The sequence below is a fragment of the Thalassophryne amazonica genome, chromosome 5, assembly GCF_902500255.1.
Source record: "Thalassophryne amazonica chromosome 5, fThaAma1.1, whole genome shotgun sequence".
NCBI classification, from domain to species: Eukaryota; Metazoa; Chordata; class Actinopteri; order Batrachoidiformes; family Batrachoididae; genus Thalassophryne; species Thalassophryne amazonica.
The window spans coordinates 121603466-121675554 of record NC_047107.1 but is presented as its reverse complement, the minus strand read 5'-3'; the positions used below and the strand labels follow the sequence as shown (position 1 = coordinate 121675554).

At 41.5% G+C, this 72089-nt stretch overlaps 2 protein-coding genes and 1 non-coding gene across 6 annotated transcripts in view; 1 reads left to right on the top strand and 2 right to left on the bottom strand.

Annotated features, from left to right (window-relative positions):
• Nucleotides 1-18542: 18542 nt before the first annotated feature.
• Nucleotides 18543-59841, bottom strand: LOC117511221 (nucleolysin TIA-1-like). Of its 4 annotated transcripts, none has more exons than XM_034171222.1 (12): nt 59613-59841; nt 58839-58935; nt 47478-47576; nt 45991-46045; nt 42934-43021; nt 42317-42392; nt 28217-28325; nt 28026-28121; nt 27525-27609; nt 26671-26809; nt 25173-25348; nt 18543-19921 (listed from the first exon to the last, which is right to left on the bottom strand). In XM_034171222.1, exons 1-12 carry the CDS (start codon nt 59636-59638, stop codon nt 19783-19785), a joined length of 1185 nt encoding a protein of 394 aa, XP_034027113.1. In that variant the 5' UTR covers nt 59639-59841; the 3' UTR covers nt 18543-19782. The 4 variants fall into 4 exon arrangements, with proteins under 4 accessions (XP_034027113.1, XP_034027115.1, XP_034027114.1 ...); XM_034171224.1 differs by having other exon boundaries at nt 25173-25321; nt 59613-59840; XM_034171223.1 differs by having other exon boundaries at nt 25173-25324; nt 59613-59835.
• A 291-nt stretch (nt 59842-60132) lies between these two features.
• Nucleotides 60133-60203, bottom strand: trnag-ccc. Its single transcript has one exon. It is a non-coding gene; the product is annotated as a tRNA-Gly (tRNA).
• Nucleotides 60204-63577: 3374 nt separating this feature from the next.
• LOC117511222 (RING finger and CHY zinc finger domain-containing protein 1-like) overlaps nt 63578-72089 on the top strand; it is a 21142-nt gene continuing 12630 nt past the window's right edge. The window contains 4 exon segments of the mRNA XM_034171226.1: nt 63578-63643; nt 66597-66618; nt 66621-66715; nt 66788-66903. Coding sequence (XP_034027117.1) covers nt 63593-63643; nt 66597-66618; nt 66621-66715; nt 66788-66903 — 284 coding nt within the window. The 5' untranslated portion in view covers nt 63578-63592.

Below are 72089 nucleotides of genomic sequence, written 5' to 3'. Positions count from 1 at the left end.
CATCGTTTTTCATCACGTAGTTGCTGCCTTGCTGGGTGGAGCGCATTGTTTTTCTTCAGGTAGTTGCTGCCTTGCGGGGTGGAGGGCATTGTTTTTCTTCAGGTAGTTGCTGCCTTGCTGGGTGGAGCGTATAGTTTTTCTTCACATAGTTGCTGCCTTGCTGGGTGGAGCGCATAATTTTTCTTCATGTAGTTGCTGCCTTGCTGGGTGGAACGCATAATTTTTCTTCATGTAGTTGCTGCCTTGCTGGGTGGAGCGCATTGTTTTTCTTCAGGTAGTTGCTGCCTTGCTGGGTGGAGCGCATCGTTTTTCATCACGTAGTTGCTGCCTTGCTGGGTGGAGCACATCGTTTTTCATCACGTAGTTGCTGCCTTGCTGGGTGGAGCGCATCGTTTTTCATCACGTAGTTGCTGCCTTGCTGGGTGGAGCGCATTGTTTTTCTTCAGGTAGTTGCTGCCTTGCGGGGTGGAGGGCATTGTTTTTCTTCAGGTAGTTGCTGCCTTGCTGGGTGGAGCGCATAGTTTTTCTTCACATAGTTGCTGCCTTGCTGGGTGGAGCGCATAATTTTTCTTCATGTAGTTGCTGCCTTGCTGGGTGGAGCGCATAATTTTTCTTCATGTAGTTGCTGCCTTGCTGGGTGGAGCGCATTGTTTTTCTTCAGGTAGTTGCTGCCTTGCTGGGTGGAGCGCATCGTTTTTCATCACGTAGTTGCTGCCTTGCTGGGTGGAGCACATCGTTTTTCATCACGTAGTTGCTGCCTTGCTGGGTGGAGCGCATTGTTTTTCTTCAGGTAGTTGCTGCCTTGCTGGGTGGAGCGCATAATTTTTCTTCATGTAGTTGCTGCCTTGTTGGGTGGAGCGCATCATTTTTCATCATTTAGTTGCTGCCTTGCTGGGTGGAGCGCATCGTTTTTCATCACGTAGTTGCTGCCTTGCTGGGTGGAGCGCATCATTTTTCATCACGTAGTTGCTGCCTTGCTGGGTGGAGCGCATTGTTTTTCTTCAGGTAGTTGCTGCCTTGCGGGGTGGAGGGCATTGTTTTTCTTCAGGTAGTTGCTGCCTTGCTGGGTGGAGCGCATAGTTTTTCTTCACATAGTTGCTGCCTTGCTGGGTGGAGCGCATAATTTTCTTCATGTAGTTGCTGCCTTGCTGGGTGGAGCGCATAATTTTTCTTCATGTAGATGCTGCCTTGCTGGGTGGAGCGCATAATTTTTCTTCATGTAGTTACTGCCTTGCTGGGTGGAGCGTATAATTTTTCTTCATGTAGTTGCTGCCTTGCTGGGTGGAGCGCATAATTTTTCTTCACGTAGTTGCTGCCTTGCTGGGTGGAGCGAATAATTTTTCTTCACGCAGTTGCTGCCTTGCTGGCTGGAGCGCATAATTTTTCTTCATATACATGCTGCCTTGCTGGGTGGAGTGCATAATTTTTCTTCACATAGTTGCTGCCTTGCTAGGTGGAGCGCATTGTTTTTCTTCAGGTAGTTGCTGCCTTGCAGGGTGGAGCGCATAATTTTTCTTCATGTAGTTGCTGCCTTGTTGGGTGGAGCGCATCATTTTTCTTCATGTAGTTGCTGCCTTGCTTGGTGGAGCGCATAATTTTTCTTCACATAGTTGCTGCCTTGCTGGGTGGAGCGCATAATTTTTCTTCACATAGTTGCTGCCTTGCTGGGTGGAGCGCATAATTTTTCTTCACGTAGTTGCTGCCTTGCTGGGTGGAGCGCATAATTTTTCTTCACGTAGTTGCTGCCTTGCTGGGTGGAGCGCATAATTTTTCTTCACGTAGTTGCTGCCTTGCTGGGTGGAGCGCATAATTTTTCCTCACATAGTTGCTGCCTTGCTGGGTGGAGCGCATAATTTTTCTTCACGTAGTTGCTGCCTTGCTGGGTGGAGCGCATTGTTTTTCTTCACGTAGTTGCTGCCTTGCTGGGTGGAGCGCATTGTTTTTCTTCACGTAGTTGCTGCCTTGCTGGGTGGAGCGCATAATTTTTCTTCATGTAATTGCTGCCTTGCTGGGTGGAGCGCATTGTTTTTCTTCACGTAGTTGCTGCCTTGCTTGGTGGAGCGCATTGTTTTTCTTCACGTAGTTGCTGCCTTGCTGGGTGGAGCGCATATGTTTTTCTTCGTGTAGTTGCTGCCTTGCTGGGTGGAGCGCATAATTTTTCTTCACGTAGTTGCTGCCTTGCTGGGTGGTGCGCATTGTTTTTCTTCACGTAGTTGCTGCCTTGCTGGGTGGAGGGCATTGTTTTTCTTCACGTAGTTGCTGCCTTGCTGGGTGGAGCGCATTGTTTATCTTCACGTAGTTGCTTGCCTTGCACCGTGGAAAATTCTACAGCTAGCCAGGCCCCTGTAGTCGGTGCGGACCAAGGTAGCTTATCTGCCGTTAGTTACCCCCTGGCAGATCCCGAGCAGCCGGGAAAGCAGGCCGACTGGGTGACTGTGAGGAGGAAGCATAGCCCTAAACAGAAGCCCCATGTACACCGCCAACCCGTTCACATTTCTAACCGTTTTTCCCCACTCGACGACACACCCGCCGAGGATCAAACTCTGGTTATTGGCGACTCTGTTTTGCGAAATGTGAAGTTAGCGACACCAGCAACCATAGTCAATTGTCTTCCGGGGGCCAGAGCAGGCGACATTGAAGGAAATTTGAAACTGCTGGCTAAGGCTAAGCGTAAATTTGGTAAGATTGTAATTCACGTCGGCAGTAATGACACCCGGTTACGCCAATCGGAGGTCACTAAAATTAACATTAAATCGGTGTGTAACTTTGCAAAAACAATGTTGGACTCTGTAGTTTTCTCTGGGCCCCTCCCCAATCAGACCGGGAGTGACATGTTTAGCCGCATGTTCTCCTTGAATTGCTGGCTGTCTGAGTGGTGTCCAAAAAATGAGGTGGGCTTCATAGATAATTGGCAAAGGTTCTGGGGAAAACCTGGTCTTGTTAGGAGAGACGGCATCCATCCCACTTTGGATGGAGCAGCTCTCATTTCTAGAAATCTGGCCAATTTTCTTAAATCCTCCAAACCGTGACTATCCAGGGTTGGGACCAGGAAGCAGAGTTGTAGTCTTACACACCTCTCTGCAGCTTCTCTCCCCCTGCCATCCCCTCATTACCCCATCCCCGTAGAGACGGTGTCTGCTCCCAGACTACCAATAACCAGCAAAAATCTATTTAAGCATAAAAATTCAAAAAGAAAAAATAATATAGCACCTTCAACTGCACCACAGACTAAAACAGTTAAATGTGGTCTATTAAACATTAGGTCTCTCTCTTCTAAGTCCCTGTTGGTAAATTATATAATAATTGATCAACATATTGATTTATTCTGCCTTACAGAAACCTGGTTACAGCAGGATGAATATGTTAGTTTAAATGAGTCAACACCCCCGAATCACACTAACTGTCAGAATGCTCGTAGCACGGGCCGGGGCGGAGGATTAGCAGCAATCTTCCATTCCAGCTTATTAATTAATCAAAAACCCAGACAGAGCTTTAATTCATTTGAAAGCTTGACTCTTAGTCTTGTCCATCCAAATTGGAAGTCCCAAAAAACAGTTTTATTTGTTATTATCTATCGTCCACCTGGTCGTTACTGTGAGTTTCTCTGTGAATTTTCAGACCTTTTGTCTGACTTAGTGCTTAGCTCAGATAAGATAATTATAGTGGCCGATTTTAACATCCACACAGATGCTGAGAATGACAGCCTCAACACTGCATTTAATCTATTATTAGACTCTATTGGCTTTGCTCAAAAAGTAAATGAGTCCACCCACCACTTTAATCATATCTTAGATCTTGTTCTGACTTATGGTATGGAAATAGAAGACTTAACAGTATTCCCTGAAAACTCCCTTCTGTCTGATCATTTCTTAATAACATTTACATTTACTCTGATGGACTACCCAGCAGTGGGGAATAAGTTTCATTACACTAGAAGTCTTTCAGAAAGCGCTGTAACTAGGTTTAAGGATATGATTCCTTCTTTATGTTCTCTAATGCCATATACCAACACAGTGCAGAGTAGCTACCTAAACTCTGTAAGTGAGATAGAGTATCTCGTCAATAGTTTTACATCCTCATTGAAGACAACTTTGGATGCTGTAGCTCCTCTGAAAAAGAGAGCTTTAAATCAGAAGTGCCTGACTCCGTGGTATAACTCACAAACTCGTAGCTTAAAGCAGATAACCCGTAAGTTGGAGAGGAAATGGCGTCTCACTAATTTAGAAGATCTTCACTTAGCCTGGAAAAAGAGTCTGTTGCTCTATAAAAAAGCCCTCCGTAAAGCTAGGACATCTTTCTACTCATCACTAATTGAAGAAAATAAGAACAACCCCAGGTTTCTTTTCAGCACTGTAGCCAGGCTGACAAAGAGTCAGAGCTCTATTGAGCTGAGTATTCCTTTAACTTTAACTAGTAATGACTTCATGACTTTCTTTGCAAATAAAATTTTAACTATTAGAGAAAAAAATATTCATAACCATCCCAAAGACATATCTTTATGTTTGACTGCATTCAGTAATGCTGGTATTTGGTAAGACTCTTTCTCTCTGATTGTTCTGTCTGAATTACTTTCATTAGTTACTTCCTCCAAACCATCAACATGTCTATTAGACCCCATTCCTACCAGGCTGCTCAAGGAAGCCCTACCATTAATTAATGCTTCGATCTTAAATATGATCAATCTGTCTTTATTAGTTGGCTATGTACCACAGGCTTTTAAGGTGGCAGTAATTAAACCATTACTTAAAAAGCCATCACTTGACCCAGCTATCTTAGCTAATTATAGGCCAATCTCCAACCTTCCTTTTTTCTCAAAAATTCTTGAAAGGGTAGCTGTAAAACAGCTAACTGATCATCTGCAGAGGAATGGTCTATTTGAAGAGTTTCAGTCAGGTTTCAGAATTCATCATAGTACAGAAACAGCATTAGTGAAGGTTACAAATGATCTTCTTATGGCCTCAGACAGTGGACTCATCTCTGTGCTCGTCCTGTTAGACCTCAGTGCAGCTTCTGATACTGTTGACCATAAAATTTTATTACAGAGATTAGAGCATGCCATAGATATTAAAGGCACTGCGCTGCAGTGGTTTGAATCATATTTATCTAATAGATTACAATTTGTTCATGTAAATGGGGAGTCTTCTTTACGGACTAAGGTTAATTATGGAGTTCCACAAGGTTCTGTGCTAGGACCGATTTTATTCACTTTATATATGCTTCCCTTAGGCAGTATTATTAGAAAGCATTGCTTAAATTTTCATTGTTACGCAGATGATACCCAGCTTTATCTACCCATGAAGCCAGAGGACACACACCAATTAGTTAAACTGCAGGAATGTCTTTCAGACATAAAGACATGGATGACCTCTAATTTCCTGCTTTTAAATTCAGATAAAACTGAAGTTATTGTACTTGGCCCCACAAATCTTAGAAACATGGTGTCTAACCAGATCCTTACTCTGGATGGCATTACCCTGACCTCTAGTAATACTGTGAGAAATCTTGGAGTCATTTTTGATCAGGATATGTCCTTCAATGTGCATATTAAGCAAATATGTAGGACTGCTTTTTTGCATTTGCGCAATATCTCTAAAATTAGAAAGGTCTTGTCTCAGAGTGATGCCGAAAAACTAATTCATGCATTTATTTCCTCTAGGCTGGACTATTGTAATTCATTATTATCAGGTTGTCCTAAAGGTTCCCTGAAAAGCCTTCAGTTAATTCAAAATGCTGCAGCTAGAGTACTGACGGAGACTAGAAGGAGAGAGCATATTTCACCCATAGTGGCCTCTCTTCATTGGCTCCCTGTTAATTCCAGAATAGAATTTAAAATTCTTCTTCTTACTTATAAGGTTTGAATAATCAGGTCCCATCTTATCTTAGGGACCTCTTAGTACCATATCACCCCAATAGAGCGCTTCGCTCTCAGACTGCAGGCTTACTTGTAGTTCCTAGGGTTTGTAAGAGTAGAATGGGAGGCAAAGCCTTCAGCTTTCAGGCTCCTCTCCTCTGGAACCAGTTCCCAATTCGGATCAGGGAGACAGACACCCTCTCTACTTTTAAGATTAAGCTTAAAACTTTCCTTTTTGAAAAAAGCTTATAGTTAGGGCTGGATCAGGTGACCCTGAACCATCCCTTAGTTATGCTGCTATAGACGTAGACTGCTGGGGGGTTTCCCATGATGCACCCAGTGTTTCTTTTTATTCACCTCTTTTTGCTCTGTATGCATCACTCTGCTTTTAATCATTGGTGATTGATCTCTGCTCTCTTCCACAGCATGTCTTTTTCCTGATTCTCTCCCCTCAGCCCCAAACAGTCCTAGCAGAAGACTGCCCCTCCCCTAGCCTGGTTCTGCTGGAGGTTTCTTCCTGTTAAATGGGAGTTTTCCTTCCCACTGTCGCCAAGTGCTTGCTCATAGGGGGTTGTTTTGACCGTTGGGGTTTTTCTGTAATTATTGTATGGCTTTGCCTTACAATATAAAGCGCCTTGGGGGGACTGTTTGTTGAAATTTGGTGCTATATAAATAAAATTGATTTGATTTGATTTGATTTGATTAGGATTTCGGCAATGCATTCAGGATTCGACGCACATTAGTGGAAATGTCCTGGATCTGGTTCTCGCACGTGGTATTGCTGTCACGAATATTGACATCATGCCTCTTACATCAGTGGTGTCTGATCACTCACTTATTAAGTTTACAGTTTTGCTGCCGTGTTTAGTGGAACAACAACCTTATATATCATTACAGCGATGCATCAACTCCTAAGACTGAACTCAAAGCTAGACTGCCTGATGTCTTAGCTTCACATTTGACAAATACCCAGTCAGTAGACAGACTTGTGGATAGTTTAAACTCAGTGCTCAAAACTACACTCGACATGATTGCACCACCTGTGTTAAAACCGCGCTCCCCCAAATCACAGTCACCTCGGTTCAATGATTATCTGCGTGACCTCAAGAATAAAGCAAGAGGTCTAGAACGGAAATGGCGTCATTCAAAATTAGAAGTATTTCACCTTGCGTGGCGTGATGCTATTTTAGACCATAAGCATGCATTATTGGCTACAAAGCGGACTTACTACTTTGATTTGATCAGCAAAAACAAGCATAACTCAAAGTTCTTGTTCGACACGGTGGCAACACAAGATTTCCTGGATTACTTTGGGAAGAAAATAGAAGACATCAGGTTAAACATATCCCAGCATGCCTTAATCCAGCCACTACACCCTGCTATTGAGGTGAGCGCCACTACTGAGGTATTACCTAGATTTACAGAATTTGACAGTATCTCACTAGACATGCTGACAAAACTCGTAATGTCAACAAAAAGCACAACCTGTTTATTTGATCCTATACCAACAAAACTGTTTAAGGACCTGTGGCCCACTCTTGGGCCGACTGTGCTGGAAATTATTAATCTTTCTTTAACTTCTGGATCTGTTCCTAAATGTTTCAAATCTGCAGTGGTTAAACCATTACTTAAGAAACCTAATCTAGACCCTAGTGTATTGACAAACTATTGGCCGATATCAAATCTATCATTTTTCTCTAAAATTCTGGAAAAAGTGGTGTCACGGCAGCTCATAGACTATCTTACTGAGAATAATCTCTTTGAGCCACTGCAGTCTGCTTTTAGAAAATATCATTCCACAGAGACGGCTCTCACTAAAGTGGTGAATGATCTTCTGCTTACAATGGATTCGGACACCATTATGGTTCTGTTGCTGTTAGATCTCAGTGCTGCATTTGATACAGTGGATCATCATATTCTACTTGATAGGCTGGAAAATCACTTTGGGATTACTGGGAGTGCCCTTGCCTGGCTGACGTCATACTTGACCAGTCGTTCTCACTGTGTTTTGTACAGTAACACTACCTCTAACCTTAGTGACATGAAATTTGGGGTTCCACGAGGGTCTATCTTAGGTCCCCTGCTTTTCTCCCTTTATATTGCACCCCTTGGGCACATATTGCGGCATTTTGGGATTACCTTTCACTGCTATGCAGATGATACTCAGTTATACATGCCGATAACTGCTGGTAATCTCGTTCACATAAAATCCTTAGAAGATTGCCTTGCAGCAGTGAGAAGTTGGATGTCTAGAAACTTCCTACTTTTAAACTCTGATAAGACTGAAATGATGGTTCTTGGTCCAGTGAGACATCGGCATCAATTTGACCAGTTAACGCTCAGCCTTGGCTTGTGTGTCGTACATCACACTGACAAAGTGAGGAACCTTGGGGTAATTTTTGATCCTTCGCTGTCCTTTGGCCTCCACATTAGAAATATTACTAGGACTGCTTTCTTCCACCTGCGAAATATAGCGAAGATTTGTCCCATCCTGTCTATGGCTGATGCTGAGACCCTGATCCATGCATTTATCTCTTCTAGATTGGACTACTGCAATGTTCTATTTTCTGGTTTACCGCAGTCTAGGATTAGGGGTCTCCAATTGGTTCAAAATGCTGCAGCCAGACTTTTGACACAAAGCAGAAAGTTCGACCACATTACACCCATTTTAGCATCCCTTCACTGGGTTCCTGTCCCACTGAGATCAGATTTTACGGTTCTGCTACTAACCTATAAAATTATTCATGGACTGGCACCTCCCTACCTAGCTGACCTAATTAAACCTTACGTACCGGCCCGGGCTTTACGTTCTCAGGGTGCAGGTCTACTTTGTGTCCCTAAGGTGAATATGAAGTCTGCGGGTCACAGAGCTTTCTCTTATCGTGCCCCTGTTCTGTGGAATGATCTCCCTGCATCAATAAAACAGTCAGATTCTGTGGAGATTTTGAAGTCCAGACTTAAGACGCACTTATTTTCCCTTTCATATGGCTAGCATACTGGTACAGTTTTGTTTTACGCTTTTTACTCTTTTAATTCTTCTATTAGTAATTGGAGCAGGCCGCGGCCTCAACTTTACCTAAATTCTGGGTCTTTTAGTGAAGTTTAGGGCTAGTGCCCGGCGATCACCTTAGTATTTCTCTGTTTTTCTTGTTGTTTAATGCTGGCAAATTATACAATATTTTTTTGTCTTTCTGATGCCTGATTCTGTTTTTTCTCTCTGTTTAAGGTGCAGCTCCATCCAGAGATGGGAATTGTGTTTGTGTTGGTGATCCTCCTGTCCTGTGCGCCAATAGCATTTCTTGTATATTCGTCCGTGAATTGTTATGTGAATTGTTCTATAATTTATGTCTGTAGCATGGCCCAAGCAGAGGGTCACCCCTTTGAGTCTGGTCTGCTTGCGGTTTCTTCCTCAGAGGGAGTTTTTCCTTACCACTGTTGCTCTGGAGGTTGGTAAGGTTGGACCTTACCTGTGTGAAGCGCTTTGAGGCAACTCTGTTGTGATTTGGCGCTATATAAATGAAAATAAATTGAAATTGAAATGAAAAAATAATAAAATATGTTCAAAAACAAACTTGCTGGGTGGAGGGCATCATTTTTCTTCAAATAGTTGTTTGGCGAAGTGCATCGTTTTTCTTCAAATAGTTGCTACCTTGCAGGGTGGAGCACATTGTTTTTCTTCAAATAGTTGCTACCTTGCTGGGTGGAGCGCACTGTTTTTTTTTTTTTTCAAATAGTTGCTACTTTGCTGGGTCGAGCACATTGTTTTTCTTCAAATAGTTGTTGGGCGGAGTGCATCGCTTTTCTTCAAATAGTTGCTACCTTGCAGGGTGGAGCACATTGTTTTTCTTCAAATAGTTGCTACCTTGCTGGGGGGAGCGCACTGTTTTTTTTTTTCAAATAGTTGCTACTTTGCTGGGTCGAGCACATTGTTTTTCTTCAAATAGTTGTTGGGCGGAGTGCATCGCTTTTCTTCAAATAGTTGCTACCTTGCTGGGTGGAGCACATTGGTTTTTTTCAAATAGTTGCTACTTTGCTGGGTGGAGCACATTGTTTTTTTCAAATAGTTGCTACTTTGCTGGGTGGAGCACATTGTTTTTTTTTTTTCAAATAGCTGCTACTTTGCTGGGTGGAACACATTGTTTTTTTCAAATAGTTGCTACTTTGCTGGGTGGAGCACATTGGTTTTTTTTTTTTTCAAATAGCTGCTACTTTGCTGGGTGGAGCACATTGTTTTTTCAAATAGTTGCTACTTTGCTGGGTGGAGCACATTGGTTTTTTTTTTTTCAAATAGCTGCTACTTTGCTGGGTGGAGCACATTGTTTTTCTTCAAATAGTTGCTACCTTGCTGGGTGGAGCGCACTGTTTTTTTTTTCAAATAGTTGCTACTTTGCTGGGTCGAGCACATTGTTTTTCTTCAAATAGTTGTTGGGCGGAGTGCATCGCTTTTCTTCAAATAGTTGCTACCTTGCTGGGTGGAGCACATTGTTTTTTTCAAATAGTTGCTACTTTGCTGGGTGGAGCACATTGTTTTTTTTTTTTTTCAAATAGCTGCTACTTTGCTGGGTGGAACACATTGTTTTTTTCAAATAGTTGCTACTTTGCTGGGTGGAGCACATTGTTTTTTTTTTTTTTCAAATAGCTGCTACTTTGCTGGGTGGAACACATTGTTTTTTTCAAATAGTTGCTACTTTGCTGGGTGGAGCACATTGTTTTTTTTTTTTTCAAATAGCTGCTACTTTGCTGGGTGGAACACATTGTTTTTTTCAAATAGTTGCTACTTTGCTGGGTGGAGCACATTGTTTTTTTTTTTTTCAAATAGTTGCTACTTTGCTGGGTGGAGCACATTGTTTTTTTTTTTCAAATAGTTGCTACCTTGCTGGGTGTAGCACATTGTTTTTTTTTTCAAATAGTTGCTACTTTGCTGGGTGGAGCACATTGTTTTTTTCAAATAGTTGCTACTTTGCTGGGTGGAGCACATTGTTTTTTCAAATAGTTGCTACTTTGCTGGGTGGAGCACATTGTTTTTCTTCAAATAGTTGTTGGGCGGAGTGCATCGTTTTTCTTCAAATAGTTGCTACCTTGCAGGGTGGAGCACATTGTTTTTCTTCAGATAGTTGCTACCTTGCTGGGTGGAGTGCACTGTTTTTTTTTTGTTTGTTTTTTTCTTCAAATAATGTCTACCTTGTTGGGTGGAGCGCACTGTTTTTTGTTTTGTTTTTTTTCAAATAATGTCTACCTTGTTGGGTGGAGTGCAACGGGGTTTTTTCAAATAGTTGCTACCTTGCTGGGTGGAGCGCGCTGTTTTTTTTTCCAAATAATGTCTACCTTGTTGGGTGGAGTGCACTGTTTTTTGTTTTTCAAATAATGTCTACCTTGTTGGGTGGAGCGCACTGTTTTTTGTTTTGTTTTTTTTCAAATAATGTCTACCTTGTTGGGTGGAGTGCAACGGGGTTTTTTCAAATAGTTGCTACCTTGCTGGGTGGAGCGCACTGTTTTTTTTTCCAAATAATGTCTACCTTGTTGGGTGGAGTGCACTGTTTTTTGTTTTTCAAATAATGTCTACCTTGTTGGGTGGAGCGCACTGTTTTTTGTTTTGTTTTTTTTTCAAATAATGTCTACCTTGTTGGGTGGAGCGCACTGTTTTTTGTTTTGTTTTTTTTTCAAATAATGTCTACCTTGTTGGGTGGAGTGCAACGGGTTTTTTTCAAATAGTTGCTACCTTGCTGGGTGGAGCGCACTGTTTTTTTTCCAAATAATGTCTACCTTGTTGGGTGGAGCGCATTGGTTTTTTTTGTTGGGTTTTTTTTTTTTTTCAAAATAATGTCTACCTTGTTGGGTGGAGTGCACCGGGTTTTTTTCAAATAGTTGCTACCTTGTTGGGTGGAGCGAACCGTTTTTTGTGGTTTTTTTCAAATAATGTCTACCTTGTTGGGTGGAGTGCACCGGGTTTTTTTCAAATAGTTGCTACCTTGCTGGGTGGAGCGCACTGTTTTTTTTCCAAATAATGTCTACCTTGTTGGGTGGAGTGCACCGGGTTTTTTTCAAATAGTTGCTACCTTGTTGGGTGGAGCGCATTGTTTTTTTTCCAAATAATATCTACCTTGCTGGGTGGAGCGCACTGTTTTTTTTCCGAATAATGTCTACCTTGTTGGGTGGAGCGCATTGGTTTTTTTTTGTTTGTTTGTTTTTTTTCAAAATAATGTCTACCTTGTTGGGTGGAGCGCACCGTTTTTTTTTTTTTTTTTTTTCCAAATAATGTCTACCTTGTTGGGTGGAGCGCACCGTTTTTTTTTTTTGTTTTTTTTTTCAAATAATGTCTGCCCTGTTGGGTGGAGTGCACCGGGTTTTTTTCAAATAGTTGCTACCTTGCTGGGTGGAGCGCACTGTTTTTTTTCCAAATAATATCTACCTTGTTGGGTGGAGCGCATTGTTTTTTTTCCAAATAATATCTACCTTGCTGGGTGGAGCGCACTGTTTTTTTTCCAAATAATATCTACCTTGCTGGGTGGAGCGCACTGTTTTTTTTCCAAATAATATCTACCTTGTTGGGTGGAGCACATTGTTTTTTTTTTTTGTTGTTTTTTTTTTTTCAAAATAATGTCTACCTTGTTGGGTGGAGTCCACCGTTTTTGTTTTTTTTTTTCAAAATAATGTCTACCTTGTTGGGTGGAGTCCACCGTTTTTTGTTTTTTTTTCAAAATAATGTCTACCTTGTTGGGTGGAGTCCACCGTTTTTGTTTTTTTTTTTCAAAATAATGTCTACCTTGTTGGGTGGAGTCCACCGTTTTTTGTTTTTTTTTTCAAAATAATGTCTACCTTGTTGGGTGGAGTCCACCGTTTTGTTTTTTTTTCAAAATAATGTCTACCTTGTTGGGTGGAGTCCACCGTTTTTTTTGTTTTTTTTTTTTAAATAATGTCTACCTTGTTGGGTGGAGTCCACCGTTTGTTTGTTTTTTAAATAATGTCTACCTTGTTGGGTGGAGTCCACCGTTTTTTTTTGTTTTTTTTTTTAAATAATGTCTACCTTGTTGGGTGGAGTCCACCGTTTTTTGTTTTTTTTTTAAAAATTATGTCTACCTTGTTGGGTGGAGTCCACCGTTTTTTTTTGTTTTTTTTAAAATGTCTACCTTGTTGGGTGGAGTCCACCGTTTTTTGTTTTTTTTTTCAAAATAATGTCTACCTTGTTGGGTGGAGTCCACCATTTTTTTTTTTTTTTTTTAATAATGTCTACCTTACTGGGTGGAGTGCACCATTTTTTGTTGTTGTTGTTGTTTGTTTGTTTTTTTCAAATAATGTCTACCTTGTTGGGTGGAGTCCACCGTTTTTTGTTTTTTTTTTAAATAATGTCTACCTTGTTGGGTGGAGTCCACCGTTTTTTTTTTTTTTTTTTTTTTAAATAATGTCTACCTTGTTGGGTGGAGTCCACCGTTTTTTGTTTTTTGTTTTTTAAATAATGTCTACCTTGTTGGGTGGAGTCCACCGTTTTTTGTTTTTTTTTTTTCAAAATAATGTCTACCTTGTTGGGTGGAGTCCACCATTTTTTTTTTTTTTTTAATAATGTCTACCTTACTGGGTGAAGTGCACCATTTTTTTTTGTTGTTGTTGTTTGTTTGTTTTTTTTCAAATAATGTCTACCTTGTTGGGTGGAGCGCACGTTTTTTTTTTGTTTTTTTTTTCTTTTTCAAATAATGTCTACCTTGCTGAATGGAGCGCACCATTTTTTTTGTTTGTTTTTTTCAAATAATGTCTACCTTACTGGCTGAAGCCCATCATAACTGTGCCCATTGTTCTACTGTTGGCAGAGTCATGCACTCCGAGTACCCTTCTTGTTTTATTATTATTAAGTGCCCTTTTGTGTAGATGTCAGTATGTTCATTTCTGTTTGGCCGATATACGCGTACGTGTTCATGAATGTGCTGAAGCATCACCCTGTCATCCACCTCAGATCTGTAGTTTTGATTGATTTCAGCTGTAATCTGATTATTTATTGCATCTCTCTGTGCTTTAAAGTCTGATGGGGTTGTGGCTCAGCTCTCTTGTGGTTTTTTCACACCGGAGCTGAGGCCCAATAACTCTGTGTGTCATAAGACAAACACAGATCGATGTTGAGTCATCTTAATAACAGAACTCCAAAAAGCCATAGTATTTGTGACAAAGAGCAGAAATGCAAGCAGCAGAATAACTGATGAGCTGAATGACTGTGCACTGCTGCAAAGCTGCGCTAAAAAGAAACATTAAACATGGACTGAGAGCGCCATCTCGTGCACAAAACCTTCCACCACAGACTCCAAGAGTTACAGTATAAACTCGTGTGTTCCAGTCTCAGTGGCGGCCAAGTTAACTGCTGTTAATATCAACCATATCACAACAGTTCTGTGAACAGTGTGTATTTGCACCACAGCAGCGACTCACAAATATGTAAAAAATGTCAGTGTGCTTTTAAATGTTTAGCAGCAAGGTGGCTTTGTGGTTAATGGCCCAGTCACATGGCACTTTACACTGTTGCCTCAGAGGAAAAAGGTCATGGGTTCAATTCCCACCTGTGGCCTTTGTGTGTGGAGTTTGCATGTTCTCTCCATGTTTACATGGGTTCCCTCTGGGTGCTCTGGCTTTCTCCCACATCCAAAGACATGCAGATTAGGTGGATTGGAAACTTTAAATTGACTGTGTGTGTTTGTCTCTACGTACATGAAGATGAGTACGTGAGTGTTTGATGGAGCAGATGATGATGACATATAATGGCTCGCTCTAGTTTGTTTTTATTTTGTACATTGTTTAGCCATTTTATTGCCAGTAAAGTATTGATTTATTTTGAGGTGATTCCTTGGAAATGGAAAATGTACCAAGTTTGATATGAAGCTTTGCCAACACTATTGCAGCTGTGTCCCAGTTCAGAGGCTGCATACTTCTCAGGCTGCATCCTATGAAGCTCTGGCCTTCTAAAACAGCGGAAGCAGAGAACCAACGTGTTTGAAATGACACAGTCTCTAACCCACTGAGCATTTAGCTATTGCATTATTAGCTTTCCCACCCCTAACCCCTGTCACAGAGCAAACTTGACTGACAGCTGCACGCCGCAAACTAATGCAGTGAGCATAACCCTAGTTTAATCAAATTTTTTTTTTTTTAGTACTTATTTATGGAGCCTGAGATTGTCTCTTTTTTAAAATTATTTTCAAAAGGTGCAATGAGCGACCTGTTGTATCCTTCATTTCTGGGCAAAGACTGCATTCCAAGCTTTGGAAATGAGACAGCCTCGTCCCGCCACTTTGACTCCAAAATAAAGTCATATGTACATACAGTACATGAATTTCTGAGTTACTAGATGAAAAAAAAAACCTGTGGTAACTGTAGTTTATGTTAATGTTGGCAGCTGACACACTGGATTAAAATGTGTTGTCTTACCTGTCAAGCAGATATCCACGAAAACGTGAATGTGAAATCCATTTGAAGTTCTTTCCAATAAGATCTCTGGTGGCCTGTGCTTATTATTTTGTCTGTCGCTGTGTAAAACCCTCATTTTGGTGTTGCAAAGATCATCATTCCATTATATACCAACAAGTTGTGTGCTGGCCACATCAAAAGTCTTTCTTTTTTGTATCTCTCACTTTGGAACTTTAGGTCTTTTGCAGCAAGAGTTCTTTTGACAATTAATAGATGTCAAATATAACATATAACCCAAATCCAGACTTTTACCTATTTTTATTTAAAGAAAAAAACCTAGAAAATGCATGAGCAGTCGGCTGACCCATTACTTTGGAAAACTATAAACATCATAAAACTACTGTAAGCAACAGATTTTTTTTTCATGTCCCACAGCTGTTGAAATGGAGCAATATCTCCATCTGGTGAACATTTAATGCAGGTACAATATTATTTCACCAACAGCCCAAGTTACATTTATACATAATGCATTCTTCTTTCAGCTGCTCCTGTTTTGGGTCACACCAGATTATCTCCATCTTACCTTGTCTTCAGCATCTTCTGTCACCATCCACCTGGATGTACTCCCTCATCTCATCCACAAATCACTCCTGCTACTCTTCTCCACCCACTCCATCCTGTCTGCATGCTCTTCTTCAGCTCCACCAAAGTAACAGTTGAACATACATACTTTCAACAGTTGACTACAAGTATTTATCTCATCTACCTTTACTTCTACTCCTCACAACCGCACTATTCCACTATGAACCCTCTCATTCTTGATCCTACTTTTGTTCCTCCTCTCCAGAGCATACGATGCAGCCGGAAAGTATTCCCAGCACGTCACTTTTTCCACATTTTATTATATTACAGCCTTATTCCAAAATGGAGTAAATTATTTTTCCCCTCAATTTCCTACTCACATCATCCCATAATAACATGAAAAAATTATATATATTTGCAAATTTATTTAAAAAATTAACTAAGAAATCACATGTATACATAAGTATTCACAGCCTTCACTCAGTACTTTGTTGATGCACCTTTGGCAGCAATTACAGCCTCAAGTCTTCTTGAATATGATGCCACAAGCTTGGTGCACCTATCTAGGGCAGTTTTGTCTGTTCCTCTTTGCAGCAACTCTCAAGCTCCATCAGGTTGGATGGGGAGCGTCGGTGCACAGACATTTTCAGATCTCTCCAGAGATGTTCACTCAGATTCAGGTCTGGACTCTGGCTGGGTCACTCAAGGACATTCACAGAGTTGTCCTGAAGCCACTCCTTTGATATCTTGACTGTGTGCTTAGGGTCACTGTCCTGCTGAAAGACGAACCCTCGCCCCACTCTGAGGTCAAGAGCGCTCTGGAGCAGGTTTTCATCCAGGATGTCTCTGTACATTGTTGCATTCATCTTTCCCTCAATCCTGACAGCTGGTATTCACACCAAAGAGTTCAATCTTAAGCCTGGTTCACACGGCAAGATAATTAGGCCAATGTCGGACCTGATCTTCCCCTTCTGACAATCTTAAGGATGCTCCGATTGCCCAAATGACGCTAAATATAATCATCTCAGATATTCCTGCCGTGTGTGGTGTGTTAAGAGCGCTCTGATCTGCTCAGAAGGATTTCAGGAGCGCTCCGATCGCAAATTGGAGATATTCAACATGTTGGATTGTCTTGGCCCAATATACCAGTGCGTGTTGTGTCCTCTGACCACAAACAAGCACGCAGCCTGATAAATGTGATGTGCAGCCAATCAGAAAGCGATGTGACGGACGCACAGAGAATCCAAAATCAAAAAAGCTGTTCTGACTTACCAGAAAGTCCGGTGGTCGCACTGCCTCCACTCCTTTAAAGAACGCCTTTTTCTTTGTGGCGTTTTTCCCCCCTCTGTTTTAAATAGTCCACAAACTATCACCACGTGTTTACTGTGAAGTCACATTTAATCTCGAGAGATTGTGAGATTTCCTATCTGAGTTGGGAATGTTCGTGTGTGAAATCTGTTCGTGTGTGGCTGAACACCACACACTGTACAACCAAACCTGTTAGATCTATGATTTTATTATCTCCACGTGTGGTCTCTCAGGTTTTGAAAACCTACAGATAATTTTAAAATCCTGTCATGTGAACCAGGCTTTAGTCTCATCAGACCAGAGAAATTTGTTTCTCATGGTCTGAGACCTTCAGGTAGCTTTTGGCTTCCTTCTGGCCACTCTACCATACAGGCCTGATTGGTGGATTGCTTGCAGAGATGGTTATTGTTCAGGAAGTTTCTCCTCTCTCCACAGAGGCATGCTGGAGCTCTGACAGAGTGACCACTGAGTTCTTGGTCACCTTGTTCAGTTTAGACGGGCAGCCAGCTCCAGGAAGAGACCTGGTGGATCTGAACTTTTATTTATAGATGATGGAGACCACTGTGCTCACTGGGACCTTCAAAGCAGCAGAAATGTTTTTGTACTCTTTCCCAGATTTGTGTCTTGAGACAATCCTGTGTCTGATGTCTACAGACAATTCCTTTGAGTTCATGCTTGGTTTGTGCTCTGACTGTCAACTGTGGGACCTTATATGTAGGCAGGTGTGTGTCTTTATAAGTCACATCCAACCAACTGAATTTATCCCAGGAGGACTCCAATTAAGCCGTAGAAACATCCCAAGGATGATCAGTAGAAACAGGATGCACCCAGGTTCAATTTTGAGCTTCATGGCAAAGGCTGTAAATACTTATGTACATGTGATTTCCTAGTTTATTTTTAATAAATCTACAAAAATCTCATAAAACATAAAGTAGCCATCATATACTGTGATGGACTGAGAAAATGTTTGAGCTAGAGAAGAGACATTTAGATAGTCTTTTTCTCATTCATTAAATGGGTTCCTTGTTAACTAATGCCTACAGAGACAAAGTTTTATGCATGTTCAAAACTTTGAGCAGGCATCTGATTAAGTGCTCACCCCTGTGGTTGCATGTTTGTTTACATTTGTTGCTTGCCAGTAGATGTCTGATAGATGTTTGATCTGTGCATTAGCTGTTCATCTTCTGTTCCTGTCTGGAAAGCGTTGTGCACATGCATTCATTCCATCAGAGCCCCAAATTCACTGGATACCGAAGGATTAGGCAACTTTTCCAACTGGACAAATTATTTCTGTTTACTCAATCTGCCACAGTGTGACTACACCCTAAAATTTTACAACAATTTGAGTAAAGACTCTACAAATGTTCCTCAACAAAAAGGCCCTTTGTTGAGGAATAAAAGCCATATTAACACATACTGTGGTTTATGTGCATTAGCATTTAATTGGACAAAGCAAGAAAACATTGTTTACAGTAGCAGAGTCATTATCAGTTCTTTTGGACTTACACCATTCTAAAGAAAAGGATCTCAAAAAGGTCTGTAGGCACTGCCTAATTCAGAGTATGTTGTCGGCTAAAAGAAACCAGCTCTATAAGGCAACAGATTTTAGGTTTCCCTGTTCCTCTGGCAAAAAGAGCAAGTGTAAATGTTAACTCCTCTGGTGATATAAAATACTGGCATTTCAATACGTATTTACAAAAAACTGAATTGTCAAACACTCTTTCAACATTTGAATTGTGTTCAATTTTGCTTGCATTGCATGGCAATGCCATCTAATCCCTGCCCAGGTCATATGTTCCACTGTGCCAGTGTCACATTTGATAGTGCCGCTCTGCTACGAACAATGTCGGCGTTAACTGTTGAGTTACACGTTTAAAAAAGAAAGTAAAATGGAAAAAAAAAGCAAGCACCCACAGTTAACAGTAGCATTTTTACTTACATTGTTTCAAATGAACGTATGTTATTTACACATGAAAATATTTGCAGCTGTCGCAATGATGTAGAGGAGAAATGGAATGCAAAAGAAAACACTCTTGTAATCAAATGTGTCCAAGTCCAAGATTAAAGAGGAAAAACAAAAAAAAAGCCTGTGCAATATTTATCCTGCCCTTACAGATAAACAGCAGTGGCAACAATCCCTGCAGTTGATTTTAATCCAAGAGAAAATGATTAAAGTGATTTCCATTGCTCAAATAACTAAGGTTCATAACTTAGCACAACTCAAGACTTGAACGATTTGTCATTTTGAAGGAAAAAAAAAAAAAATGGCAAAGCCACTTGCTGACTGAAATGTGTGAAAAATGGAAGCAATTTGTAAAACCCAAAAAGAAAAATTCCAAAGTTTCTCCTTTACAGTTTTATACTCATTTACAGTTAACTTAAAAATGGTAATCGCCCCAGTTTATTGTCAGTCTTGTGTACCACAAATGGCGTAAATACCCATGTGGGTCGAATTGCTCCTCCCTGGATCCAATTACCTGAACCCCCCACCCCCCACCAAAATCCCCTTTACATGTCCTAGATGTCAACCTTTCCGTTAGGTTCAACATCCCAGTAAAAGTCCTGCCACAAATGGAGGCGGTGATTCACAGCCCTGCAGGGCATCTTTCAGCCAATGAGAGGCTGACAGCTGACAAATCGCCCAACCTGCCCCCTTATCAGTGTGTTGGGTATCCCGTAGCTCCCATACCAGGCTGGTTGGCTAGCATACTCCCATTCAATCCCTGTGTAGGCTCGATAACCCCACCGTTACTGATGGCGCTCATGCCAGTCCACCCAGCACTGGCCGGTAAGTGGCTGCAAAACAAATGAGGGAAAGAAAGAGAGAGAGAAAGACAAAAATGCCAGCAGGTTAGAAGAGACGAGGCGAAAGGGAGCCAAAGGGTGGTACATATTAGAGCTACTGGAATCTGGACAGGCCAGAATGAGAACAGGAAGGCAAACGGAGTTATCAGCAACTGTGAGGGCAAGGCAGGCTGGGTAAATATCAAGAAAGTAAAAATAAGTTGGGGGGGGGCAGTTCAAGGGGTCTTTGGGGTCAAATGAGAGTAATTTGATTAAACATGGGGTGGACAAGCAGACAAAGCAGGCTACAGGCTAAGCACAGCAAACACGGAACACATCAAATCTCCATTTTACATTCAGACGCTGATCAAACTCACTTAAAAAAAAAAAAAAAAAAAAAAAAAAAAAAAAAAAAAAAAGCTCTTTTACTGCAGCTAAAACTCTTAGCGAGAGCTTAAAGTGTGACGTTAGCAGAGGTACAGAAGATAAACAAGCATCTCATTAGCATACAAGTCACGCTGACATGTGCAGTCAAGTTACCTCAATTAGCTAGCCTGCTACAGCATGCCTGTATCTACACACAGTAGCGACTGGCTAAGTTAATTCTATGCTTGTAAACTTGTTCGACAGTGAAGCTTACTGATATCTGTGTGGAGCAAATATCTGATACCACAATTACTGTACTTTCTGGAGTACAACGCACAGTTTTCTGACTAGTTTGGGGAGGGATGTCCTGCAACTTATACTCCAGTGTGACTTACAAAAAAAAAAAAAAAAAAAAAAAAAAATTATGTAACAGATCTATATTGGACGTTACCAGGACTCACATGACTAAACTAAATATAAAATAATAATTGCTAATAATAAAAAGTACACTGCAGCAATGCACAAAAACCCCAAATTAAAGAGCTGCTAATACAGAAAAAAAAGAAGGTACGACTTACATGCCGATGCAACTTGTATATGGGTTTTATCTCTTCAAGAGGCACAAGTACAACTCATACTCCAGAAAATACAGTAACTTCCCTTTTTTCTTCCGTGTCGCCACAGCGGACTGAGCGCAGGTCTGCATTTTTATTCGGTACAAGTTTTACCCCAGACAACCTTTCTGATGAAGTACAGGAGAAAAACAAGCACCTGATTAGCATTCAATTCATGCTGAGATTTGCAGGAAAGTTTTTTCTAACTGCAGAAGCTCCCTTTTAGCCATCTCCTGTTTGAAGAAGATTTTGAATAGCAACTAATGGACTATAACCTTTCTGTACTTGTTTTGTATGTTTAAAAATTCTTTGTTGTACTTCATTCAATGTTTGTTATTTTGGCCTACAAAGTTGGTCACCCCCATGCGTCTGGTCTGCTTGAAGTTTCTTCCTCAAAATACATCGGGCAGTTTTTCCCTTTCCAATGTTGCCCATGTGCTTGCTCAGGGAGATTGGTAAGATTAGATGTTACCCTTGTGAAACACCTCGGTGCGATGTATGTTGTGATTTGGGGCTATATAAATAAATCTAATTACTTAAATCAGCTAGTCTGCTAGAACAAGTCGACTGCTAACATGTAGCACTTGGCTAACATGTATCACTGACCCCCTCCTGGACCCCCTGCAGTTTGCCTACAGAGCCAACAGGTCTGTAGATGACGCCATAAACCTGGCCCTGCACTCCATCCTGCAGCACCTGGACTCCCCAGGAACCTACGCTAGGATCCTGTTTGTGGACTTCAGCTCTGCATTCAACACCATCCTTCCGGCTTTGCTCCAGGACAAGCTTTCTCTGCTCCACGTGCCCGACTCCACCTGCAGGTGGATCACAGACTTCCTGACGGACCAGAGTCAGCGTGTGAGGCTGGGAAAGAATGTCTCGAACACTCGGGCTCTCAGCACAGGATCTCCTCAGGGCTGTGTCCTTTCCCCTCTGCTCTTCTCCCTGTACACTAACTGCTGCACCTTCAGCCATGACTCCGTAAAGCTCATCAAGTTTGCGGACGACACCACCCTCATCGGACTCATTTCGGATGGGGATGAGTCTGCCTACAGGAGGGAGGTGGACCGGCTGGTGACCTGGTGCAGCAGCAACAACTTGGAGCTCAACGCCCAGAAAACAGTGGAGATGATCGTGGACTTCAGGAAAGCCACAGCCCCCCTGCCCTCCCTCGCCCTCACCAACAGCCCCATCACTACTGTGTACTGTCACCGCTTCCTCGGCACCACCATCACCCAGGACCTCAAGTGGGAGTCAACCATCAGCACCCTCATCAAGAAGGCCCAGCAGAGGATGTACTTCCTGCGGCAGCTGAAGAAGGTCAAGCTGCCCGTCCAGCTGATGGTGCAGTTCTACACCGCCATCATCGAGTCCATCCTCTGCTCCTCCATCATGGTGTGGTACGCCGGGGCCACAGCCAGGGACAGACACAGACTGCAGCGCATTGTGGCCTCTGCTGAGAAGGTGATTGGCTGTAGCCTTCCATCTCTCCACGACCTGCACGTCTCCAGGACTCTGGGCTGAGCAGGTCGGATCACAGCCGACCCTTCTCACCCTGCACACAGTCTATTCAAACCACTCCCCTCGGGCAGGAGGCTACGGTCCATCCGGACCAGAACTTGCTGCCATAAGAACAGTTTCTTCCCCTCTGCCGTTAGACTCATGAACACCTCATAACTCAGTCACCTTAACCTTAACTCTGTCACTTTATCATGGGTCACTTTAGACAATGTACTTTGGTTTTTAATTGCACTCCTCCCACTGCACTGTTTTTCTGTTCTTCTGTTGCACACAGCCTTTCATATTTCATCTTATATTTTATCTTATTTTGGCATATATTTTATGTTAGCATTTTATATTGCTCTCTCCTTAATGTTGCACGATTATATTAAAGCAAATTCCTAGTCTGTGAATCCTGTTCATTGGCAATGGCAATAAACTTCTGATTCTGATGTAGCATTTACTTGGAAATTGACTTGCAGTGAAGCTTGGTGAGGTCTGTGTGAAGCAAATATCTAACATCACAAGTAATGTTTTCTTTTTTTAGCACATCCCCGTTTTGTTTGGTTTCTCCGCAGCAGACCTAGTACAGCTCTGCATTTTGATTTGGAACACGTTTTACACCAGACGACCATCGTGATGGAGAACGGGGCACAGTGGCCTTAAACCTTGTTTGAGAGGCAAGCGTCCCAACTGCATGCACCACTGTATTGCCCATCTAGTTTTAAGCATTACACACATTACACACTGAACACAAACAGTTTTCAAAACCAGCTACATGTCAAGTGCTTGGGAAGCCATTAGCAAATGGGCAAAGCTAGTTGCCCATTTTTGGAAAGGTTCATACTCAAGAGGTTGCAAGTTAAAATAATGCAACACACTAAGCTAGCATGATAGGTTGTTGGGTGAGCAGCATTAAAATGGCTTGCATTTGTGCACATTAACTTGTCACCAATATGAAACTTCAATAAAACTTACTCAAACGCAGGTTTTGCCTCTGCCAGTGAATCCACCAATCACAATGCGGCACACTAACTGAAACACCCTCAGAAAATACTGACGTGGCTAAATGTTGCACTCTTTGCTGCAAAGGTGCAACACAAGGAATGTGACCATGCTTGCTGACACGAAGGCATTAACTACAAAGCTGTAACGGATTGTTATAAAGAGGGTGTGGCTGTTAGTGTCACTGTCCGCCAATGAGAGAACATCTACCTATATAGAAAGAGAACTAACAGAAATCTGATAGCCATATGCAAAGGTAGAAGGTACCATCAACAGACATACAATTTTTTTTTTCATTGCAGGTACTAATTAGTGGCACATATGTGAAACAATTGTGCATTTTATGGTAAAAGCACCAGGTTTTGCAAACATTGTGCATACACACTACATATTATATTTTTACACACACACACACATTTGATGTGTCCCACAGCAGTCTGTCGTCAAAGCTCTTGAAATGGAGCAATAGCTCCACCTGGTGGACATTTACCATTAATGCAGGTACAATAGAGAGCTCCCTCCCTACGCTCTATGACTGCTGGGACAGGCTCCAGCACACACACACACACCCCTTAACTGGAATAAGGGGGTATAGAAAATGTATGTAAAAAAAACACAGCATGATACTTCATATGTTAATAAAGGGTTATTTTTGTTTCCCTACACACTGAACCCATTAAAAAAAAAAAAGAGCTTGGCAAGATGTCCATTTTGCTTCTTTATTGTATAATCAAACACTGTCCTTGCAAAAATCTGGTGCCTTTACCATAAAAGACACAGCCACACTGACATTTCTCACACATTTGCCACACTAAATCTTTCTCTCAAGAGGAGTCAAGTGATTTACAACCCATCATATATCTTGTATTATAATTTCAATTTAACTTTGAGTGTGCACATTTAATAAAATAAATTCTAAAGTAGTGTGTAAACTGAAGTTACACATGATGGTTTCTTAAGTTTTAAGTCACATGCAGTAAAGCAGCTTACGCTGTTGCAGACTTGAGTCGTATCTGATTCAAACCTTTGTGCATAAACAATTTCTAACCAAGAATTTGACTGTCGTCATTGTATGGCCTCATTTATTTTTCATAGGTGCTCAAAACAACATCACAGATGGTCTATATTAAAAACAAAACAAATAACCAAAATAATCTATGGTACAAGTGATTCTTCAATGGTTCCACTCACTTCCACGTATAGATTAAATTTTTCGGTAATGGTGGTGGTGGCGGCGGGGGGATTCTAAACAAATATGGATGGGGAAAATAAAAACAGCCTTAATGAATACAGTCCTTCCTGTCCTCATATCTGGACAGTCAACATTAAAAACCTGAGGGATTTTTTTGGGGGGGGGGTAACTGTCTCATTCAGTCTCTTGATCATCCTGAAGTTCCTTTGGGAAATGTTTCTGTTACTTCTAATCATTTCTCTGAAAATGCTACAGCCGTTTGTGCTACAACTCAAGTGTCAAAAACAAACATGTCACTTTGAGACAACTCGTAATATACGAACAGAAAGCGACTATGAAACAAACAAAATTAAAGTTCAAATCAGTGTTTGTTTTTTGTGAGTGTGTGGTTTTGTCTCAGTCTTCTCAATTGAAGCAAGATGAGGGGCTGGCACAGGAAAGGAGGGGAGATGGAGATGGGAGAGGTCATGACGCCCTCTTGTGGCCACACTGGGCGCATTTCTCTGGTGTTGCAGGACGACTCCGGTTGGTTGTGGAGTAGAAGGCGGTGGTGAAGGGAGAGACTTGTGGACACCGTGCTACTTACTTGAAGCCCTGTTGGTTCCAGGCTTGACCGTAGACGCCGTAGGTGGGAACCTGCCACCCATTGGGGACGTACTGGCTGATCTGAGGCCCGTTGCTGTACCACTGGCCCCACTGACCGTATGGCTGGGCTGCAGCGAAACCCAACTTGTTCTGCTGAAGGGTAAGAACACAGTCCAACTTCACAAAAAAGCTATGGTTGCCAAAAAGTTATGGCTGTCAAAATAATGCCTTAATGTAGATATGTTAATTACAGCACCTACGCATCATTTTTTTTAAAAATCTGAATTAATCGCACTTTGATCCATTTTGTTTTCATGTCACTGACCTAGTCAGTAAATAGTGTTTTTTGGAGCGATAACTGGTTTGGATGTTTTTTTGCACAGTTCCAACAGCACTAGACTAGAAGGTTTTTTTTGTTTTTGTTTTTTAAATTGTGCCAAAGAATAATAACGCTAATCAGCACCTGGATTATCTTATGTTGTTCTACGACTTGAAAAAGAAGAAGAAACCATCGTGGTGAAGAGAGAGCTGAGTAGGGGGGCAAAGCTCTCGATTTACCGATCGATCTACATTACGATCCTCACCTATGGTCATGAGATTTGGCTCATGACTGAAAGAACGAGATCGCGAGTACAAGCGGCCGAGAAGAGTTTCCTCCACAGGGTGGCTGGGCGCTCCCTTAGAGATAGGGTGAGGAGCTCGGTCACTCGGGAGGAACTCGGAGTCGAGCCGCTGCTCCTCCACGTCGAAAGGAGCCAGTTGAGATGGTTCGGGCATCTTTTCCGGATGCCCCCTGGACGCCTCGCTGGAGAGGTGTTCTGGGCATGTCCCATCAGAAGGAGGCCCCGGGGAAGACCCAGGACACGCTGGAGGGACTACGTCTCTCGGCTGGCTTCGGAACGCCTTGGGGTTCCCCCGGAGGAGCTGGGGGAGGTGTCTGTGGATCGGGAGGTCTGGGCGGCTTTGCTTGAGCTGCTGCCCCCGCGACCCGACTCCGGATAAAGCGGAATAAAATGGATGGATAGAACAGCGTATTGTGTTCTGTGTTCTTATCAGGCGGGCCGGTCACGGCACTGGTCGGCATCACCGCGATTGCGCTCACTGCCTCTGATGCGCTTACTGAGTCTGCGGGCTCGGTAAATGCAGCAGCAGGCCACTCACACCGCCCTCCTGTCTGCTGTGTGGAGCTGCGCCAAATCTGGCAACAGGTCCAAAGACTACATTCGCTGTTTTGATGCGGATGTTGACCGCAGCCGCAGAGCTCCGTGGCCACTGAGAGAGGACTTGAATTCTTTGCGAGTCCCACATCCGTACCTCCAGAGGCAGTGAGTGAAGGGAGATTTCTACGTGTCTGTTTCTAATCTTCTCGCCCAGAAAAAAAAAAAAACAAAAAAAAAACAAAAAGAGTGTCATTAAATGTAAGCTGGTGCCAACTACCTGGTTAGAAAACTCACAAGTGTCCAACTAGTTTATTAAGTTCTTGTGCTTCTTCTGCTTACCTGGGGGATGGGCACCTGCTGCATGGGGCTCATCATGTCTGGGGTCTCTTTACCCCAGTAACACTTGACTATGTGGCCCTCTATTGACGAGCCATTCACTGACACGATGGCATGGGCTGCTGAATCATGGGAGTTAAACCTGGACAAAAGTAAAAAGGCAACTCTCATTTTCAGTCTTTTTGTTACAGTAACAAAAATATTTGTTTGATTAATAAACTATGATATATGATCAAGCAATCAATAAATAAATACAAAAAATGTCAACATGTTTAAACTTTTTTTTGGTGACAACAGTAAGTTTGTGAGTTTTCTCCATCATGAACGTCGTCGCTTCCACTGGCAACACCACATCACAGACGACTGCGTGTTACTGAAGAGCAACAGCATGGCCTCATATTGTCATATTTATCTTACGTGTTGCCTGAAAGCTACAGTTAAACTAATTCACGACTACAGGAGACGATGTCCGCATTATGAACCTGCTTATGTAAGGTGTGTGTGAGTGCTGCCTTCTGTATATGGCACTGGACTTTAGATGGGGATTCTGGTTCTCTGGTGATTGATGATATCAGCGCACCAGATCTGCACCCAACCAACATGAGCATACATAAAAGATGGTAGTGTAAAAATTACATCACTCTCAGCTAGAAGCTAGCAATGGCACCTGCACTGGGTGGAATTTAGGGCCCCAAAAGTAGACTACCAAGAGTAAATTTAAAAAATAAAAAAGGGAAAAGTACAGGACTTGGTGAAGCTGATACTAACTCATAATAAAATGTCCAGATCAGACTTTCCTTCGAAATAATCAGAAATATGTAACTGTGTGTAACCAGGTAATCAGAAATATGACACACCTCACAAATGAATAGCCCTTGTCTGGGAAAACTCTGATTTCCATTATTTGTCCAAATGGCGAAAAGGTCTGTCTCATCAATTGTTCTGGAAGCAAAAAGAAAGATATGCCATTGAAAGGTTTCCATATGCAGTTGGGGGGGGGAGGGGGGGTGGGGGTTGTTAGCTATCACTTTATACAACTCTGGTTTATTCCCGACTCAAAAACGATGAAGTTGGTATTTAAAATTTTCCGTAACGAAAGATTCTACCAGCATCAGTTTTACAGAGATTTTTCAGTTTCATATTAATATAGGTTTAGCTTAATTTGTAACAGAAATGAAGTCTTTTACAGTCTATACTGCAAATACCACAAGATGTATTTTATTTTAAAATGAATAAATCTCTCACCTTAAAAAGCAAGACTCACATGTCCCTAATTTTACTGACATATTGACTACTGCTGGCAGGATAGTTAATAATACTAGTGTTGGTAGTAGCTGCAGTACCAGTAGTATTCTGACCTGTAAGTCCTGTGCTGACTCCACCACAATAAACAGTGCAATTACTGGGGCTGGACTGATTCACTACTTCATCGAAGGATAGGTGCTTGGAGTTACCTGGCGGATAAAGATGGACACAGCAGGTTTTTCACACATGAACTGATCACCTTGTTGAAATACAAACAACAACAACAACAACAACAAAAACGCACTTTCGTAAGTGGTCTTTGGGGCGGGGGGCTTTCTTGTTGCCCAATTAGTTCGGATCTGTCTACCCCCTAACCACTGACCGCCCATCTGCTGAATGGCATTCTCTGCATCCTGAAACAGACACACAACAAACATATTTCATCAGAAACACCAAGAAGCAGGGTGTCTTAGATATTTAAAAAAACACAAAACAGTTATTGTACAATTGAAATCAATGAGAATATAAATGGCGAAAACAAACCACCTCAGCAACCAGATTTACAGTCAAACATTATTAGGGCTCTGTCATTGGGTCGTTCCATGTCAATTCAACGAGGGCCTCACGCACTTTGTCTCAGATTTTCTGAGACAAAGTCCAAGTCTGGGTGTCCATGACAATTGCGAAAGAAAATTTCAGGCGTCTTAGTCCATTATTTGCAGAGATATTCTACCTTGAACATGGCTCCAGAAATGACAGCCATAATGACAGCCATAATGTTTGCCTAAAAAAAATGGCAGGGACTTCCGGTAGTGGCGGGTGAGGAGTAGACGTGTTTTCTCCAGCTCCCGAACTTTCTGCAGTATAACCTTAGAATTACCCCGCCATATCGGGCTGTACTACAACATTTGTTGCAACTTTGACATGAGATGACTTCCAGAGCAGCAAAACAACAATTGAAGAGAGACTCTCCGCTGAAAGATAGCACGATGGATAATAACGTAAATATGGCAGCGCTAACCAAGCTGCTGGAGGAGCACAAGACTGCCTTGGCCGCGGAGTTTAAAACCACCATCTCCGCACTAGAGTCAAAACTTGATATTGTGCAGACCACTCTGAGCACCCAGCGACAGCGTATTTCATCTCTGGAATCCAACGCGGACTCGGTGAGTGACCGTCTGGATTCACTGGAGGCTACCTGTGCAGAGCTAACCGCTAGTAATGCTAAGCTAAAGGCTAAAGCTGCGGACCTGGAAGCGCATAGCCGCCACAATAACATCCGCGTTCTGGGGCTACCGGAGTCAATTGAGGGCCACCAACCAACCACTTTTTTTGCCTCCTTCCTGCACGAGCTTCTGGGCAAAGATACTCTCCCAACTCTCCCTGTTTTGGATCGTGCTCACCGCTCTTTGGCTGCTAAACCTAAGCCAGGTGAAAAGCCGAGGCCTGTTATCAGGTTTCACAACTTCAAACCAAAGAAAAAGTCATCCGAGAGGCTCAGAAAAGAAGATCTCATATGCTATATCTCGGTAAACCCATTGTCCTTCACGAGGACTACTCTCCCGAAGTCATGGAACAACAGGTTGCATATCGAGACATCATGCAGCAGATCTACAAACGGGGGCTGAAACCCTCACTTCTCTACCCGGCCAGGCTGAGATAACCACGGAGAGAGGGGAGAGACTGCGCCTGTCCTCCGTGGAGGACGCCAAAGACTACCTGTCCACCATGCACACTTAACAGGATCCGCATCGCTACATTAATGTGCCGTACTGTCCAAGTCGGTCCAGGATGTCCAACATTTGTTTTATTTATCTACAGCTATGTGAAGCACGTGTTTAATTTTGTATGGAGCAGTGATCCCCCCCCCCTTTTTTTTAATGCATTTATTGTATATATATATATATATATATATATATATAAATTTTTTCTCTGTGCCTCACATTTTGTGGGTTGTTCACACGCATTCAAAGGGATTCTTGGGGGGGGGGGCACCCCAAACTCAGTTCCCAATTTCAGGGGGGATCCCTGTGTTACTTAATAGTTCCCAGCACCACACAGACAGTTGAGGCAGTTATATAACAAATACTGTGACATGACAATTTTTCTAAGTCACGTATTATGTTTTTATTTAAGTATCTTATGAATTTCTGTTACTCTTTTTAAAATAGGACTATATTTTGGACACTACATTATTTAGTGCTTACAAGATGGGATCCTTACTGCTCCTGGATCTATTTCATTTTACACCATTTACTGGACAGCTGTGCTTTGTTCAAGGGGTTAATTCATTCTTTTATTCTACTTTCCACACAGTGGGAGCTGGAGTACGTTGGAGTATATAGGATATATAGGAAGTTAGTATCTTGTTGATACAGAAGTTTATTTTCCTTAGGGATTTGCTTTGTGTTAAATGTATGTGATATACGTAGGTGTGTGTATGTGGTATACATGTGTTGTCTCTCCTCGTGCTACCCCCTCGTCTCCCCCACCCCTTTTTTTGTTTTCCCCCTCTATTGTCTCCGTTTCCCCACACAGCTCAGTCAACCAGTCCTCTTGACAGTCCATTCTGATGTCTGGTAGGAATCTCCGTTTCATATCGTGGAATGTGAAAGGACTGAATAATGTTTTCAAAGCCAACAAAGTAATATCACACCTTCAACATCTTGGGGGGGATCTGTGCTTCTTACAAGAAACCCATCTTTGTAACTCTGAAATTTCCCGTTTAAAAAGGACTTGGATGGGTCATCTCTTCCACTCGGGGTTCACTGCAAGGGTAAGGGGCACAGCGACTGTTATACGTAGGGATATTACCTTTGAACCCTCTGATACTATAAGCGACCCTAATGGGCGCTTCATTATAGTCTCAGGCAAATTACAGAATACTCCTGTGGTCCTGGCCTCAGTGTATGCCCCCACATGGGATGATGACAAATTTATTTCAAAATTTTTCTCTTCTCTCCCTAACATTGCAGACCATCTTATCATTATTGGAGGTGATTTCAATCTAGCACAGGACTACACTTGATAGGTCATCAACAAAACACACTACCCTAACAAAATCGGCCACTATCTTGAAGTTTCACGCAGACCACCTGGGATTAGCTGACCCCTGGAGAACCAGATTTCCTTTTAACAAAGTTTTCCTTTTTCTCCCACGTCCACCATAGCTTCTCGCGAATGGATTTTTTCTTATTGGATAATAAATTACTGCACAGCACTGTTGCCTGTGAATATCACAGTATTGTCATCTCAGACCATGCCCCCACCACAGTTGACATTACTTTTTCCCCCTGTAGACCGGCCCACAAATTTTGGAGATTCAACTCTCAGTTGCTTGCAGAAACTAAATTTAAAGATTTCCTCACCAAGGAAATAAATTTCTTCTTTGAAACTAATGACAGGCCAGATATCAACAGTGATATACTGAGGGATTCATTCAAGGCCTATTTACATGGACAAATTATTTCATTTGTTTCCCATTTTCAAAAAGCTGAACTCTCCAAATTAACAGAACTATCAGATGAAATCCGCATTTTAGACGCTAAATATGCCACTAGTCCATCATTGTTATACAAAAATAGATTACAACTACAGTCCCAATATGACTTGTTAACTAGTAAAGGCGAGACCCAGCTATTACAAACAAAGCAACGTTTCTTTGAACAAGGTGATAAACCCAGCAAATTACTGGCATACCAAGCCCGAGCTTCAAGTACCTCTAAACTCATACCCAGAACAGCATCTTCGTCTGGGTTGGTTACAACAGATCCTGTGGAAATCTGTAATATTTTTTCTTGTTATTACTCATCACTTTACTCCTCCGAAACCCCCTCTCGCAACTGGTCGGAGCCTAACCCCCTCAACTGCTTAACATACCCTCAGGTAGATAACGATGTCTTTCATAATCTAGGAGCCCTCATAACAGTTGCAGAGGTCCAAGAGGCCATCAGTTCTTTACAAAGTTCAAAATCCCCTGGGCCAGATGGATACTCCACAGAATTCTTCAAAACCAGAGATCCAAGAGGCCATCAGTCCTCTACAAAGTTCAAAATCCCCTGGGCCAGATGGATACTCCGCAGAATTCTTCAAAACCAGAGGTCCAAGAGGCCATCAGTTCTCTACAAAGCTCAAAATCCCCTGTGCCAGACGGATACTCTGCAGAATTCTTCAAAACCTTTTCCAACATACTATCTCCAATCCTGACGAGAGTATTTAATGATGCATTCGCGAATCAGCGACTACCTACTACATTCTCAGAAGCCTCAATAACTTTATTTCTTAAAAGACAAAAATCCCCTCCATTGTAACAGTTATAGACCCATTTCTCTTCTCAACGTTGACCTAAACATTCTATCTAAAGTGCTGTCCACTCGACTCCAGAAGGTAACACCGATACTAATTAACCAGGACCAGACAGGGTTCATTCCAGGACGACAGTCTTTTCACAACACCAGAAGATTACTAAACATTATCTGCTCCACTTCAGACTCTATTCCAGCTGAGATCATCCTGTCATTAGACGCCGAGAAGGCATTTGACCGTGTAAAGTGGAGCTACCTGTTCTTCATTTTAAACAAATTTGGTTTTGACTCCTACGTATATCATGGATTAAACTTCTTTATACCTCCCCAGTAGCTAGTGTCAATATTAATGGCATAAAATCTAAACCTTTTTTGTTATCCCGGGGCACTCGTCAGGGATGCCCTCTGTCTCCAATCTTATTCGCTCTCGCTGTCGAACCATTAGCCTTGTGGTTGCGTAGCGATAGAAAGTTTGAAGGAATATCCCGATTTCAAAGTTTCTTTATATGCAGATGACCTCTTCCTTTACATCAGTAACCCAACCTCATCCCTTCCAGCTATTCTGGATATCTTAGAACAATTCAGGGGGTTATCTGGCTATAAAATTAACCTGCCTAAAAGCGAGTATCTTCCAATTAATTCTTCAGTGGAGACTCTCCCCTCCACTCTTTTCTCCTTTAGAAAAGCAACCCAAGGTCTAAAATATCTTGGCATCATTATAACAAAATCACTCCCTGATTTATTTGCAAAAAACTTAAATACGCTGTTGGAGGGATGTAAATCAGATTTAACTAGATGGTCCACTCTACCTCTGTCACTTCTGGGCCGTATCAGTCTGGTCCAGATGACAATACTTCCACGCTTTCTCTACATCACATTGAACACATACCACTGTTTATCCGCAAAGCTTTTTTTCCCCACACTTGATCAACTGAGCAGTCACTGCCTTCCCAATTGAATCAATCATGTGGGGCAGCCTGGACAGCCCAATTATTGCTGCTTCCACCTTCTTAATTTTCCTTTAAACCAGCGCCATGCCCGCTCCACACAGCAGAAAGCCGGTCACCACCAAGCCAAATATATACACATCTTCGACATCCTCCACAGACAGCGTGTAAAGGCACATGACCTGCCATCTCCTCCACGAGTCCATCACGTAACCCATCACATGCGTCCCGGCAGGACAGGTCGGGTCCTCCGCCCCCGAATGTCTTGTGGAAAAAATAGTGTCAATTGCATTCAGAGACCACTTTAACAAATCCATTTTTGTTGTTTTCCAGAAGAGCAAAACTGGAGCCTCACAGACAACACGCCACAGAAGCAGGAAAAGATAAGGAGGGAGAGAGAAGAAATGCGTCCGTCTCGACCGAGTGCAAGCTGGCAAAAAAAAAAAAAGGTTGATATTTTGGACACTTTTCTTATCCCATCAATTGAAAGGATGTTTGGGGATGATGAAATCATTTTTCAAGATGATAATGCATCTTGCCACAGAACAAAAACTGTGAAAACATTCCTTGCAAAAACACACATAGGGTCAATGTCATGGCCTGCAAATAGTCCGGATCTTAATCCAATTGAAAATCTTTGGTGGAAGTTGAAGAAAATGGTCCATGACAAGGCTCCAACCTGCAAAGCTGATCTGGCAACAGCAATCAGAGAAAGTTGGAGCCAGACTGATGAAGAGTACTGTTTGTCACTCATTAAGTCCATGCCTCAGAGACTGCAAGCTGTTATAAAAGCCAGAGGTGGTGCAACAAAATACTAGTGATGTGTTGGAGTGTTCTTTTGTTTTTCATGATTCCATAATTTAATTGAGTGATTCCATATTTTTTCCCTCTGCTTGGTCTAAAAAAGTAACCGTTACTGACTGCCACAATTTTTTTTCCTGATTTCTTATAGTGTTTCTTAAAGCCAGAAAGTTGCCATTTGAAATGACTTTAGTTTTGTGTCATGTCTGTGATCTGCTTTTTTTCTACAAAATTAAACAACTGAATGAACATCCTCCGAGGCCAGTGATTCCATAATTTTTGCCAGGGGTTGTATTAATAAAATCCTCTTCTGGAATGTTAAATAATTGCCCACTATGGGCCAGCATGGAGCTAGCGTCCACACCTGTCGCCTTATGGTCAGTAGTCTGCTCACAGCTACCCCTACCAACCAAACGTATAGCACAAAACCCCATTGTTTCGGAGACCTTAAAAATTTGGAATCAATTTAGGAGATAATTTGGCCTACACTCCTCATCTAAACTAACTCCTGTTTACCAAAACACTTCATTTCTTCCATCCTGCTCTGACGCAGCCTTTAAATCCTGGTCAAACAAGGGTCTGCGAACTATTGATGACCTCTACGTTGACGGTGTTTTTCCCTCTTTTACAGACCTATCAAAAAAATTCACTCTCCCTCAGTCTCATCTATTCCGTTTCTTCCAGATTCGTCATTTTGTACAAAATCAGTTCCCTCACTTCCCCAATCGCCCCCCGGAAACCTTGATGGATTCACTTCTCTTAATCAAAACAACACAAAAATCCCTAACGTCAGTCTTATATGATACAATTTTTAAAATAAACCCGATCTCCCTAAACTCCCTGAGGGCTGTCTGGGACCAGGACCTCAGGATCACAATCTCTGATCAACAATGGGATTGCATACTTAGCCTAGTTCACACCTCCTCTATATGTGCTAGCCACAAACCTTTACAGTGCAAGATCTTACACAGGAGCCATTTCACTAATGCAAGACTAGCTAAAATTTACCCAGACAGAGTTGACTCTTGCTACAGGTGTCAACTGTCTCCAGCCGACCACATGCACATGTTTTGGTCCTGCCCCAGACTTAACGACTTTTGGTGTGCCATCGTCATTACACTAGGAAAGGTCCTTTGCTGCACCATGAACGCTGACCCCCTTGTCGCTCTTTTTGGATTGCCCCCAACCCCTGGCTGGTCCAAATCATCACAAAACATTATTGCTTTCACCACTTTGCTGGCGAGGAAGCTTATACTGCTTAAATGGAACCACTCATCTCCACCCACACATAATAGATGGATTCAAGAAATTTTAAAATGTGTGAGACTTGAGAGGATTAGATTCTCCCTTAAGGGCTCTATACAGGCCTTTCATAAAACCTGGCAGCCCTTTCTACACCATATTGATACCTTGCATATTGATGCTGAAAACCAATCAAACACTGAGTTGTTGACCCCCCCTTCCCCCCCCCCTTTTAAATTGTAAGTATTACTTATTCCACACCCCCACGTTTCGTCTCTTGTGGTATGAATGAGACGAGGGAGAGGACTATTGCGTTTCAGGGAATGAATGAATGAATGAAAACTGTTTATTTCGAACATTTGATACAACAACAATTACAAGATAGATCAGTAAAGACAACAACAAAAAAGTTCCTACTGTGTACCCAACATGTCCGAAAAGGGGTAGGGTGAAGCATCAGCTTATTTATCCCTACCCCTTCTTCCCCACAACCAGTAATACCCTTTGCCACATATACACAGATTCCTACACACCTAAACTGATATCTATATACGAGGTCTCTTAGATAATAAACCGACCCTTTTATTTTTTTAACTACATGGATTTGAATGACATGCGATTACACCAATCATGCTTGAACCCTCGTGCGCATGCGTGAGTTTTTTCACGCGTGTCGGTGACGTCATTTCCCTGTGGGCAGGCCTTGAGTGAGATGTGGTCCCGCCCTCTCGGCTGAATTCCTTTGTTTCACACGCTGCTCGAGACGGCGCGTGTTGCTTTATCAAAATTTTTTCTGGACCTGTGAGGAATATCCGAGTGGACACTATTCGAGAAATTAAGATGGTTTTCTGTGAAAAGTTTAACGGCTGATGAGAGATTATGGGGTGTTTCTGTCGGTGTAAGGACTTCCCACGGAGCGGGACGTCCTGCAGCGCTTCCAGGCGCTGTCGTTGGACTGTTTCGAGCTTAAAACATCCTAATTTAAGGCTTAATTCACCCAGGACATCGTGAGAGAACAGAGAAGATTCAGAAGAGGCCGGCATGAGGAATTTATGCGGACATTCCACTGTTTAAGGACATTTTTTTTAATGAAAGACGTACGCGCAAATTTGCCGAGTCGTTTCCGTGACGACTCGGCGAATCTGTGTGCGCCGCGACAGGAAAAACACCTCCGTGTTGAAAACCATTTGTAGAATTCAGGCGGCTTTTAATGGCTTTCAACAAGTGAGTAACTGAGAAATTGTTTAACAGCTTGGGCATGTTCCAACTTGCCCGTTAAGATTTCCAACGGAGGTGTTTTTCCTGCCGCGACCCCCCGCGGTCGGGTCCAGCCCGACATGCGACTCTGCCCGCACGTTCTTTCATTACAAAATGACCGTTAACAATGGAATGTCCGAATAAACTCCTCATGCCGACTTCTTCTGAAAGTTCTCTGTTCTCTGACGACTTACTGCGTCAACAGAGCCTGAAATGTGGAAGTTTTCAACTTGAAATGGCGAGACGCTGCCGCCTCGAAGCGCAGATCGCCGTCAGGCGCCGTGGACCGTCCTTAAAGCGACACTACCAGACCAAAATCTCTCATCAGGCGTTAAAATTTTTACCGAAAACCAGCTGAATTTATTGAATGGTGTCCACTCAGTTGTGCCTTACAGTTTTGAAAAAATTTTTATCAAACAAAGCAACAGTCTCTGAGCCATTCCTAAACAATGAAAAAAATTGACGAGCGGGTGGACGACTCCTCACTCAAAGCCTGCCCACAGGCGAATGACGTAACCGACAGGCGTGAAAAAACTCTCGCATGCCCACGAGGGTTCAAGCATGTCTGATGTAATCACACGTGATTCAAATCCATATGGTTTTTGAAAAAATAATAAGGTCGGATACTTTTCTAATAGACCTCGTATATATATATATATATATATATATATATATATATATATATATATATATATATATATATATATATATATATATATATATATATATATATATATATATATATATATATACACACACATATACACAAACATAAATATACACCTACACATACCTACTTACATACAAAATACTATATATTTACAAGCCGAAGCAAAAAACAAAAACACCCTAACCCTCATTACCCTTCCTCCTCCCTATACCTAGAAAAAAAACATTTTTGTACCGCTGTTTGAACTGGTTCATGCTTGGACATTGCTTGAGCCCCACTCCCAATCTGTTCCACATCCTCACCCCACAGACAGAAATACAGAAACCTTTTAATGTTGTTCGTGCCCACTGATGCTTTTAAATTAAATTTCCCCCTCAGACTGCAATCCCCTGATCTGTTAAAAAACATATTTTTAATATTTGCTGGAAGTAAATTGTTTATTGCTTTATACACGATTTGTACTGTTTGAAAATGAACCAAGTCTGTGAATTTTAAGAATTTGGATTGTAAAAATAGTGGATTTGTATGATCTCTATAGCCAGTATTATGAATAATTCTTATAGCTCTTTTCTGCATTACTGATAGTGATTGTGTTGTACCTTTATAAGTATTACCCCGTACCTCTGCACAGTACTGTAAATATGGTAAAACCAGTGAGCAGTAAAGAATGCGGACTGAGTTGTGGTCCAGAATATGTTTTGCTTTGTTTAGAACTGAAATGCTTCTTGACAGTTTACTTTGTATATGTTTTATGAGTCTTCCAGTTTATCTTAGCATCTATTATCACCCCCAGAAACTTATTTTCATGTACCCTTTCAATATCTACCCCCTCGACTTGTAACTGAACCTGTATGTCTGTATTACAATAGCCAAATAACATGTATTTTGTTTTACTTAAGTTTAATGATAATTTGTTTCTGTCAAACCATATTTTCAATTTTCCCATTTCTATACTGATCCTCCTCAGTAACTCCTGCAAATCCCCCCCTGAACAAAAAATGCTTGTGTCATCTGCAAGTAATACTAATTTTAATATTTTGGAAACATTGACAATATCATTTATATAAATTAGAAACAGTTTTGGACCCAATACTGACCCCTGTGGGATGCCACATGCATTGTCCAAGCATGATGATGTATATTCCCCCAACTTCACAAACTGTTTTCTGTTACTTAAGTAGCTTCTCACCCAGTGCAACACCAACCCCCTAATCCCATACTGTTCAAGTTTACTGATTAATATGTCATGATTGATTGTATCAAAAGCCTTTTTAAGGTCTATAAATATTCCAACTGAATGTAATTTGTGGTCTATGGCGTTTGTAATCTCCTCAACTGATTCTATTAATGCAAGTGATGTTGAACTATGTGCTCTGAATCCATATTGACTATCAGTAAGTAATTTATGTTTATTTATGAATTTGTCTAATCTATTATTGAATAACTTTTCTAATAATTTGGAGAATTGTGGAAGCAAAGAAATTTGTGAAGTGGGGTCTATTCGCAGTCTTATACAGCGGCACAACCTTAGCTATTTTCAATTGATTGGGAAATTTACCGGTTTGAAATGATAAGTTACAGATGTATGTTAATGGTTCTACAATCCATTCAATGACCTGTTTTACCACCACCATATCAATTTCATTTAAATCGGTAGATGTTTTATATTTACAATTATTCACAATGTCTATAATTTCTTTTCCATCCACTGCTGTGAGGAACACTGAACAGGGATTTCTTTCTATGGAGATTATTATCCCAATCCTCAGGTTGGGAATTTTTTCTGCCAAGCTTGGTCCAATATTTACAAAAACAAATTATTAAGACCATTGACTACCTCATCCTTATTTTCCTTCTTGACATTATTATCAATGAAATACTGAGGGTAACTGTTTTTTATTACCATTTTTGATAATGCTATTTAATATATCCCATATTCCTTTAATATTGTTTTTGTTATTATATAATATGTTACTATAATATTCCTTCCTACATACCCGTATAATATTAGTTAATCTATTTTTGTATCTCATATCTATTTCCTGCCTCTTTAGTCTTTAGTTTTATGAATTCTCTATACAGTGTATTTTTATTACATGCATTTCGTAACCCTTTCGTCATCCATGGTCGAGCTTGGATTTTTTGTTTTCTGTAGTCTTGTTTAATTGGACAATTTTTATCATATAATGATGTAAATATTTGTAAAAAAGTTTCATATGCACTATCAACATCACTTTCACTGTATACCTTTTCCCAGTTTTGCTCCTGTAAATCCTTCTTTAGTGTGTTCATGTTTTCCTCTGTCCGCACTCGCCTGTATTTTATTTTCTCCTCTGGCTGATTCCGCCGATGGTTTCTATTATAAACGATGAAAACTGGTAGATGATCACTAATGTCATTGATTAATAATCCACACTCAGTGTTATTCTCAATATCATTGCTGAATATATTATCAATTAAGGTAGCACTATGGGATGTAATTCTGCTTGGCCTGGTGATTTTTGGATATAAACTCATACTGTACATTATACTGATAAATTCATCTGTTATTTTATGCTTATTTGGATTGAGCAGATCAATATTTAAGTCACCACAAATGAACACAGTTTTTTGATTAGTTTTTGAGAACATTTTTCCCATACAGTCAGTGAATGTTTCAATACTAGATCCTGGTGCTCTATATATACAGCTAATACATTTTTGCTTTTTTCTTCACATATTTCAATAGTTATACATTCTAATAAGTTATCAATCACAGTTGTCATATTGTCTACTATTTTATAATCCATGTTCTTATCCTCCTCCACTCTTATTCTTTCTGTTTACACAATTAAATTCATATCCATCCAGTTCAAAATCCATTCCTTTATCTTCATTGATCCATGTTTCTGATATAGCAATTATGTTAAATATTTTTTTAAATTGACTTAAATATTCTTTAATGTTGTTAAAGTTTGCATATAGACTTCTGCTGTTGAAATGGATTATTGATAATTTGTTATCCGTTTTAATGATCCGATTAAACTTTTCATCTGTATAATAGCAACAACTGTCATTGATATTTGAGAAGAAATTATTGTCCGGGTCTATATCGTGCTCCAAGTCCAGTACATTGTGGTCTGTGTATTTAAATGTTCTCAGTTCTACTTTTCCATGATCAGCAATCCTTTGAGTTATATCCTTCTTGTCTCCAGATGTAGATGATGTAGTAGATGAATAGGTTCCTCTGGTCTGTGTCATGGTGTTGTGATGTGTTTGTGTCCTCATACCTTATTGGTCGTATTTGTCCAGATCCTCGATGTTCCTGATTCCCATAACCTTAGCTTGTTCCATTCAATTTACTAAATGTTTTACAGTTGGATGTCCATGTCTGTTGAATTTTTCCCTGCTTTTTTAAGAAACGAGCTTTCCTGGCGATGTCTGTGTTTCTTCTTCTTGGTCAGATGTTCATTGATGAATACGTTTGTTCCTTTAAGTTTTCGTCCTTGTTTTAACAATGCCATTTTATGTTTTCTGTTGACAAACCTCATTATAACTGCTCGCTTGTCTCCATCCTCTCTCCTGGGCAGGGGGTGGCACGCTTCAATGTTATTACAGTCCATTTGAATACCTTTAGATTGCAGGAAGTCAGCCACCTGTTGTTCCACTGAGCTGGCCTCCTGCTCACTGGCCTCCCCTCCGCTGTCTTCTGACACCGCCCGTGTGTAGGATCGAGGTTTAATATGAATTCCTGTAATAATAACGTCGTTCATCCTTGTGTACTGTTCCAACTCCGCAACACGGTTCTCCAGGTACACCAGACGCCGGTCTTTCTCGGCATTCTGGATCCGGAGAGCCTTCACTTCTTCCACCAGCTCCATAATGGATTACTGCTGCGTTTTAACAACAGAGATTTCCTCAGACAAAAAGTCCAGGGACTTTTTGATATCGTCTCCCTCCTCCGCCGTCAGTGCCTTCTTCGGACCCATGGTCAGATAACTCCGCGCTGGCGCCTCAGGCCTCGGTAAAGCCGCGCCGGTGGAACTGCGCTGACGCCTCGGGCTTCAGGTGGAGCCGCGCCGGTGGATGTGCGGGAACTCACCCCCAATATGCTGTCTTAATGTAGACATTGTCTACTGTAAAATGTTCATCACATTCTGATTACATCCACTGGTTGATGTCAGAACATCCTTGTCTGTTTTTTCTGTACCCTTCCCTCAAATGGAAAAAATCATTAAAAATAATTGAAAGAAAAAAAAAAAAAAGAAAAAAAAAGGCAGACCCCATGTACACTAAATTGGCCATATCTCTGTAACTACTTGACCTACAGGCCTCAAACTTCAGATTTGTTGTTCCGAATAGTCTGGGAATATTTGATTAAAATTTAAAGGAAATCTGAGACAAAATGCGTGAGGCCCCTCAAATATTCGTTGAATTGACATGGAATGACCCCATTTTGGGGGGGGGGGGGGGGGATTTTGTGGAGAGTGCACAGAAATTATAAAAAAGCTGAATGACTCTTTACTCTCCAAGGTGCTCTATACAAAGTACTGTTTTTTGGTCAACAACATCATGTGATGACGTGACAGGTAAGACGCAGAAGTAATGAAAAAAAAAGTCATGAAAATTCATTATTTTTTGCTTTTTATGATGCGTTGGTGTCACAAAATGTATTTATTTTAGGGTGGGCATTTAACCAACTTTCATCAAAAACAAAAGAGGGTGGGCTGACAGCGTTACAATGTGCAGTTATGGTAGTCTTTGGATTCAAGGTTAACTGATCTTAAGGGGATCAGTAGTACTACCTTACCCACATCTCTCTGTACTTTACAGAGTCCCCACGGTGTATGGTAACTCATTTTCCAGCACAGATAGCGTACAAGAAAAACCAAAGTACAAGAGGTTTAATTCCGAGCCACAACAGAAAAACATCAGCAGCATAACCAGCACCTTAAATAATGGAACCAGCACCTTAAATAATGGAACCGATATGAAGACTCAGATCAGGAAAAGGAAACAGTGTAACCCCCCAAGGAAAGAGTGGGTGAAAACAGGTTGGTAAATTCTTGGGGTTGTTTTTGCAGTTTCAAGTTTTTATTTTGTGTTTGATGCCTACACTGTTGCTTTCTTACACACCGTTAAGTTCCAAAGGAATTAAAAAACACACACCATGGTCAGTTCAGCAAAAGACAGGAAGTACTCACCCACTTGTTGAAGAAAGACACAAAGCCATAGCCTTTTGATTTCCCTGTAGCCATATCTTTCACAACACGAGCATCCCTATGTCAACACAAACAATGTGTGTCACTTACTAAAGCAAATCATTTTCATGTCATCAAATACCAATAATTACATTTCAAAGACTAAATAAATATATATATATATATATATATATATATATATATATATATATATATATATATATATATATATATATAGACTCATTCTAAGTACATGATTCATGAGCGTAATTCCATGTATGGACAGCACCTTGTGTTGGCTGTTTTAAGGTGCTATATAAATTAAGTTGGTATGGTATGCTATGTGGACTCACAAACTGACATCTAACAATTACAATTCATATGTTCCCAAATTCATTTTGATATGACAGATTAATTTTTCAGATCTCTATCAGAAAGATAACAGTAAATGATTTGTGGATATTGTGTGTATTCTGTCAAATTAATATAAATGTTTCAAAACTGATCAAGGTAATTGTTCAGATAAGCTATTTAGTGATTTTTTTTTTTTGCCCCCCGCCATATAGTTGTGTTCACTGTTCCAACTGCAATGGATAGCAATTATGAGTTTCAAAACTTACGATATTCTACCAAATGGACCAAAGGCAGCTTTGACGTCTTCTGTGGTAATTTCTGGACTGAGGTCTCCAACAAATACATGAAAATGATCTGGAAAAAAAACACCTTCTCTTCAGTGTTTAACATGCTTGCTGCTGTTGTGTATGCAGACATTTGACTTCTTTCTTTTTGTACTGAAACATCAAAACATTTTGAATATTTCAAAGAAGCACAATGTGAAAAGGGGAAAAGTAACAGAACATCTTTGCAATGCAGCAAAATAAACAACATTTGCTTAGGCTGAATAACGTCTATACTCTAGTGTCACACTGGTCAGTTCTCTGGGCTTCTCCTGTCTTATGCTTGGGTTCGCCACAGAAGATCAGGGCCTGTATGCACGAAGCATCTCAAAGTCCCCTCAAAGGGTTCCTAACTCAGCCTAAAATTTCCTGGCAAGGAATCTTAGCCTAAGAGTGAGCCAGGAGGTGTCTGAGAGCAAGTCTGAGCAAGAAGGACACTGAAACTCCTATCTTAGTGAGGAGGCGGGGTTGACCCCATTGCTAGGTATGACGTGGTCCTGTAAGAGCTGTGATTGGTTGTCACGGAAAGGGAAGGGGAAATAAATAAAAAAGAATACATATGTAGGAGCACAAACAACAACCTAAACAATTTATAAATACATTAGGACAGAAAATTAACAAACTATTTTTTTCCATCTGCATCAGGTGCTCAAAGTGCTTTACAATAACCAAGGTTGGGTAGGCTTACTTTGAAAGAATACATGTGGATTACATGTATGTATGTACATACATTTGGATTACTTGTAATCTGAATACTTTTGGATTACATTTCAAAGTAATCCTACCCAACCCAGACAATAATGCTTCACATTCACCTCGATGTCAGGCTACTACACTACACACCCTAACCCTAACCCTACACACCGGGAGCAACTAGGGAATTAAGGACCTTGCCAAAGGGCTCTTAGTGATTTTCCGGTCAGGCTGCGATTTTAACAGAGGATCCTCTGGTCTGAAGCCCAACACTTAACCACTAGACCATCACCTCTAATCTCTGAATATCTCTGCTTCCATTATCTCTGTTTAAGATAATCTTAGGCTTCTTAATGGTGCATTTACACATAGGCAGGATGTGTTACGAATGTCATATTTGCGTCATCTTGGCACATTCCTGACATTCTTAACGTGACTTAACACATCTGAATAGGTTTAATAGTGCGTGTTGGTGCGTGATATTCGTGGAGCATGTTTTTGGCTGTCAAAATCCTTCCACGAATCTCACGCACCACCCCCATTTCGCCTCATGTCGTGAAGGTCGCAACTGAGCGTGATGATCCATCTTGATTAGTGGTGATCCTTAATAGAACGTGACAGCGTTCTTCTCTGACGTGCGCACAATTAAACCCTGCTGCACCGCATTCAGTTTCATTGCTGCAGTATGCTGAAGGAGGACAGTGATGCCAAGTCGGCTAAAAGTCTCGTTCCAATGCTCGTCAGCACACTCCTGCAGGTGTGCCTGCCTGATGTTTGGGAAAACGAGCAAGACGAGAACCGCGTGGAGCCACACATCTGACTCTCTCCACACATCTGACTCTCTCCATCTCCTCCTCCTCTGCCATGGAGTGGCACAGAGCCCAATTAAGCATGCATTCACAAAGTTCTTCTGCTGGGGATTAATCTAGATTTTGAGGAGCAAAGTGGAGTGATCTGAATTGTTCAGCAGCTGATGGATGAATATGGGTGTATGAGTGTGTGTGTGTGTGTGTGTAGACAATTCGCCTCATTCACAACGTGACAGAACGTAACAATGTGCTGTTACGTGCAATAGCATGGAACATTATTCTTGACTGTGCGTAATGGTTCCTGATAATTCCCCAGCAACACATGCCATTAATCGTAATGCGTGGTAGCAAGTATGCAATTAGATATGTTTGTACTCCTTTACAATACTGGAAGAATAACCAGAACATATATCCACACCTTTATCAACTCGCAGTGAAATTTTTATGCTCACCATCTTCATCTGTACCCTGTGAAAGAGTTTTTTTCTAAGGCAGGGGAACTGGTGTGTAAGAGGAGAAATCGCCTTGGAGCAAAGACACTTCAGAAACCTTTGTTCCTCAATAAAAATGCATAAATGAATCTATTTTCAGTCTTTTATTTCGTATGCTTTAACACTTAAGTTAACAAATTTCCATACAGTTACAAATTTTAACTCTGAATTTTATTACAGACAAATTTGCTATGTTTTACAAACCAACTTAGTTTAGCATTTACACAAACAAGGTTTTAAGAAAATTTTAAACTCTTCTCATGAACAGCTTAACTCGACACACAAATTGAGCACATGAAATTATGCAATGATGAGATCATATTTTAAATAGAGGACTGGCAATTAACCATTTCACAGGCTGATGTTGCGTTTGCAGCACGGTAACTTTTCCATCTTATTTACCTGCAATGATTTTATAACTACTGCAGGGGTCACTATTGAGCGACCAACACAGTGTCAACACAGTGCCGACACAGTTTGTGTAGTGTGTCAATACACTCCTTGAGGTATCATCATCCCATCACTACAATTGTGATCACCGACCAAGAATGTATACTTCGTAGCATTCGTGACTTGTCGCTGTTATGTGTAAATGTAGCATAAAAGTCCTCCTCACTACTCTTACCAGTTTGGCACACTAGGAGCTCTCTTAAGGCCTAAGGTGCTTTGTGGACAACTTTTATCTTACCAAGGCAAAATTCTAAGAAATGTGTAAGAATTTGAGAAATTCTAAGATTTTTCTTAGAATAACATCAGTAGGAGCTATTTTTAGCCTTAGGATGCTTCGTGCATACAGGCCCTGGTATGGATCTGCATGTTTATCTGGAACAGGTTTTACGTTGATGCCCTTCCTGACGCAACTCACTTGATGGAGAATGGGAACGGATGGTCTTGAACTGAGAACCTTCTGTTCTGGAAGCAAGTCCACTAACCACTTAGCCACTACACTGCCCCTTTTCATTGTCACTTCAAGATTAAAAATAAAAATCTGATGTAAGCATACTTACTACTTGTGTCTTTTTTCTGGCTGGTTGGCGTTGTGGCCCAGTTTACTTTGACCTCCTGCAGAGAGGAACACAGACAGAACAGACCAGTGGGGTACATTTACATCCTTTATACTATCACCTGCAATTCAACACTACAGTCCATCTCAATTTAAAACACAACTTAAATACAGTAAAACTCACCTAAACGGTCATCATATAAGCCAATTCGCACTCACCAGACAAAAGCAAAGTTCCAATTTTTTTGTATGGTTTTCCATGAAACAAACACCGTATATAACAGATTTTGTATAATGGACAGGGTTCTCACCAGGATTTTCTGACCTGGGTTTCTCTAATGGAAGGGACAAGGGGGAGTGGTTAGTGGTCTCAAGTCATTTAAACCTCGACTTTCTTCCAAATAACACACATCTTATTCATAATATTATTAATACAGGCTTATAATTCCTGCACATTTTTCTGAATTGTGTGAAATGGCAAATAAAAATAGGTGATCCAACGTGATTATGTGGGCACTCAGGTGAACTGGTTTAGTCTTGACTTCTGATCATGAGTGTGTGTTAATCTGATGATTGTCGGGTACCAAATAAACAGATGGACAGAAAATGGTCAAAGCCACCGGGTGCCCGACTCAGGAAAGAAAAAAGGAGAAAAGCAAAGGATAAAGGTATGCAACTGTGTTCTCTCTGTATAATTACGGTATCCATGTCATGAATGACACGGACACTAACCACATCGGCCACCTCATTGTGGAGTTTTTTTTTTTTTTGGTCACAGAGAGCTGGGTGAACAAGCAGGACTGCTGCATTTAATGACTCTGGAACACAGGTGAACAGCAGTCTGGCGCACGAATGCGCACACTGGCCAGACCATACAGGAGCATCTTTTTTTGGACTGTGTTTAAAAAATGTGACATCTTAAATGGATGCTGTGAATTATAAACCCACACGTTAAAGGGACCAGGTGTGGGAGGGCTGGAGGTTTGGACCAAACCCATGCCTAAACGTGTACCAACGTCGCATTACATGGCGCTACATGGATCTTATGTGGCTTGACATGGATCATATGCGGCGACATGAGCCATTCGAGGCTGGACGGGGCTCAAATGACAGGTCGGCTGTGGCTCACTAGAGGCTGATACCTGGCACATGTGAGGTACAGAGAGGCACATAGAGGCTCCACAATAGCAGATACATGATAGCTTTAAACATGGATCATTCTGCGAACAATTGCTGACACACCCACGCGTGGCTCATTATTCAGTGGAACTGAGGCTTTACGACAGTTTGTCTGCTTTGGCGGGGGGTGGAGTTATTTCAGAGCAATTCACATCCTGACAAAAAAGAAAAAAAAAAAAATCTGTTGTGACCTACACCCTCAAATGCACTGCTACATTACCTGTGACAAACAACTTTCTGCATTTCAATACTGATTATTTTTAGTCCCGACGCCCACCCGTCCCCACTCACCCTGTAGATACGATAGCTTACCTTACCCATTATTTTCCTTCCATTCATGGCCGCCAGTGAGGCAGCAGCATGCCTGTGGTCATAGAACTCCACAAAGCAGTATGGATCATTTCCAGCTGTCTGTTAATGGGAAAACAACACTGATAATAAGTCAAAAGTAAACATGACATTTGCATTTGGTAAATGAAGTGTTATACTTCATATAAAGGCTCAAAAACAAATATTATACATGTACACTTTTATATGACGCTGCCAAAAGTGTTTTTAATTGATCACAAAGAACATAGCTGAAAGATAAGTTGAGAGCCAGAAAAATTGTGTCAAACTATTTTTTTTACATCATTTCTTATAATATGAAAAACTTTTCTGGCTCCAGCTTCACAAATTACAATATTTGCTAATTTTGTTGTTATAAATTAACACCATGGTTGCGACAACTAGTTATAATATTCAACTGCAACTAGCTCATACAAGACTCGTCATCAATTTATCTTCTAGCTGACTCGCCTGGTTCTTTAGATAGCATGATTTTCCTACAGCTTAATGGCATTTCATTAACAAAATGTCTTTCAAATAACTGTTTAAGCAAATTATTTTCATGGTTTAAACGTTAAATTCAAAGACTTTTATTTATATACATACATAAAGCAAGAGAGAGAGAGGGAGATTACAATCCACCCTGACTTGAATGGTTACTTTGATTCACAAGAATCTGAAAATTTTAAGACTCTTTCAGTGTCCATTTCAGTTTGTTTCCAGTAAAGAATCTAGTGCAGAGATATAGGCTTCATTCCAGTTTCTTTTCCAATATTACCATATTTTTTGGGCTATAAGTCATACCAGAGTATCAGTTACGTCAGTTCAAAAATGAGGGGGGCATATGCAAGTAACACTGGTCTTTAAATCACATTTATCTGTTTATTTTTTTTAATGTGGTGTTACCGCTTCAGATAACAAAAAAAAATTAAATAAATGATTTTATTAAAAGCACCACTTATTTATAATGCAAACACCATGTTAGCAAACAAGACAAATTTATGTTACTGTATGAGGCACAAAACCTGAGTAAACTGTTTCTTGTCAGCATTCAACAGATGAGCATAGGTGAGGTAAAGGTACTCAGGAAGTAAACTTTTGAAAACTTTTTTAAAACATAATAGCCTTACCTTAGATTTGTTTTGGTTTGCTGACCTGCCATTGCTATTCTTGTTGTCTCACACATTCCAAACAAGTGTTTTGCCAACTACTATGAAAGTTATATTCTCTGTTTTTATTCCAGACCAGTCTTTTGTTTGATCACATGACTTATTAAATTCACTTGTTCTCTGCCTCAGAAAACATCTCTCTCATTAAGATCTTCTTGTTTTATGGCTGATAGCATCTAACTTAATGGGGCATTACCACCACCTTCTGCTCCAGAGTGTGAGTCGGTGCCATCTTGTGGAAACAGATGATAACGCAGTATTTTTCATATATAAGCCACTCTGGAATACAACTTAAAAAATAAACTAAAACAACATGACTCATAGTCCAGAAAATACAGCAGTTGTCAAATATGTAGACAAGATGTCTCAAAAATAACAGACAAGTTTCAGTAACATTTTAGGCAGATGCTGGAGAACATGATTAAATTTTGGTGGTACTTTGGAAGTGGCACAAATTTTTTTTTGTTTCAGCTTTTTCCAGTTATCTCTTCCTTGAACTAGCATCAATTGAGATAAGTAAGAATTTTTTTCAAGTCTCCTCCTCTGGGTTGTAATCTTAAAATATTTGGATTTTGGATTGATGGCAAGACAAAACATTACAACTGATTGATTGACTGAATGATAAGAAATTAACAACACATTACGAAGATATTGGCTTAAACTTGATAAAACTGTGATGGGAACTTTACTACTTTTGATATTTATGATACTTTTGATATTTCTAAACACAAGTGCAAAATGAATTAAAAAAAAAAAACCTGTGGCTGTAATTTAGGTTAGATGGCATATGCTCGGTTTGTCCAAATAACTATCCTACGCAGGTTGCTTCCCCAGCCAAGGCCGGTACCCATTTACAGCTGGGTGGACTGGGACGATGAGCACTGAACAAAAATATAAACAAGACTTCTGTTTTTGCATCCATTTTTCATGAGCTGAACTCAAAGTTCTAAAATATTTTGTAAATACACAAAAGACCTATTTCTATCAAATATCGTTCATAAATCTGTCTAAATCTGCGTTAGTGAGCACTTCTCCTTTGCTCAGAGAATCGGCAAAGATCCAATCCAATCTAGTTTATTTAAAAACAACAAAGTTGACCAAAGTGCTGTACAAAGACATTAAATAAATAACCACATGATAAATAACAGTGGCAACAATAAAAGTTTTTTAAAATAGTAAAATCATCAACCCCCTAGTCAAAAGCCGAAGAAAACAAGTATGTTTTAAGACGATATTTAAAAACTAGAGGTGACTCCGCCTGCCTGATACAGAGAGGCAGGTCATTCCACAATCTGGGACCAACAACAGAGAAAGCTCTATCACCTCTACGTTTGAGCTTTGTCTGAGGAACTACTAGCAGAGCTTGATCTCGTGATCTAAGAGAACGTGATGGGGAATAAGACACGAGCAGGTCAGACAGATACCGTGAAGCAAGATCATTAAGACATTTAAAAACAAACAAAATTTTAAAATCAATACGATAGCGAACAGGCAGCCAGTGAAGGGGAAAAAGAACAGGTGAAACATGGTCACACCTCTGGGATCCAGTCAAAAGACGGGCTGCAGCATTCTGGACCAGCTGCAGCCGTGCAAGTGAGGCCTGGCTAATACCAGCATACAGTGCATTACAATAATCCAGCCGAGACATAACAAAAGCATGGATTAAAATCTCCAAGTGATGCCTTGAAAGTGAGGGCTTAATCTTAGCTAGCTGCCTCAAATGCTTTTAAACTCATAAAACTGAAGTTATTGTACTTGGCCCCACAAATCTTAGAAACATGGTGTCTAACCAGATCCTTACTCTGGATGGCGTTACCCTGACCTCTAGTAATACTGTGAGAAATCTTGGAGTCATTTTTGATCAGGATATGTCATTCAATGCGCATATTAAACAAATATGTAGGACTGCTTTTTTGCATTTGCGCAATATCTCTAAAATTAGAAAGGTCCTGTCTCAGAGTGATGCTGAAAAACTAATTCATGCATTTATTTCCTCTAGGTTGGACTATTGTAATTCATTATTATCAGGTTGTCCTAAAAGTTCCCTGAAAAGCCTTCAGTTAATTCAAAATGCTGCAGCTAGAGTACTGACAGGGACTAGAAGGAGAGAGCATATCTCACCCATATTGGCCTCTCTTCATTGGCTTCCTGTTAATTCTAGAATAGAATTTAAAATTCTTCTTACTTATAAGGTTTTGAATAATCAGGTCCCATCTTATCTTAGGGACATCATAGTACCATATCAACCCAATAGAGCGCTTCGCTCTCAGACTGCAGGCTTACTTGTAGTTCCTAGGGTTTGTAAGAGCAGAATGGGAGGCAGAGCCTTCAGCTTTCAGGCTCCTCTCCTATGGAACCAGCTCCCAATTCAGATCAGGGAGACAGACACCCTCTCTACTTTTAAGATTAGGCTTAAAACTTTCCTTTTTGCTAAAGCTTATAGTTAGGGCTGAATCAGGTGACCCTGAACCATCCCTTAGTTATGCTGCTATAAACTTAGACTGCTGGGGGGTTCCCATGATGCACTGAGTGTTTCTTTCTCTTTTTGCTCTGTATGCACCACTCTGCATTTAATCATTAATTGATCTCTGCTCCCCTCCACAGCATGTCTTTTTCCTGGTTCTCTCCCTCAGCCCCAACCAGTCCGAGCAGAAGACTGCATGCTGGATGCTGGATGTGGAAGTCCTGGGCTGGTGTGGTTACACGTGCTCTGTAGTTGTGAGGGGAGTTGTGATGTACTGCCAAATTCTCTGAAACACCTTTGGATACGGCTTATGGTTGAGAAATTATTCAATTCATGGGCAGCAGCTCTGGTGGACATTCCTGCAGTCAGCACGCCAGTTGCATGCCCTCTCAAAACTTGTGACATCTGTGGCATTGTGCTGTGTCATAAAACTGAACATTAGAGAGTAGAGCCCGACCGATATGGATTTTTTGAGGCCGATGCCGATAACGATATTTGGATGAAAAAAATGCAGATAATCGATAAATCGGCTGATTTGCCGATAGCCGATAAATCAGCCGATATTTTTTTAAATGAATAAAATGTTCTTTTTTGGACCCTTAACAAAAAGGTATGAGCTAACAGCTGAAGCTTTGTCCTCATATTGATTAACTTTATAACAGAGAAGAATTTTCAAGTTCAAAAAATGCAATCAAGATTAAATCTTTGTGAAATTAGCAAATACATATCCTTAAAAAGAGTTGTGAAATACATCTGATGTTGTACCTCTTGTTGCTGCAACTTAGATATAGGTTCAGGATAAGGATATAGATCCTTATAAACTTACTTGTAAGCTTTTGTCAGCCGATCAGTGCAGTGTGACAGCGAACTACGGGGGGCGGTGATGAACACATTTAAGCAGGAGTGTAAGCAGCTCTCAGTTGAATGGAGTCAGAGCTCCATCTACTGGACAAACGGTGCAAGGACATTTTACATTCCCGACAAATATTTCAGTAACTGTTCTGTTTATCGGCGTTCTATCTGCAAAATTTCGGCCGATAGTGAGTACTTCGACAAGGGCTTATATCGGCCGATATATCAGTCGGGCTCTATTAGAGAGTGGCCTTTTATTGTGGCCAGCCTAAGGCACACCTGTGTAATAATCATGCTGTCTAATCATCTTGATGTTCCACACCTGTGAGGTGAGGTGGGATGGATTATCTCTGCAAAGGAGAAGAGCTCACTAACAGATTTAGACAGATTTGTGAACAATATTTGTGAGAAATAGGTCTTTTGTGTATAGAGAATTTTTTTTTTAGATCTTTGAGTTCAGCTCATGAAAAATGGGAGCTAAAACAAGTGTTGCATTTATATTTTTGTTCATTGTGGATTAAGTGTCTTGCCCAAGGACACAGACAGGTAGCCTGAAAGAGACCTGAACCCAGTTCTATACACTGGCAGGCCAGCTCCTTATCCACAAAGCCACATGCTGTACAATATCATTCAGAATTTCACACGCAAAAAAAAAAGAAAATTAAATAAAAAATTAATAATGATAATAATAATAATGTCAAACCTTCAGATTGTAAAAGCTGGAACCAGAGACTGACCGCTTGATTACTTCTACTGCCAGGGAAGATTTTAGACACACCAGATTGTTATTTATGCACATCATATTCCACACCTAAAACTAGACAACATGTACTGTGCAGGCACAGTTTTAGACTGAAAAATAGAGGAAAATGTTTGTCATGTACAAAGGTTCATTCTGTGTGGTGCTTTGTAATGTCATCTGAAATTTAAAAAATAAAAACCCTCAAAGGAGCAGTTTAAAGCCTGGTTCACACGACAAGATTTTAAAATTATCTTTAGGTTTCCAAAACCTGAGAGACCACACACGTGAAGATAAAAAATCATGGATCTAACAGGTTCGGTCGTACAGTGTGTGGTATTCAGTCACACAGTAAGGACAACACCACCACACACAAACAGGTTTCAAACATGAACATTCACAGCTCAGACAGGAAATCTCGCAAAATCTCTCGAGATTAAACGTGACTTCAGAGTAAACAAACGGAGGTACTTTGTGGACTATTTAAAACACAGGGAAAAAACGATACAAAAACAAAAAGAAAAGTTTCTTTAAAGGAGTGGAGACAGTGCGACCACCGGACTTTCTGGTAAGTCAGAACAGCTGTTTTGATTTTATTTTCCGCTTGGTTCGTCCGTCACCTCGCTTTCTGATGGGCTGCACATCACATTCAGCAGGCTGCGTGCTTGTTTGTGGTCGGAGGACACAACACACGCTGCGATATCGGGCCACAAAAATCCATCATGTTGAATATCCCCTTTTTGTGATCGGAGCGCTCCTGACGCCCTTCCGAGCAGATCAGAGCGCTCTGAACACACCACACATGGCAGGAATATCTGATAAGATTATCTTTAGCTTCATCGCGATTGTCGGGCCGTCCTTAAGATTGTCAGAAGGGGAAGATCGGGTCCGATATGGGCCTAATTATCCTGCTGTGTGAACCCCGAGTATAACTTGCATTGTGAGGGAAGATCAGCTTTGCCATTTTGGCCATGTGGCACGTTTCTGTGTGTATGATCCAGCACACAGGTGCCTGAGTGTTGCGTAGAGATGGGTATTGATAAGATTTTATCGATATCGATACCATTACCGATTCGGCTTATTGATCCGATTCCTTATCGATTCCCTTATCGACACCTCTTGTGAATTTTCTGTGTACTAAAAGTAGGCTTTACAGGTTTTCTATGTCAACAACATTTTATTGAGTCTTAAAGTAAATAAATGTGAAATTGGTCACTGGAGCCTTAAACTTTGGACATAATAAACTCTACATGGTGGATCCTTGAGCTCTGGACATAAATAGAAAAACAAAATCTGTAGTTTTTGTCAAAAGCATTTCCTTTCAGACATTATTGGCTTGAATGTCTTTCCATACATCTGAGCTGAGCTCTTGCAGTTGGCTGTGCTGCACGTCAGGATGTAATTCATAAAGAATACAGGACGTCTCAGTTTGAGAGGAAAAAAACATTTTAGTCTATTATAGTTTATTGTCTGTATTACAGCATTTGGAAAGAGGTGTCATTTTATTTAAAGCAGCAATTTGTTTAAAAGTTATTAATTCCAACTGGACTCTGTCTAGGCAAAGAGCCGTGCAGCGTTTGGAGCTGTGCCAACAGAACAGAGAACAATTCTCATTTCATGACTGCAACAAGACAAGAGCCCCAGTTAGTGACTTTAATCCAAACAAAAGTGACTCACGATTAACATATTTTAATGTCTTTGAGAGGGGTTAAGAAGCGGACTTGCCGCTTCTGAAGAGCAGTGAATCAAAGAACCAACGAGCCAGCAGATCAAAGGATTGCTTCATTGGTTCACGCTTCAAACTGGAGTCACGCTGCAGAAATGATTGATTACAGAGCCGCTGTAGGGTCTGTAATCAATGTAGACAAAGAGGAATGATAATTTTCCTGACAAACACCCTCAAAAACTAAGGCCACTCTGAAGGACCAATAAGGGAATTGTTAAGCAAAAAGACTATTGATATCGGTGGATCGAATCATTTCTTAACGATACCCGAAAAGAACCGGTTCTCGATACCCAACCCTACTGTTGAGGACCCAAGTGGCTGGAAAAAGCCAAGGGGATGTCCACATTTCACCTGTCTGCAGCAAATACATGTCATTTTAGAGATGTGGGGATGGACGGTTTGTTGCCATCCAGGACCCCAGTTAGTTCCACAGTGTTGTGGCTGTGGTGAGGCATGGCACCAGTGCATGCTCCCAGACTTGAGTTAATCAGCCAGCACCAAAGAACAAAACAAAAACTGACATGTTGCTAGCCAATCCATGGCTTCAATATCAGGGCCAAGTTTGCAAGTTATTGCACTAGCTTTTGAAAAATCCAACAGCTGATACGTGAAGCAAAATGTTGGAAGAATTAAAACAACAACTGACACTGTGCATTTTCTTACTTCAAGTCTTCAAATTGTCAAACAGATTTAATAGCTACAACTAGGGATGTCCCGATCCGATCACCTGATCGGAAATCGGGCCCGATCACATGGTTTCAGACTTGATCGAAATTGGACGTTGCACTCCGACCAGGAATCCGATATAGATTTTATCGTCATTATTTTGATCAGCGTTATTTCAAGCTCATTATTGCAGATTAATGGGCCTTTCACACCTCAGAATCGTCAGAGGCGTGAGACGTGTTGCTTTTTAGAGGCGTCAGAAGTGTCGCTTGAGCTCGGCTTTTGACGCAACGCTTCTGACGGGAGCGCGCATTGCCGCTTGTCGACAGGCTGACGTGGTCAAAGTTCAACCCAATCTTTTTATTTAATTTTTTTTTTAATTGAACAAAAGAAAAAACATAAGTTCAACCAGACATTCTCGCACACGCGTGCGGCTGAAACCGATTCCAGAGGAGAAAAGGGAACAAGTGTAGCGCCGTCAATTTGGGAAGAAGAGATGGAATTGTAACCCGGACAGAGGTGGGGGGAGTTACGCGCGCAAAGTTTCTTTCGCAGAACTGCTGTTTGTGTGTTTAAGCGCTCAGCCTGACGCCTCGATGGAATGACAAGAGGATGATGGACACTTTCCCACCGAAACTCTTGCTCAGTCATCCCTCCGTGTGCAGCAGGACCCGGTGCTGACCAAGTCCTCAGGACGATGATCTGTCATCTGATTAACAAAAAGAAAAAACCAAATCGTCCTGTGATCGTTTGTCTGCAAAACAGAGCGAGAGATGGTGTGCGCATGAGCGACGTGCACACTCATCACATTTAGGAGCGCGTCTTAAAGAGCTTCTGCCTTCATTCACGTTCACTGCGCTGCTCTGAACTTGTTGAACACTGATAAAGCATCAGAGGGACACTGAGGACTGTCAGGATGCAAATGTAAGTTGTTTTTTTTTTTCCTTTTACTTTTCAAGTTGACTTTTGAACTTTCGACGCTCTGAGTTGTGACGTAGCTTCGCGCTGTCCAATAGGAACGACGCGTCGGGCCAAAACACGGAAGGCTAGTGGCAGAAACCACTGATCTGTACAAATGGTAAATGGACTGCATTTATAAAGCGCTTTTCCATCTGCATCAGACGCTCAAAGCGCTTTACAATTATGCCTCATATTCACCCCGATGTCAGGGTGCTGCCATACAAGGCGCTCACTACACACCGGCAGCAATAGGGGATTAAAGACCTTGCCCAAGGGCCCTTAGTGATTTTCCAGTCAGGTGGGGATTTGAACCACAGATCAGTGCAGAACCACGTGTCTGAAGAAAAATCGTTGGAAATGTTTTTTGCTGTTGTTTGTTACCTCAAAATTTTTGATTACTGTTTAAAAAAAGTTTAGAACACTTGTAATTAAAATAGCTAAATCAATAAATGATTCTTTAGAAACCTATCATCTATAAATTAAAACCACCTGTTATTTCATATTAGATAATTTCTTGTTTAACATACAGAACCTTGGACATTTAGACAAATAAAATAACATGGAAATTTGTACATTTTTTAAGTCCTGTAGATTATTACTTGATTGATCAAGCTACCTCAAGGAGAAGTGCACTGTTTAAGTGATAAATAATAAAATAAGATGATTAAAATGAGATTATTATATATTTAGCATTTGTTCATTGTTCATTCAGTTTTTTAAAGTATCGGATCAGGACTGGGTATCGGCAGATACTCAAAATCAGATGACTCTGAATCGGATCGGGGCCAAAAAACCTGATCGGGACATCCCTAGCTACAACAGAACATTATTGGCTGATATATTTTGGCAAAATCAAAATTTCATTCACTCATTCTGTACCCATTTATTCAAATGAAAGGTTGTGTGGGAGCTGAAGCCGATCCCAGTAATCATAGGGCAACAGGTGAAGGACAGGACACCAGTCTATGCCAGGGCAAAATCAAAATTTAAAAACGTAAAACTAAATATACTAGGGTTGGGAAATGTGTACTTATCTGGCATCTACAGTATTGGGGGGTAAAACTTTGTATATACTTAATTTCATAGCTTTGGACATGTCTACGTATTAATAAGAAATGAGTTACAATTCAATCATTTATTACTACTAATTTAACATAATGGGCCAAGTAATAGCACACTTCGGCTGATTTTCTTAAGCAGCTCTTGTCTGGCTAGTTTCAGAGAAGCCAAGTCTCATGGTGCACAATTCAGCAAAAGTCAGGAAAAGTCTTCCCCTCATATTTGGAGCTTGCTCTGACTCTCTATCTCAGCCTAACTGGCGCTCGGCTCACAACCTACCGGTGGAGCCCTGGCACATCTCCAAGTAACTCCAGGCAGAGGAACTCTTCTTAGTATCTCGGATTAGCTTTATCCATGCTCTGCATGAAAACTGGATGCCAAGTTGAACACCTCCGCCAAGCTGACACCGGGCTGCTCTGAACTAAGTAGTATAGCACCTCACCCCGGGACACTCTACAGACTCCCTGGCTCAGCCAAGTACACGCTAAGCTGCAGTGCATCTCAACTATTTCACATGCAAAGAAAATATTTGCTGCCATCCTTCATTATGGTGGCTGGCAGACACTGCTTAAATTAAATGTTGTCAGTGCTCAATCTAATCTGTGAAGAAATCTCCAGCATGAACAAATGAACACATTTTTATGTTACAGTAGGAACAATGGAATTAGTTTGTGCCTGATAGAGTAGGGCATGGCATCACATTTGTGGCTGCACAGCTTGATGCCTGTCATCCATTGGCAATTGAATCATCATCCAATGGTCCAACAATAACAGGTTGGAATCTCCACCACATGATGCCCTCACCAAAATGGCAGTCATGGCAGAAGTTCTAGAAGTCATGATTTGACATGTTCTTCCAATTATGATATTTTGCATTAAACGCATGTTTTTCAGACCACAAAGAAGCAACAGATAAGTTAAAGTGGAGTTGCCACTACACATACTTTCCAGAATATCAATGTTGCCAATTGTAGCACATGCACATGAACAGTTATCCAGAACCATCACCATAGCCAGAACCCCACTGGGTTACACCAGACACCAGTAACACCATGTTATAGACCATCATGGTCCAAGAAGGTTGCCTATACCACTTTAGATACCCAAACAACACTTGCAATCCAGCCTCAGTATTCCATGGCCTACACAAAAATGCATTATCATTTGAATCACATTTTATGAAAACTGGAGCAATTTTAACAGCTGACCCCTGTATAAAGTGAAACTGACCTTTGCTATCACCCAATGGATTGGCACGGCGCTACGTCACATCTGGTTAGGAACATGACCACAACGAATGGGAGATGTTATCTTATCAGTGGTCTGCTTTCAGCAGCTCTGAAGTTGTTAGCCAATGAGGGGGACACTTCCAGGCTGTGTGCGCATTAAATTAACCCCATAACATTCATTCACTAGCCAAACTTTACCTTTTTGGTATCCCTATGATCAGACAAATAATGTGGTATACATTTCAAGAAGATTGAAGTATTTTTAAATTTTGACACCTGTGTAACCCTTGACTGACCTGTACCTGGCCGTAGCTACTACCTAGCCTGGGACAGCTGTCATACTTGTTTATAAGTGTTGTTTGGGTACCAGAAGTGGTCCTGTTTCAGTCAAAACTGGCTTTGTGCTAATGGACTATTAGTTCCAACAGTTAAAATAAAGTACCAGAGGAGAAAAAAAAAAAAAAAAAAAAAAAAAAACTCACATCAACTATCATTTTACAGCTCTTGCATGGTCCGATCTGTGCGAAGACCTGCAGGATGAGGGGCTCGGTGACATCCCTGGACAGATTCCCCACATACCTGCACACAAGGAGACACAGAAGCTTGAGGCTTTGTCAAAGAGGAAGTAGCGTGCAAACAAAGGCTAGTTAACAGAGCTAGCACTAACCCAAAACAACCCATATTTTCACCATTAAAACCAACAATGACGCTTCGATCACTGGTTATGTGGGCCGTCGCACCTGTACCTAAATATATCTGTTGTGACCGACACTTACCGGAGCCGTACGGACCATTAACCCGAACGTTGACGTGGCTCGTCTTCCAGCTAGGTAATGATAACGCTAGCCGGTTAAAAAGGGCCTCATGCTAGCGAATAGCTTTCACATGACAGCACATCCATGCGAGTACAGCTAAATATTATTTAATAGTCATAAAAATAAGTGTGTTTGAGCTTACCGGCTCTGTCATTACGTGTATTTTGTAACAGCTGGTTCCATCTTGAGTTAAAACCACATCTAGCATTAGTCAACACAAAGCTAATTTTCAGAAGGTTCCGTCTATTTACCCGTCCGGAATACTCACAAGTGAGCTTCGTTACATTCTTTTTGTAAATGTCACCAATATGAGTGTGAAATTCTATTAAAAACACTAAGCTGGTGACTGGTGACTTAAAGTTCTTAACTAGAGAAGAAATAAGACATTTATGACACGGAGCCTACCAATTCCAGGGCATAGACGGGGCCTACGATACTCACAAGGTTTTGGGTTGATCGTCCTCCATCGTCAAGGTTCAGTGGTCGCGCCCTGAGAAGTCTTTAATCCAATCTCATATAAAGAGTTGGTGCTCAACGTGCGACAGCAAAGATAAAAGCTGTACGCGCGATGCAAACGTTTGGCCAAATGTGCGCTGAGCGACAGCCTCCGTCTGATGGAAACAATAGGAAGTTGAAGATGGCGGAGCGACGGCGGCGTAAGCGGCGTCGACCTGCGCGCTGAAAGCGGCCCAGAACCTGAAAAGCGCTCTTTAACAAAAAAACAAACAAATAAAAGAAATAAATAAATAAAAATCTGCAATCATATCGCCGCACTTCATCAAAATGTGTACAATAATCACTTTGGTTGGATGAACAAATATACAACTCCAATATATGACCAAGCAACGAAGACCACGATCAAATGTTTTGTTAAAATTACATCTACTGGCAACTTTCCACCTGAAAGCAAAGTGATACAAAGTTATCAATACAAGAACGGGGTAGAAGAAGAAAAAGCATGTGCGCCGCCCGGGAATCGAACCCGGGTCGCAAGAATGGGAATCTTGCATGATACCACTACACCAGCGGCGCCGTGTCGCAGTAATTGACAGGATTTCATCTAAAGTTGACACCAGAATATACATACATATATGGATTGGCCATTGGGAGTACCAGGATTTTTTCTTGGTGGGCCAATCAATACGGGGCTGATGGGTGCCCTTTTTTCCTTTCTTTTTTTTTTTTTTGCTGCACCTTGTCATAGAAGGAATCGCAATGATGTCACGTGCTGGGCGGGGCCCACACTGGAAGGCAGAAAGCTCTTATGCAGCCACTGACTGTGCGTAATATTTGAAGATGTCACCGTTCAAACTGTGCACTCAGTGATCCATCACACACTGACAGATCAGCGCCATGCATAAAAAACACATCGCGTCCAGACAGATGATAATCCGCCTGGATGCGATCACATGAGCTCACCCTGTGTTCAAACTCATCACATTAAAAACAAACCTCCCCATCTGTATTTCTTTTTTCTTTTGGTTTTCTCTGTGCAGCTCCACATTTAGATTATTATTTCCAGAGCAAGAATTTTAGCTGAGGAAGCTTCTGCAATTTGAAGCGAAACGTCCTCGCGTCAAGCAACCCAGTCCAGTCGAAGATTCAAGCTTCTCTACTAAAGCCTGAAGCACGATGCGCACACCTGCCGGACTCTGCGGGAGTGTCTTTTTTAGACCGCCTTTAAAAAGTTCCTCAACTTCAAAGCACGTCCTGCTGCTGCAGTCAGCCCACAGAGACGGAACCAGACAGCAGAAAGAGCTCAGACAGACATCAATGTCTGCAGCAGCAGGCTGATAACAGCGATCCCTCACGTGACAATTGATAAAATAATTGTATGCCTCCAAAAACTTGAAATCGTTCATTGTCGTCATCTCCAATATTTAATTCCTCACAATATCGCTTTTGAGCTTTGGGATCAAGAGTTGACATGTAATCTGAAGCCATCTTCCCGTGTGTTTTCTCAGTGCATCTGCTTGGAGTCTGGAGTTTTCTGCCTACCGTTTGTGTGTGCATGTGCGGGAAAGGTGGAAGTACGAGGTCTATTAGAAAAGAAACCGACAGTTTTATTTAAAAAAAAAAAAAGACGTGCAGACGGATTGGCGTGTCTGCTCGCAGCCAGCGCGGCGCCCCCGCCACAGGAAAAACACCTCCGGGTTGATAACCATTTGTAAAATCCAGGCGGCTTTTGGTGGCTTTCAGTTGAGTGAGTATCTGAGAAATTGTTTAACAGCAGGGCATGTTCCAACTTGTCCTTAAGGCTTCCAATGGAGGTGTTCTTCCTGTGGCGGGCGCGCCGTGCCGGCTGCGAGCCAACACGCCAATCCGTCCGCACGTCTTTCATTAAAAAAATCTCCTTTAACAGTGGAATGTCCAGATAAACTGCTGATTCCGACCTCTTCTGAAAGTTCTCTGTTCTCTCACGACGTCCTGGGTCAACAGAGGCTTAAATTTGGAGGTTTTCAGCTTGAAACAGGATGACGACATCGCCTCGGAGCGCTGCGCGACGTCCCGCTCCGTGGGAAGTCCTTACATTGATAGAAACAATCCAAAATCTCTCATCAGCCGTTAAAATTTTCACCGAAAACCAGCTGAATTTCTCGAATGCTGTCCACTCGGATGTGCCTCACAGTTTTTGAAAACATTTTGATCAAGCACAGTGCCAGTCTCTCAGCAACTTCTCAGACAAAGGAATTCCGACGAGGGGGCTGGACCACTCCTTCCACAAGGCGTGCTCACAGGCGAATGACATCACCGACAGGCGTGAAAAAACTATCGCATGCCCACGAGGGTTCAAGCTTGGCTGATGTAATCACACGTGATTCAAATCCATATGGTTTTTAAAAAAATAATAAGGTAGGATACTTTTCTCACAGACCTCGTAAATAACAACAGCGATCCCTTCTATGGTAACTCTCCTCATCCAGGGAGATAAACATGCACCGGCCCACAGAGCTCAGCTGCAGCCTGCAGACACAGCATAGGCCCAGTGGCTTGTTTGTCAAAATAATGCCTGACCCATTTGTGGCCCTATGTATATATATATCATAGGTAATGTCTGTGTTATTTGATTTTTCGATGTTGTTGCCTAATGTACAACATTAAATAGTCTTTTTCTGTGTTGTTATAGATGTTTTTTGAACAAATGAATGAATGAATTTATTTATTCCATACAGACTTAAAAAAAAAAAAAAAAAGCTCATAAAGAGAACAATTTAACAGCGTAACCATGTGGCCAATAGCAAAAGCAGAAGCAAAAACTTATAAATCCCCCCTTCCCCTTTCACCATAAAAATGAAAAAGTATAAATATGTATATATAAATATATATACTCTTGACAACAAATACAAAGTATAAATTAATCACTGAACTAGAATTTCAAAAAACTATCAAGCAAACAACAGTGCACAATGCACAGTCCCAAAAAACAAAACAAAATTGATCAACTTAATTCATTGTGCACAAGTAATTAAATGATTTTTATAAAGCCTTAAAGCCGACTAAGTTACCAAATAATTTAATGTTATCAAGACACTTATTCCAAATGTTAACACCTTTAACAGATACAGAATGATTTTTTACAGTTGTTCAAATCTTTGATTTCTCGAATAATAATGTTCCTCGCAAATTAAAACTGGAGTTCCTCATTTTAAACAGGTCCTGGACATGTTGTGGTAAAAGTCTATTTTTAAGATTAAACATAATTTGTATTATGATATAATTGACCAAGTCCTAGAATTTTAAAATATGTAAACAAACAATGGATTTGTTGGCTCACGATGTGGTTTATTACCAATAATTCTTATAGCTTTCTTTTGTAGTAAAATATTGGGTTTTGTGTTAGTTATTGATACATGATAGTTATTGAATGTTGGGAGAGGAAATCTTGTGCTTTATACAACATTGCAGTGGTTTTGTATTTGTTTTGATTGAGGACTACAATGGAAATCACTCTTGGACTTTTTAGGTCATCCTCAGAATTTATTTTATATTAATGAATTAATTAATTAATTTATTTATTTATATTAATTTAATAGGCAAATTCAAGGCAAGATAAACAGGGCAAACAATAAACAATCACATTTACTACAAAGTAAACACATAAAAACAAATGCCATTCTTTACAAAATTAATGATAATAGTCCTGTAGAAAATATAGATTTAGCATATATTTGTATGTCCATAAACACGCTGGCTCTAGCGACACTTGTTTAAGTGTATACGTACCAGCATAGACACTGCGTCATTTTATTGCCAAAATAAAAATCAGTTATTTGGGCAACGATTGGCGCATGTTATTACCGTCCAGGTGAGGGCACCAAACACTCCGCTGCAGCTGGTTTGCTACCAAGAATGAGATGGGATGAAGAAGAGTGGGTGCGCCACGTAACCCACGAAGAAGAAAGGTGAACGTTGAAGGAAAAATGGCTGTCGTTGCTGGATGTAAGCATTATGTGCGCAGCTGTTTATTAAAAGTGAGTTAACTTGTTTTAATTGTTTCGTGAATTCTCGTCTTGTGCTCGTAATGGAGGCGCTGATGTTGATTCACTGTGGATGCGCGGTTTTGATTAATGAATGTTAGCAACAGGTACTGTTAGCATTGCAGACTGAGCTGAGGCTAAGACTCTAGCTAACCTTTCAAAAATATCTCCGATAGACTTTAAAGTGCAAAGTGTTTATCTTCTGAAAATACAGTGTTATCACGTGTTCGTGGTTCTTTTTTCCCTAGTTATATAGTCAGTTACGTAAGTATTTGGACAGTGACAATTTTTAATTCAGATGATTTAACAAAAATATATGATTTAGGATTTACAGACATCCAATTTTCGGGGGTAAACTAACAAGCTAAATATCAGTAATAATATTAATGCAAATCATCATTTGCAGTCAGTTTTCTTTAGACAAGTCAGTGGATAGATACATGAACATTTCCAGGTCACTGAATGTGTCTTGGACTTTTTCATTCATTCATTTTCTGCCGCTTGTCTGGGTCACAGTGGCAATAGGCCAAGCAGCTCATCCCACACATCCATATCTTCGCCCAAGTCCTCTTAGGCTTCCACGGTATCCTGAGGTGTTCCCAAGACAAGTGGGAAATTCAATCTCTCCAGAGTGTTCTGAGTCTTCCCGGGGCTCTCCTCCTAGTTGGACCTCCCTAGGGAGATGACCAGGGGCATCCTCAACTGAAGCCTGAACCATGCTCAGCTGGCTCCTTTCGATGCAACTCCGCTCCAAGTCCCTTCCAGATAATCTAGCGTCTCACAGGAGGGGAATCTCCCTGTCCCCTTGTATCCGAAACCTTATTCTTTCAATTACAGTTTATATAGCACTAAATCACAACAAAGCTGCCTCAAGGTGCTTCACATAAGTAAGGTCTACCCTTACCAACCCCTCGAGCAAGCAGACAGGCGACAGTGGTAAGGGAAAAAAACTCCCTCTTATGATGAGGAAGAAACCTCAAGCAGACCAGACTCAACAGGATGACCCTCTGCTTAGGCCATTCTAACAGTTACAAGGTATTTGCAAAGTTTTACAAAACAGAACATAACATGACAAAAGATGCAACAGTGATAAGTCCACGCACACATTCATTCCACAGGCAGCATGGCAGAGTCCATTCCAAATGCAGATTGCAGTTTGCTGCATCAGCTTCAGGGCATGGCACCTCACGGTCAGTCCAGCACCTTGCGGTCTGCAGTCTTCAATCCCATGCGACGTCATCAGTACCTCAGACGGAGAGAAAAAGAGCAGAATCAGTTGGTCAGAAAAACTACACCTAAGATATAATTCATCAGCATTAAATCAACAGGAAAGCAGAGAAAATAATGTGATCGCAGGCCGGTAGCCTTAAGCCTCACTAACAAACCCAGAATTAGGTTGAGACCTATTCCATTGCCAATACAATGAATTTAAAAGGATAGGAAGCATAGTTCCATATTATGTCAGTATGTTAGCCATACGAGAGGGAGAATAAGTGCGTCTTAAGTCTGGACTTGAAAGTCTCTACAGAAGCTGACTTTTATTGAGGCAGGCAGATCATTCCACAAAACAGGTGCGTGATAACAGAAGGCTCTATGGCCTGCAGACTTTTTATTCACCCTCGAGCTGCAACCCACAAAGTAGTCCTGCGCCCTGAGAACGCAGAGCCCGGGTCGGTATGTAGGATTTGATTAGGTCAGCTAAGTAGGGAGGTGCTAGTCTGTAAATAATTTTATAGGTTAATAGCAGAACCTTAAAATCTCACGGGATTTAAGGTTACACCCATTTTCGCATCTCTTCACTGACAGGAAGCCAGTGAAGAGATGCGAAAATGGGTGTAATGTGATTTCTGCATTCTTTTGGTCATTATCTAAAGTTCATGGTCATGGGGTGGGGGGGGGGGGGGGGTACACCTACCTTGGACAGAATGCCAGTCTATCGCAGGGTGACATATAGACATATATAGATATGTATACACATATAGACCTTCATACACGCACCTATGATTAATTTAGTTTCCAATCCACTTAACTGGCATGTCTTTTGGTGGAGGTGATGGTCTAGTGGCTAAGGTGTTGGGCTTGAGACCAGAAGATCCTGGGTTCAAATCCCCGCCTGACTGGAAAATCACTAAGGGCCCTTGGGCAAGGTGTGTAGTGAGCGCTTTGTATGGCAGCACCCTGACATTAGGGTGAATGTGAGGCATAATTGTAAAAGCGCTTTGAGCGTCTGATGCAGATGGAAAAGCACTATATAAATGCGGTCCATTTACCATGTCTCTGGAAGTGGGAGGAAGCTGGAGCATCTGGAGGGAACCCACACAAAGAAAGGCCCAGGCAGGACATGATCCCGTGACCCTCTTGCTGTGAGGCAACTGTGCTAACCACTAAGCCACTGTGTTGCCTATGTTTGAATTAATTTATTATTTTTAAAAAATTAATAAAACTGTTTTTTATGTCTCTTCAGTTCCGCTTTGTGCAGAACTGTAAAACCGACAGATTAATAGTGACTGAATGACATTTTAGTTATTTAAAAGTACTTTAATTATTCTTGTATGAAAAAAGTTTGTCTCTTCAAAATGGACCTTTACTCTTTCAACTGGCTTCTCTGGCTTTGTACTTGTACTGTCTTAATAAACAGGAGTTAAACAGACGACGATGGCGAGGACAAACTTATTCATTTTTGGTGGAAATCTGTGGCCAGTTTGCTGGTAAGAAGGCCATATCAGAAGGGATGTCACACATTCAGGCAGCCTGTCATCGTTCTGTGCTTATCAGACAGTGGGAGACTCGTGTAAACAGTTTATTATCTGTGTGAATAAAAATGGGCTGGTTGGTTTTAAACGTTATCAGTATATATAATACGGTTATTTCCCTGTCAGCCATCTACTCTGAAAACAAGCCACATGACTCAGTGTGTCCGCTGCCATATCTCGTTCATTAACTACAGGCGCCTTGCTGCGGTAAACTGTATGTTGTCGGCTGTGCCACGATGCAGAGGAGAACCACCAGATGGATCGCTTCAAAGTCCAAGAGGTGCAGTGCTCCAAGTGTCACACAGTGCAGCAGGTAACCCGCGTCAGCTGTTATGTTCCACCTGCACTGTTGGTGAACACTAAATGTTGGCTCTGGCTCTCGTAGACGCAGCAGACCTGTCAGCATTGTCATGTGCAGTTTGGGGAGTATTACTGTGATATATGCCACTTGTTTGACAAGAATAAGAAACAGTACCACTGCCAGTCCTGTGGAATCTGCAGGTGAGGAATCATATGTTTTATTTACATACAGTGTCAATTGACCAACATAAATTATTAATATTAACCATCCTTTTTCTAAACCCAGGCAGGGGTGGTGGCCAAGTGGTTAATGTGCTTGGTTTCAGTGCAGAAGGTTCCGGGTTCAAATCCCACCCCTGCCACATTTCTCCATGTAATGTGGAGTTGCGTCAGGAAGGGCATCCGGCGTAAAACCTGTGCCAATTCAACATGCAGATCCACCTTGGATTTGCTGTGGCGACCCCGAGTGCAAACAAGGGAGCAGCCGAAGGGACTTACTTTTTCTAAACCCACTTATTCTAGTTAAGGGTAACGGGGGTTGACCACATCCCAGCAGTCATTGGGCAAGAGGTGGGGTACATCTTGGATAGGCCACCAGTCTGTCACGGGGTCAACGCCTATAGACGCACAGACACGATGACACACTCGCTCACTCACAGTCAATTCAGGATCAGCAGTTCATCTAACCTGCATGTATTTTGAATTGAGATAGAACTCACGTGATCATGAAACTCCACAACAAAAGGATCAGGCGGGATGCGATCACAGGACCTTCTTGCTGTGAGGCAACAGTGTTAATCACTTTATTATTACGTCCGCCAGGGATGTAATAAATCTGTTAGCAAGATTATATCAAAATTACTGCACAGATTTTGATGAAATTTTTACCACAGATAGCTATTAGGGCAAGGAAGACTCCATTAAGTTTTGGAGATGATCCAGATTCTGGATCAAGTTTCACTTTATATAGGCTTTGAATATTACGTCAAAACTACTTTGCGGATTCTCGCCTAATTTGCATCACAGATATACAGTATATCTGACCATGGAATTCTCCATTAAATTTTGGAGGTGATATGGATTCGGATCAAGTTTCACTTCATATACGCTTTTAAGGATTACATCAAAACTACTTCATGGATTCTCGCCAGATTTGCACCACTCCACTGAATTTTGGAGGTGATCCAGATCCGGATAGACGGATGTCAGAAATCTCAGATTGCTGTTGTTGTATTATGTTTAACGGCTTAGAAAATAATATTAATACTGAAAATATATAAGAATCAGAATCGCCTTTATTGTCATTGTAATTTGCATTGCAATGAGATTTGAGTGCAACTCCAAAAAGGTGCTTTCCGTGGTGCGAGTAATTTTTAGCCAAATAAAAGAAAGTGAAATTTAACGGTAAATTATTCAGCGTATATGTACAACTAATATAAACATAAGATAAAATGTGGACCAAGTAAAATGTTAAATGAGAATTATATACGACTGTGGAATCATATTGCATATGGTTTACAGATATTGCACAGAAACTTGAAGGTGCAGGTTAGAGTGATTTGTGTTTGTTCAGAGCAGTGATCGCTCTGGGGAGAAAGCTGTCCCTGAGTCTGTTTGCCCTAGTTTTGATAGTCGATTTTTTTTTTTTTTTTTCATTGTTTAGGAATGGCTCAGAGACTGCTGCTTTGATCAAATTTTTTTCAAAACTGTAAGGCACAACTGAGTGGACACCATTAGATAAATTCAGCTGGTTTTCGGTAAAAATTTTAACGGCTGATTAGAGATTTTGGTCTGGTAGTGTCGCCGTAAGGACGGCCCACGGTGCCTGAAGGCGATCTGCGCTTCGAGGCGGCAGCGTCTCGCCGTTTCAAGTTGAAAACTTCCACATTTCAGGCTCTGTTGACCCAGTAAGTCATCAGAGAACAGAGAACTTTCAGAAGAAGTCGGCATGAGGAGTTTATTCGGACATTCCATTGTTAACGGACATTTTGTAATGAAAGAACGTGCGGGCAGAGTCGCATGTCGGGCCGGACCCGACCGCGGGGGGTCGCAACAGGAAAAACACCTCCGTTGGAAACCTTAACGGACAAGTTGGAACATGCCCAAGCTGTTAAACAATTTCTCAGTTACTCACTTGTTGAAAGCCATCAAAAGCCGCCTGAATTTACAAATGGTTTTCAACACGGAGGTGTTTTTCCTGTCGCGGCGCACACAGATTTGCCGAGTCGTCATGGAAACGACTCAGCGAATTTGCGCGCACATCTTTCATTAAAAAATGTCCTTAAACAGTGGAATGTCCGCATGAAGTCCTCATGCCGGCCTCTTCTGAATCTTCTCTGTTCTCTCACGATGTCCTGGGTGAATTAAGCCTTAAATTAGGATGTTTTCAGGTCGAAACAGGCCGACGACGGCGCCTGGAAGCGCTGCACGACGTCCCGCTCCGGGGGAAGTCCTTACACCAACAGAAACACCCCATAATCTCTCATCAGCCGTTAAACTTTTCACCGAAAACCAGCTTAATTTCTCGAATAGTGTCCACTCGGATATTCCTCACAGGTCCAGAAAAAATTTTGATAAAGCAACGCGCGCTGTCTCGAGCAGCGTGTGAAATAAAGGAATTCAGCCGAGAGGGCGGGACCACATCTCACTCAAGGCCTGCCCACAGGGAAATGACGTCACCGACGCGTGAAAAAACTCACGCATGCGCACGAGGGTTCAAGCATGATTGGTGTAATCGCACGTCATTCAAATCCATATAGTTAAAAAAATAAATAAAAGGGTCGGTTTATTATCTAATAGACCTCGTATACCATCAGCCGGAGGGTAGTAGGTCAAACAGGTGGTTGCTGGGGTGGGATGTGTCTTTGCTGATGCTGGCAGCTCTGCTGAGGTAGCGAGAGCTGTCAATGTCTTCCAGGCTGGGCAGAGAGCAACCAGTGATCCCCTGGGCCATTTTGATCACCCTCTGCAGCACTCTCCTGTCTGCGGCTGAGCACAACCCCCCCCGTGCCACACTGTGAGCAGTACGTCAGGATGCTCTCGATAGTTTTCTCCTGAGCACCCTCAGGAAGTGGAGTCGCTGCTGGGCTTTCTTCACCACCATTGTGATGTTGGCAGTCCAGGAGAGGCTATCAGAGAGCTGCACTCCCAGGAACCCGATGGAGCTGACCCTTTCCACACAGTCCCCTTGGATGTAGAGCGGGGCTGGGTCAGCCCTGTCCTTCCTGAAGTCCAGGATTATTTCTTTTGTTTTTGTGGTGTTCAGCGGCAGGTTGTTAGCTGAACACCACACTGTCAGTTGATTGACCTCGTCTCTGTAGTCGGTCTCATCCCCCCCGAGATGAGCCCAATCACGGTGGTATCATCCGCAAACTTTATGATGGTGTTTGTGGGATGGGTCGGAGAGCAGTCGTGCGTGTAAAGGGTGAACAGGAGGGGGCTCAGTACACAGCCTTGAGGGAAACCGGTGCTAAGTGTGATGGTGGAGAAAAGGTGGGGGCCAAGTTTCACAGACTGTGGGCAGTTTGTGAGGAGGTCCTTGATCCACTGGCAGATGGGGGTGGAGATGCCCAGATGTATCAGTTTCTGGACCAGGATCTCCAGGATGATGTGGTTGAAGGCTGAGCTGAACTCCAGGAAGAGCATCCTCACATAGCTCCCCTGGTGCTCCAGGTGGCTCAGCGCAGTGTGGAGAGCTGTGGTGATAGCGTCCTCTGTGATCCAAATCACAGCCCTACGCTGTGATTTGGATCTCCAACACTGTGTTTCAACCAGCGTAGAGGTCTTTTCTGTTGTTTTGTTTTTCTCCTTTTTTAAAGGACATGGCTCATGTTATTTAACGTCCCAGTTAGCAACATAAAGTGTTCAAGTCTATCTGCACGCATGTGGTAATTAGATGTATTCTGATGTATTTTATTGCTAAGTATCCCTCTCGCTAGGTGAGTCAGCAGGTGTATTTCCAGAAAACATCTTACTCAGCATTTCTTGGCATGTGACATACATTTTAGGAAAAGTGGAAACGTTGATGGCCGACAGAGTGAAGCGATGGCTGCTACATCCGATAACAAAGCTTCTGAGCTTTCATTCGAAAGTGGTGGCTCAGGTTTACATGGAATGTACAGAGCGGAGACGACACATTTCACACCAAAAGGCTTTCATTTTTTCAGTGTCTGTCGGATTTTTGATCCTAACGTGCTGGCTCTGTGCAGGACACTATTTTACTGGTACTGTGTACACGCACACTGGAACGACTCGACAAGGCAGTTTTTACAAGCTGCCTGAACATGCAGATGTATTCCTTACATGGAAACATCGGAATTTATTTTCAAGAGATAATGGACTTTCTATCTAAGGTTCCAGAATCATGAGAGAACTTTGTGAGGAGGTGATGGCAGAGCTCCCGTGGGCGCACGCCAAAATAGCGGAGATGATCAGAGGAGCGAGCCACTTTTGGTAGTGGCTGAGAGTCCAGCAGCTGTGGCTTACGGGGAGTGGGCTGGACACACCTGTCCGCACCAGCTGGGATTATCCTTTTTCTTATTCAGGGCCACAATGGGAAAACATATCATGCTGGTGGCCGTGGTCAGCCCCCATGCACAGAGGTGAGCATAATCACAGCGGAACCGTGGAGGGTGGAGTGGACCAGGACATGATTCCCCGGTAGGCGATCGCGCGCAGTCTGTGCGTAACAGTGTCAGTCTTTGATGGAGTGGACCTGGACATTATTCTCCTGCTGGCATTCACAGGGAACATTAGTGGGACACAGACCTTGGACGAGTTCAAAGATGGCTAACCTTGACCTATTTTAAGAGGTTAAAAAGTCACATTCTGTTTAAATCTGTTCAGTTTTATTTTGAGTGGAAGGGATGACAGCCAATCAGGGGAGAGCTGCACTGCGACATCAGTGGCTAGTCTCCAAAATTGCTTCATTTTGTGTGTTTATATACATGTTTCTCTTATATTATGTAAAAGCTTGCAAGAAATAAGCACTTCTAGAACTGAAAATGCTGTTCTTGGAACCTAATAACACCTGAACTTATTGAGTTATTTCCTACAACACAGCCCAGGACCGTCAGAATTGTCACACGTTAGCGTGATGACATCACAGGCTGGTAGCTAGCTGCAAAACTGTTTTGTTTGTGTGTAATTATAACCTCTTCGTTATATATTATGTAAAGCTAGCGAGAAATAAACACTTCTAAAACTGAAAACACTGGTTTTGTAACCTGATAACACCTCTGGAGTCATTTACAAGACACTTTTACGGACATTAGCATTCATGCTAACTTCTGCTAACTTTTTTGGGGGGGTAATTTTAAGAAGGTCTGCTGTGAAGTGGTCTGCTTCACAGCATGGTCTGCTGCCATGCTGTGAAGCTGTTCGTTGTG

Coding starts and splice junctions, on each gene's coding strand:
- LOC117511221 (XM_034171222.1), bottom strand. CDS start 59,638: ATGGAGGACGATCAACCCAAAACCTT. Junction 47,577..58,838: donor GCTGTAAAATGATAGTTGAT/GTGAGTTTTTTT, acceptor TCCCATTAACAG/ACAGCTGGAAATGATCCATA. Junction 28,326..42,316: donor TGTCTTTCTTCAACAAGTGG/GTGAGTACTTCC, acceptor TGTCTGTTTCAG/GATGCAGAGAATGCCATTCA.